Here is a 72,089-nt window from a genome sequence, read left to right on the forward strand (position 1 = left end):
GGCTTAGTAAGAAAACTTTTGACAATGTGTATCCATCATATCTTGTATTTCTTTTGACTAAATAAGATTTGAAGAGACAATAGTTTGTCTTATTCTTTATGCTATCTCTATAAAATCAGTCCTGAAGTTCATCCTATCCGCATCAAGTTTTCTTCTCATCTCTATAACTCATCTGCATTCCTTCAACATTCTCATTTTAAGCCGTCTATTCTTTTCTCAATGGCTCATTCTTCTAACATTTCTCTAGATCCATCCATGAGGCATTCTGCACCTCAACCTCCTGTCATTTCTGCAGCTACCATTAGTGCCATGTTGCAGCAAGAAAATAATAATTTGACTAATAAGTCAGATTCTGATGCTATCTATGACTTGGTGAGTCTGAGAACTCGCTACTCTTCCTCTATTATTGCTTTTTCCCAACGGCTACAAGCCAGAAATCATGAAGTTGAAAAGCTCAAAGAACAAATTGTTGTACTTCAACAAATTGTTTAAGAGTCTCACACAAGGGAAGGAATCATTCGGAAGAAGTATAAACAGTTGAAATCTTTATTAGATTTTTCATTCCGCTTGCCAGTTCCCATGGATAAAAATGATATGATATTGTATGAAGAGAATGAGCGTCTCAAACATGAGGCTAAGAATCTCAAGTTTATGTAAGTATCTAAAAAATCTCTCTTTATTTTTATTGAATCTGGTCTATCTTTTAAGAGATATTCATAGCATGCATCATACCTATTTCTCTTCTGATCATACATAATTTATCTTCTGGTAAAGGTTTTGTGAAAATATCTGCTAACTGATCGTGTGTGTTTGTGAATTCTAGTACTATATCGCCTTTCTGCACATGATCTTGAAGAAAATGATATCTTATTTCAATATGCTTAGTTCTAAAATGTTGTATTGGGTTCTTTGAAAGATTTATAGCACTTGTATTATCACATTTGATTGGAATGTGATTATACATAAGTTTAAAATCTTCAAGTTGTTGCTTCATGTAGAGAACTTGAGCACAACAACTACCCGCAGCAACATATTCTGCCTCAGCAGTAGATAGTGCAACAGAATTTTATTTTTTACTAAACCAGGAAACTAGTGCATGACCTAAGAAATGACATGTTCCACTAGTGCTTTTTCGATCTATTTTACAACCAGCATAATCTGCATCTGTGTAGCTGATTAGATCGAAAGATGTGTGCTTAGGGTACCATAACCCTAGGTTAATTGTACCACTAAGATATCTAAGAATGCGCTTAACTGCAATTAAATGTCATCCTTTTGGAGATGATTGAAAACGTGCACACAAGCACACACTAAACATAATTTCTGGTCTACTGGCTGTTAAATATAATAAGCTACCAATCATACCTCGATATATCTTCGAGTCAACTGGCTTACCGGATTCATCTTTATCAAGTTTAGTTGATGGGCTCATTGGTGTTCCAATTTCCTTAGCACCTTCCATCCCAAACTTCTTCAGTAATATATTTTGATTAATTGATGAATGTTCCACTTTTTGCTTGCTTAATTTGCAATCCGAGAAAGAATGTAAGTTCTCCCATCATCCTCATCTCAAATTCTTCCTGCATAGTCTTAGCAAAAACTTAACACATATTTTCATTAGTAGCACCGAATATTATATCATCAACATAAATCTGAATTAAAAGAATATCATCATTTTTATATTTAATGAAAAGAGTTGTGTCGATTTTTCCTCTTGAAAAACTTTTTTCAATAAAAAAACCACTGAGTCTCTCATACTAAGCTCTAGGAGCTTGTTTAAGTCCATATAATGCTTTTGTGAGTTTGAAACATGATTTGGGGAAATATGATTTTCAAAACCTGGAGGTTGCTAAACATATACATCTTCATTTATAAAACCATTTAAGAAATCACTTTTAACATCCATTTGAAAAAGTTTGAAATCTTTATAACAAGCATATGCAAGTAGCATTCGAATAGCTTCTAATCTTACGACTGGTGCATATGTCTCATCATAATCGATTCCTTCTTCTTGATTAAAACCTTGGGCTACAAGTTGAGCCTTATTTCTAGTAATGACTCCGGACTCATCTTTTTTGTTTCTAAAAACCCATTTTGTTCCAATAATAGTATGATTTTTGGGTCTAGGAACAAGTATCCAAACATCATTTCTTTCAAATTGATTCAACTCTTCTTGCATAGCTAGAATCCAAGATTCATCAAGAAGTGTGTCATCAATATTATTGGGTTCAATCTGAGATAGAAAAGCAGTATGATTGCAAATATTTCTAAGAGATGATCGAGTCCTTACACCTTGTGAAGGTTCTCCCAAAATTTGTTCCACTGGATAATCTTTCACAAATTTCCACTCTTTGGTTGCATCTTGTATTAAATTTTGATGATCTTTCCTGATGGTTCCATGTTGAACTTCTTCTATTGTGTTCTCTTTGTTGAGATTGAGACTTTTCGTGTTATTTATACCTCCTGTTTCTTCATCAATAGATTTCTTGGAGAGTGGAAAATTAGATTCATCAAATACTACATGCATAGATTCTTGTACAGTTGAAATCTTTTTATTGAATACTCTATAAGCTTTACTATTAGTAGAATACCCGAGAAAAATACCTTCATCAGATTTTGCATCAAACTTGCCTAAATTATCCCTGTCATTCAAAATAAAATATTTGCATCCAAATACATGAAAGTAACTAATCTTGGGCTTTTTCTCATTCCAAAGCTCATAGGGGGTTTTATCTAATTTAGACCTTAACATAACTCTATTTATAACATAACATGCAGTACTTACCGCTTCGGCCCAAAAATAACTAGGCAAGTTATTCCCATTGAGCATTGTTCTTGCCATCTCTTGAAAAGATCTATTTTTCCTCTCTACTACCCCATTTTGTTGAGGAGTTCGAGGAGCAGAAAAATTATGCACAAAACCATTTTCATCACAAAATGTTTCAATTTTTTTATTAACAAACTCTTTTCCCCTATCACTTCGGATATTTGAAATAGTATAGCCATTTTCATTTTGAATTCTCTTGCATAACTTGGTAAAGGCATTATGTGCCTCGTCTTTATGAGTAAGAAAGATGACCCAAGTATATCTAGAGAAATCATCAACAATAACAAATGCATAATATTTTCCTCCTAGACTTGCAACTCTATTTGGTCAAAAAAGATCCATGTGTATCAGTTGCAATGGTCTAGTAGTGGAATATATTTCTTGGTTTTAAAAGAAGTTTTTGTTTGTTTATCAAATTGGCATGCATCAAAAATTTTGTCTTTAAGAAAAAATGTTTTTGGTAAACCTCTCACAAGATTATTTTTTGAAAGTTTGGAAATAAGTTCAATGTTGGCATGACCTAATCTTCTATGCCATAGCCAACTAGTTTCATTTTGAGCTGAAAAACAAATAGTATCTTGTGAGGTAATTTCTTCAAAATCGATTGTATAAACATTGTTACTTCTAAAAGCAATAAAACAAATATTACAATCATGATCATTCAAAATAATGCATTTATCCATTTTGAAAGTAACTGTAAATCCTTTATCACATAATTGACTTATACTCAAAAGATTATATTTTAGACCTTCAACAAGTAAAACATCTTCAATTATGAGAGAAGATTCATTACCAATTTTACCTATTCCCACGATCTTCCCTTTTGAGTTATCTCCAAATGTCACGTGTCCTTCTTCTTTAGATCTAAGATCAAAGAACTTAGTCTTGTCTCCCGTCATGTGTCTTGAACATCCACTATCTAAAAACCATTTGTTTTTGCTTGTGGATGACTTCATGCATACCTATAAAAACAATTAAAATGATTTTTCTTGGTACCCAAGTTCTTTGGGTCCTTTATTTATTAGTATTAGAAGAAACAAGATTTTTAGGTACCCATATGGCCCTAATAGTCATTGTATGATTTCTTCTAATAGGACAAGTATGATAATTATGACCATTTCTATTACAGAAATTGCAAATAGCATGTGACATATATGAAGAACTTGAATGATTATAATAATATCTTTTTTTGACAAAATTTTTTTATGAAAAGAATTTTGAATATTAGTTTTTGATGTAGAAGGATTATCAAAGAAATTTTTATAAGGTTTGTATTTTTGTTTTGGCATATATCCTAAGCCTGCCTTGTCAAAAACACATCTTTGACTACCAAGAAGTTTTTCAAAATTTCTTTTTCCATTCGTAAAGTTTTCAACAATATTTTCTAAATCAGTTTTCTTCTTATTCAACTCAAGATTTTCATCTTTCAAAATGATACTTTCTTTTCTTAAAATATCAATTTCGTTTGTTAAAGAAGAATTTTTCTTTTTCAAAGCAGTATACTTGATACCCTATTTTTCAAATTCCTCATATACCTCTTATAAAACATTTTGCAATTCTTCATATGAAGGATCTTCAATATTATCAAGATTTGTTACCTCAATGTCATCTTTAGCCATAAGACAAAGATTTGCTGATTCTTCATTGCTTGCTTCACTATCTGAGCTACTTGAATCATCATCCCATGTAGCTTTCATTGCTTTCTTGCCCTTGTTTCGATCTTTCTTTAGCAGAGGACAATCTGGCTTGATATGACCAGACTTATTGCATTTAAAACAAATTAAAGTATCATTTTTACCTGAATCTTTCTTGGAAAACTTTTTGAAGGATTTCCTCGGAGGAGTTTTAGTTTTCTTTAAGAACCTCTGAATTCTTCTTGTTATCATCACAACTTCTTCATCTTTGTCTTCATTTTCCTCATCGTCATCACTTTCACTTTCATGAGGAACAGCTTTAAGTGCCAAGCTCTTCTTTGGCTTTCCTTCTTCTTCTCCTCTTTTCAATGTGTACTCATGGGTGATAAGTGACCCGATAAGTTCATTTACTTCGAGCTTCTTGAGGTCTCTAGCTTCAAGAATCGCTGTCACTTTTGATTCCCAGCGTTTTGGTAGAGAGTTGAGAATTTTTCTTACTATCTCCACCTTAGAATAAATTTTGCCAAGAGCTGTCAAGCTGTTTATGATGTTAGTAAAACGAGTGTGCATACTAGAAATAGATTCATCATCATTCATCTTAAACATTTCATATTCATGAGTAAGAATATAAATTTTTGATTCCTTGACTTGCGAAATTCCATCATAAGTAACTTCCAAGTTATCCCAAATTTCTTTTGTCGTAGCACAAGTCATTATTCTATTAAACTCATTTCCATTGAGAGTATTAAATAATAAATTCATAGCAGTTAAATTCAAAGTATAAAATCTATCGTCTTCACGATCAAACTCTTCTTCTTCCTTTTTGATCTTTACTCCATCAACCACTTTTGTTGGAATATAAGGTCTATTTACAATGCATTTCCAGATTTCTCTACCTTGAGCCTGAAGGAATATTCTCATTCTAACTTTCCAGAATGAGTAATTATCTCCACAAAAGAGTGGAGGCCGACTGCTAGATTGACCTTCACCAAATGAAACTGCAATGTTAACCATAAGATCTTAACTTAAAAGATAGTTAATCTTATAATAAAGTTTTTAGCTCTGATACCAATTGTTGCCCAGATGACTAACACAAGAGGGGGGGTGAATTGAGTTGTATTAAAAAAATAACAATTATAAATCAAATATATAATATAAAATATAAACAAAATATGAAATAACAATAAATATAAAAAGTAAGGGTAAGAGAAAAGCAAACTCAGTATGTTAACGAGGTTCGGCCCCACTGCCTACGTCCTCGCCTCAAGCTACCCCTTGAGGATTCTCAAATTCACTATTCAACCTCCTTCAGGTAGAGATAGAAACCTATTACACCTTTGAACAACACCGCTATAAAGGATCCGTGTAGAACACCCTCTACACTTGCAATCACCTTACACGTGGTGATTCAACTATTCCCCGTGTAGAACACTTTCTACACGCACAAGGGTTATACACACCATTTTTCTGATACAAGAGCTGATAGTGGGTAGGTTATCAGAAAACACTCCTCAATGAGTGAAATAAGAACAATACAGCACAAACTATATCTCTCAAAATGAATAAGGATTAAGGCTCAATGCTTAGAGAAGATAGAATGAAAACTTTGAATGAATGTTGTATGCTCTTGATGTTGTAAATGTGAAGCTCTCAAATTATCTATTTATAGGCATATGAGACTTCATATTCAAATTTAAAAAGATTCACATGTCAAAAACAACATCATTCACTTATTCAAAAAATTCAAATAAAAGGTTCTTCTTTTTCAATTGTCAAAGACAACATCATTCATTTTTCAAAAACTTCAAACCTAATCTTTTATTTTTGGCATATGACAAAAGGAGCACACTTTACTTTTCAAAATATTCAAACCTAATCTTTTACTTTTTGCATATGACAAAAGGAGCACACTTTACTTTTCAAAATTTTCAAACAAAATCATCTACCTTTTGTATAAGTCAAAAAAAGTATCAATCACTTTTGAAAATATTCAAATAAAACATGCACATGTGAAAGATGACAATCAATCATCTTTAATATTTTCAAAGTTCAACCCTTTAATCAAGGCATGCACATGTAAAAGATGACAATCAATCATCTTTAATATTTTCAAAGTTCAACCCTTTAATCAAGGCATGCATATGTAAAAGATGATAATCAATCATCTTTCAAAATTTTCAAATATAATTTTCAAAAAAATTCATGCACATGTGGAAAATATATTTTAATGCTTTATGATAAAATATTAATTTTGAGCATTAATCTTAATTTTAAATTTTGAAGAGATTTACAACATTACTCTATAACTTTAATGTGAACTTGTTCCCTTCTTGCTCATGCTTGTTTCCTTGATGTGCTTGACTTCATTGTGTAGACAACTTGAGCTTGAGACTCATTTATTCTTTGAATTCATTTGTTATCATCAAAATCCATGTGTAGATATATAATTACACAAAACTTGAAACCTTGGGTTCAACAGTATTAAACATCATGCTATTTCAATATTACTACCATGTAACACAAATTACTAATGTATAAACACTAAAATGCATAATAACATGTAACATTGTAACACTAATGGATAAACACTAATATATAAATAATAAATTTATAATAATATATAATACTAATGTAATGTATAATAACTAAAGTATTGATTATATAGATTTTATATAACTATATCTTAGATTCTTATATAGTTACTTAAACTCAATAATATACTAGCATAGCCCGAGAAAATAATTTGTGGGTTTATGATATGTGTTTGTTATTTGGAAGTTTGTAATTTAATTTATTTTGATACATTTGGAAGTTTGTAATTTAATTTATTTTGGTGCATTTGGAACTTTATAATTTAATTTATTTTTATTTTTTAATTTTTGAAAGCATGTTAGTACTTGTTTTTAGTTGTATTTTTTGTTGTAATCAAAAGTGAATTATTTAGTTTAGATTGTAATTTTTGAAAAAATTGAAATTTAAAAGCCCACATAATTATTATTTTTTAAATGTGCGCCAAATATGAAGTTAAAAAAACAAAGAAAACAAAAGGCTCAAAATCCAACTTCGCTCCGACTAGTCGGAGTCGGAGCAGAGGATGTGCCTGACAGAGTCGAAGTTGGAGGTCAAATTTGACTTCCAACAAAGTTGGAGTCAGAGTCGGAGGTGGGCCATACTGACTCCGACTTGGTCGGTGCTCAGCCCTACGCCTGAGATGGCAATTTGATATAATGCGACTGCCTATTATTATGAAACTATTGAGAACCATGACAGATAAAACGAGCAAGCTTACAAGTCAACTTCGGTAGAGCTTGTTAGCAAATATATTAGGCTCTAAGGGCTAAAAGTTTAATCAAATTAATATCTAACAATTTTAGGGCTTCTGAATTAATGGTTAGGTCTTTAACAATTTGTTTTTAGCATGGACCACTTTATGAGTTCAAGTTATGGAGAGGGTAACCTATAGACTAGATTAAAATGCATTAGTACTGTGTATGAGCATGGTATTAAGTTATGGAATACTGATAGATAAATGAAACCGTCTAAAGGGAAATGGCTACCATCGGGTTAGTATCGATAGAGTGGGCCACCATGGATATTGGATTCGAAAGCATGGTGGAATATTATGATCTTAAAAATTTTAGAACTTCTAGATTAATGATTGGGTTTTTAACAAAATATTAATCGAGGTGAGTCGAGTTTTATATAAATTGTATTGTTTAATAATTAATTATAATGTTACGCTCACAAACAAACTCATTTAATAAACGAACCAAACACGAGTCGAGTCAAGTCAAATAGCTTGTCTAGATAACATCCGTAGCCACAACCTCATTCTCAACCTCATCCATGAGAAGAATTGGGAGCATATTTGCACGGTTGTTAATTACCATTAATGTAGTAGCAATATCAATTGGGGCCATCATGCTCAGATATTTTTGTTGCTCCAATTGTAAAAGACTGGGAATGAGGGTATGAATTAAGGAACAAATTAGTCACTTGGAAGGATTAGACGACGCTTGTCTTGACAATTGTTACTAAAGTATTAGATGTTACTAAAGTACGGATTACGTAATCTCTCATCTGTACAAACACTTATCTTGTAACAAGAGAAAGTTGAATTTGTTTAGAGTTCTTATTACATACCAAATTAATATTAAAAAATTATATTATAATAATATTTTATTCAACTTTCAATAAAATATCTCATTTTATCACATCTAAACTATGTAACCAAACAAAGCGTAAACACTAGCAAATCTAGAATCCTTGTTGCCATGTGATTGTAACTTCCCTCGTAGAGGTTGATCAAGTTGCATATAATTAAGATTTATACAATCAATTTCTTTTCATGTTCCATTTCTAAGTTATTAAAGCTGCAAAGTTAAATAATAATAATAATAATAATGCTAGCATGCTCTTTCATTTTGCCTCTTCATTTTGATTGCGTTTATACATTTGATTTTTTAAAATTTTCTTTTGCTTACTAATTAATAAAGTGATTATTAATGTATTGATATTTTTTATTTTTAAAAAAATTAAATATATATTTTAAATATTTGAAATAAAAAGTAAAAAAAAAAATAATCTACACTAGGGGACACATTAAGTGAGCAAATTGAGAGGCAAAATAGCACCACCCAAAGTTCAATTGCCTTGGACAGAGCAGTTTCAAGCATACTAGTACTCTATACATGGAATCAAAATGTCAAGAACTTGACTAGAAATAAATTATCACTTGTCATCAACAATTCTTCTCTCATTTCTAAGATAATTTTATCATTATATATTTTGATGGAATTGGGATCAAACTAGGGTTCGAGCTGTAGCAAACCAACACTTGTATCATATATGTACCATAATTTCTGACCCGCATCCTGATAGGAGTACTTGAGGCTTGATATTTATAGGTTTTGCAACAGAAAAAAGCTAAAGACAGTTGGCATGCGTAATCGCCACAAAACTAGTGCCCACGCGGAAAATAAAATGCAGCAGTTTTGGTCTTAGTCCCTTCATACTCTCCCCCTCCCTTCCTTTGAACTCTACCCCTCCCTTCGTTGATCATGATGCTTCGAAGACCCAGACCAGACTCTCCCCCTCCCTTTGTCCCTTCGAAGACCACGAAGCACGAAGTTCACGGATCTGCCTCTGCCTCGCCAAATCGAAATTTTGTTGAATATTATTGTAATTGTATTGAAATGCATGCTATCACTATTGTTACGTTGGAAATTTGCCGTAGTTGAATATGAAAAATCTAAAAACTCAGATTCTTTCAAATGATCTTTTGGTTTTCCAGAATACAAGGCTTGGGAAATAAACGAATTGAGAACCTGTAAAAGATAGTTTCTTTCTAATTTGAAAACTTGTACAATGAATCTTACTATTATTGTCGTTGGCGCTATGGTTGATCGAGTCATTTCCATTGGTTCTTAAATAGGTTTATGCAGCTTCAATGTATTAAAAGGACCGGCAAAATTGCAGAAAAATCAGCGAGAATTACTACTCCACCACTTGGTGCAAATGGCCATGGGCATCATCTTCTCCCACTACATTCAAGAAACATAAGTATAAAATCACCCAATCAAGAAACAGAAGCAAGTAAAAAAAATGTGTTTTACCATAAATGTCTTAGAAATCACCCAGTAGAAATGACCCACACGAAGATGACCTAGTAGACCACTTGATAACCTAGTAGAAATGACGAAGATGGCGACCCTACCACAAAGAAGAAGACTACTTGAAGATCCAGTTCAGTGGCTTCTTTCAGACACATCCACTTGAAGAGAGAGCACAGATCCACTTGAAGACCACAAAGCCGAAGACGAGCTCGAGAAGAAGACCACGAAGTCGAAGAGAAGAAAAGACCACTAAAGAGAGAACCAATGCCATTGTTGTTGTTGCTTCTTTTTTTTTTTTTTTTTTTTTTTTAATATAACGGCCACATCAGCCGACTCCTCCGCAATTCCCACATGGCAACAATCCCCAAAAGAACTGTTCCCAACAAGTAGATCAAGTGCTCCTTGATCAGGTTCAGCCAAACGGCTCTAGCCTCTATACTTTGAGACTATGAGTTAATAAAATAAGAGTCATGGTACAAAATCCCATATTGCTTAAATTTTACTATTGTATTACTTTGACCTCCAGTATAAAGGTTAGTCTAAGAGGTTTAGGCAATCCAATAACTTGAATACAATTTCAAATCTTTAATAAATTGTATAATTATATACAATATATTTATTTATATTAATATATATAAATATAAAAAAATATATTTATATATATGGAGTGGAGTAGGGGCCATCTCGCCCCCTGCCCCATTGGGCATTCTCCATGTTGGGCAGGGAGGATGGGGGCAAGGTAGCCGGGTACGGGCCCCTGCTGCCCACCCCTACACAGGGGCAGGGCGAGTCGGGCATGTATGACTATAGAATACATGTATTGGATAAAATTCCGGTACACAAGTTTTATTTTAAAATAATAATATCAAAATGGCAAACTAAATATTATAAAATTTAGTTTTCCATTTGACAATGTTCAATATTTTAAGACTTATTTCAATGCCTTTATTATATTTTCAACATTATTTTCTTTCTTGAGAGAAATTTAGTTAAAAAAAGATTTTAAAAAATTAAAACAAATGGGTTTTTGCAAAATTTGGATATTCGGGTATAATCATGTGACGTCTGGATAGAAGGCCCAAATCATATAACCTATATTCTAAAAGGACTAGTCAATTATATAATTGGAACCCATTTGAATATTATAAAGAATAAGAATTACTCATTTTCAAGTAATGTGGGATCTCATACTACCTACCATTATTCTTATCATATGAGATATCACAAATCAATTTTTTGCATTTTAAAAATCCGCGGGTTATAACTCCATCTAACCCAAGTGGATATCTGAACCGCATTACACATCCATGTTTGGGTCTAAATTCAAGTATAGCTGAATATCCGGATACGTAGACCTACACCCTGAGTGTCGGTACTAGTTGAACCCCTGTATTTTAATCATCTAAGATTATTATGGGAAGAGGGTTTATGCCATTATTCATTGAAACCTTTGTCATCGATCTCATTTATAATTATTCTTTAGCACATAATCCCAATCTTGCTCTACACTAGGCCATCCCTTATAAACATCATTCTTATTAGGATAAAAAAGCATATGCAAATGAGGTCGTGCTTACCAAAAGAATAGAGGAGTTTAATGTAGAAATGAGCTGGTATCTAATAGTCAACTAAACTTCAATCATAAGTCATAGGCCAACTTGAACTTAAGAAAACTTTGACCTTAATAGTTTTGTTTTCCCTCTTAGTGCAAGAAATACAAAAATATTCTTAAAAACTTCCATACAAGTTATGGATATTAATACATTGTGAAATTAAAATTTGAAAGATAACCTTTACTGAAATTGGCTATTCAAATATACAAGAAGAACCATCTAAGACAGTTGCATGAGGGTTAAATGCTACTTTTGTGAATACTAGTAATTGTATTTATTGCATCATAGGTCATGCAGTTAATCTTAACTTTCCATTATAAAAAAAGTACTGCTTCTCTTCATATTAGATTTTGTTATCGGGGTCTCGTTTAGATTAAAAAATGAGATGAGATAGTTTTAAATGAAAATTGAATAAAATATTATTATTATTTTGAAATTTAAAAAAATTAAATTATTTTTTATATTTTGTACGAAAATTTAAAAAAATTTATAATGATAAGAAGAGATGAGATAAAATATTCTCTGAATCCAAACGAAATAATTAAAATAAACAGAGAGAAAAGAGGAAGATTTCATTCTCATAATTGTGGAATAGTAAACGTTATGGTAATGGTAGGCAAGCCAAACCACATAAATACTTTATTTCGAGTAAAAGGTGGAGATCGAGATCCAAGAATAATTCCATAACAAAGCCACAACAACGTAATAAAAAAATAAAAAAAATGGAAAAAAGTGTAAAATGAAGTCAGATTAATATCTGTATCGGTTTATCAATTAGTTTAAAAAGGGATTTGGGTTTCTTGGCCGAACTTAAAACGCGTAAAATAAGAAAGAGATAAATATATAAAATAAATTCTACTGAATTTTTTGAAAATTTTAATAAATGTTATAAAACTCATTTTATGTATCTATGTTTCTCTCACTCTAATCTTATAATTCAGTCAAGAACTCCAAAGGTCTCTATCCGTAGGACGTATGCTACAAAAACCCCAAAATTTATGAAAGCTATGGACATAATTTATTATAGAAAATAACGTACATACAACCATTTTCACAACCTTATTTTAAATAATTTTGAGTATTTTTATAAAATAATTAATAAAAAATAACATTTATAGATATAGAATACGCAAACGCTGTATAATCACTTTTAAAACAAGTAAATAAATACGAACTCACATGATAAAAAATTAATTAATTAATAATAAATCTTACTCTTTTTTAAAAAATTGTTTAGTATTTATACGCTCTATAACTGTATTTAGCATATTGCTATATATCATTATTTAGCATACTGCTATATATCATTTTACAGAAATATTCTTAATTTAAAATATAATTATATAATAAGTTATAAAAATGATATTACATGTGCTCATTTATTACAGCAGCACCAAGTATATAATTTTTATCTATATCCCTGTCTGCACCAACCCCTTTTCGATGTATCTATCAGGACAAACTAGGTTGGTTTGTGGTTGGTGATGATGTTATTTTCTGAAGTCCAAACTCCTTAATTATAGTTTATCACTAAAAATATATATGAAATGGATTACGGCTGATATGGGAGTAGTGGCGCACTGGCGTGTGCTCCTCCACCAACCGCATGGACTGCAGAAAGCCACTTTCAATTATGGGGTTGTGACGTCTAAATGACCAGATTGCCACTCACCAACCCTCAAACATCTAACATTGACTCAATTTACTGTTGTATCGTCTGCTTTATATTTTAGTTTTTTCCTCCTTTTTCTTTTTTATTCTCTTTCATTATTCTTTAAAAATTTAATTGCAAAACTAGTAGGTCAATGTTACACATTTTTATAGATTGAGGCTTAGCCTTTTAATTTTTACAAATTTAATATCTGAATTTTAAAAAACTTACAGTTAGGAACGAGAATTAACGATATGCCACTTCGAAGCTACCGGTGTGCATCATCCTATACCCAAGTATCCGATCTATAAGGAATAAAAAGCATCGTCAAGGACGACGAAATGAGTGTCGGTCCTAACTATTTCTAGAGAGAGAAGCTCACTTCTTTCTAGAAATCCAAACTGAAAACCCTCCCTAGAGGGAGTTGGGAGCTTTGTTTTTCCTGTCTTCCTCCTCCCTCCCTCCTTTTTATTTTCCTGTTGCTTTCCTATCTTGTTTTTTTCTAGTCTTTATTTTCTGTTTTGTGTTTCTTGTCAAAGCATGGAGATCCGCAATTTTGATGTTTTCTGGTAGCATTAAGATGTTTCAGTTTGTCAGGTTGTTTCACTGCTTGAAAATAGGGTCTTCGGTGGCTGACTTCATGGTGGCTTAAGGGCAATGGATGGTTGTTTCCATGGTTGTAGTGATGTGGCTCAAGATGAGGAACAAACTCCTTTGTTTAAGAAATTAGAAAATAGAGATACTACCGATCTCTCCGTTCATGATGGCCTTGTTGTTGGGTTTGTGTAGAGGGTATGTAGTGGAGGAGGGAGAGTCTGTTGTGCTACTGTGAGCTTGTCATGGGTGAAGGTGGCAGTGCTAGTTTGCTGTTTGTGGTGATTGAGCTAAAAGTGATCTTGACTGAGAGGAGCTGCGGCAGCTACAGAAAAGGCAATTTGTGAGGCTGGATGGGGTGGTTCTGAAACGGTGGAGTCAACGATGGCCTCTTACTGTTAGTAGTACAAGTCGCGAATGACACGATGGCTGGGTGATGGCTGAACGAAGGAGGTTGGCATCGGTTTTGTGGCTCACGAGATGCATGCTTGCTGCTCTGTTTCAACATACTTGAGGATTTTGGATTTCCTGTGTATTGGTATTGTAATGTTATTTGTTGTAATTTGTGTTTAGGTAAAAATAAATAGAAACAGGCTATTCGATTTGTTCTCCATAGTAGGAGAACCCTCTCCTCATTTGGAGGATTTTCTCCCACTCCTCTTTTAGTGTGTTGGTTTCCCCTCTTCTCCTTTGGAGGATGTGGATTAGGATACCATCTCCTCTTTCGGAGGATGGGATGGATATCTCTGTTTATAAAGAGTGGTGTTTTCTCAGACAAACTGAGATGGACATTCTTGTTGCTACAAAGTCTTGCATCTTAGAAGGCTTTATCATTAGAGAGTTTATTAAAGTTAAGACAATGTCCATCACAAAGAAATTTATATGCGGGGAAGCCCTAATAGATGCGTAGTTTAGCTTATAATACGAGTTTTTTTTTTTCTATATTTATCAATCATCTTTCATGAATGAAATAAAGTCTATTTTTCATAAAAAAATAAAAGTAAAAAAAAAATTGCCAAAAAATAGTGGAAGGATGTGCCTTATGGACAACAAAAAATTGTGCGTGTGCCCCATATACCGCCCAGCCCCAGAGTTCCAATTGTTACATGCATCGTTTCATCAAATTATTGATCTCATATATTCCAGATCTAGCCATTCACAACTCTTCATAACCAACACGTGGGCCCCACGCCAGTACAATTTAGTCGCTTGTGAAGCTTTTTTATTTTTTTGATAGAAATATGCTTATAGCATTCATTCATAATCGAAGTTACAGCTGTGACATATAGTCAACTAACGCAAACTATTCAGGAGCTTCCCCGTCAACAAATTTATTTGTGACGGACCTTGTCTAAACTTCTACACCCTCTCTCCTGACAGAAGTCAAGAGAGAAAGCACTCTGTCAAAGCAGAGCTAAAATAACCTTTCTTCCGAAGAAGAGAGGTACATCCACTCTCCACCCTCCCTAGGAGGAGGAGTACAACCACACTCTCTCCTCCTAAAGAGGAAGAGTACCAACACCTACCTCCCCAAAAGAGGAGTAGGACAAACACCCACCTTCCTCCAAAAGGAGGAGTGGGACTCTAACCTATTTAAATTATTAATAAAACTAAAAACAGACTAACTAAACCAAATACATAAATGGGCTGCAAAAAAAAACGAAAATGGGCTGCAAAGCACAAAGGCCCAAGCCCAAAGGCCCGGCGTGTAAGCACAAGGGCCCGACTCGTTAGGGTTTCATCATCACTCTGCTGCCGCCGCCCATCGTCCTCTGTATCTTCCCCGCCCATCTCTCGCCCAGCCACATAGAGCTCTCATCAAAAGAAGGTTCTGGGGACAGCCCACGCCTCATCCTCCACGCCGCACCTGAAGAGAACTCCGCTCAGTCACGCCCCGGCGATGCCTCCCCCACATTCCAGCAGCTCCAAACAGCCTCCCCAGCGGCCCCCTGCACCCCACAAACAGCCCATACCGCCTCTGCTAAAATCGGAGAAACAGAGCAAACCACCGCAAGAGCCACCGCCGGCCACTCACCCCAGAAAACCGAGGCCCAACCACTAACCTCCGGATCCTCTCTACTAGGTTAGCCCACGTTTCCGCACCGCTTCACTTTGCCCAAACGAAACGACCGGAGGGAGGAGCACTGGGGTGAGCTGAGGGCAAGGCCTTGGCGTAAGAGCCACGGCGATACAGCGCCCTCCACCGAGAGCTTCCAAAACCAACAAACCAAACCAAGAAATATAATGCAAAAACGAAAACAAATCTAAGAGAACAGCCACTAAAAACAGGAAACGGAGAAAACGGAGGGGGGAAGAGAAGGGAGGATGGAGCCGAAGCCTCGGTTCCCCCTCTCCCCCCCCCCCCCCCCCCCCCCCCCCGGGAACTGGTTCAGAAAGTTGGGTTTCTAGAGAGAAGACGGAGGTTCTCTCTCTAGAGGTTCCCCCTAAAAGCCGTGTATTAATTTTCCATAGAGAAATCTCAAACTAAAGGCCAGCCGCTTGTGAAGCTATTATCATATTATTCCTATGTTCCTGCCTATCCTAAAATCCAAAATGGACGTACTCTCTTATCTACAGACTACAACCACCTCTCATGGTTTTAGAAGAACCCTAGGCAGACCTCTTCAAAGACTCTCAATAAAAACTACTTTTATAATTGGCCATCTCTTGAACCATACTACAATATATTGACTAAGAGAACATAAGACAGGCACTGCCCCTATTAGTCCCAAATTCCCCTTCCCATATTTTCTTTTTACACTTCTTCAATTTTTTAGTACATAGATTTGGAGATTTTGGGGTGATTGTTTGTAAACCATGCCTACTATGCTTTGGATTATTATTGTAATGAAATCATTTGCTATATATATATATATATAAAAAAAGGAAAATGATTCACTTACAACTATTTCACAATTCTACATAAAATAAATGGTAATTTTGTAATAATGAAATTTACTTTTAATGGAGTAGCATGATTGTATTGGCCGATTGAAAATGAGTTATAAAATAGTTGTAAAGAAATTGTAAGTGTATAGTTACCCAAAAAAAATTTGAACTTATAGTCCTTTAAGTACAAAAATATAAGGTATTTTGATTATTGAGCTAAATGATTAATCATTAAACCTTTTATCTTACTACTATTGTAGATAGCAATTATCATTAAAACATTTACTTCACTCCAAATAAATTGAAGCCTATGATAATGTCTCAATCTTATTCAATTAAAGTCTTGTTAGCTGCTAAACAAACCGAATTCTAATTAGTAATTACCTCAAGCTTGGCTCGGTTAGACTTGTGAAGGAGGGGGCAATACATATCAATAGCCACTTCATAATTGCTTGGTTGTTTCGCAGAAAATGTCATAGAAATCATAAATCGTACGTACCCTTAGATTCTTAGGGAAGTTAGTTATTGGTCAAGGCTTTGCCAAATAACCCCTAAAATTAAAATTAGACGAGATTTAATAAGTCTAAATATTAATAATATTTTAGTATAGGATTTGTAAAAATTATAAAATAACCGTACTGTCTCTATGTTTTTGAAGTTTTATTTGGTTGTTTAAAGAACTTTCCCATGGCACTCTATAAATCCAACGCAACATAGCTAAAAGGCAATGAGAGAAAATAACTTTTTCATTTTTTTTCTTGTTTTGTTTCCCACTTGAAGTTGAAATATCGTGGGAATTATTTGGTGCCGTTAATGTTTTGGAGAAGTTAATAGGAAGTTGACGTGTGAATATTTCAATATGGGGTGTGTTAATGCCAAAAATACATAATAGGTCGGAATGAGAGAAAAAATCATTCTTGATCTATTAAGGTGGTCTAGGTCTCGATGAGGCTGTTCGAAACTCATGATGGCGGTCCGAAGTGGTGGTACGGTGCCCATACATACATCTATAGCAATGAATAAAAAATAAATACAGGAAATGTAAGTAGAGATGAAGACACCAATTTATGTGGTTTGGCATAAGGCATCCACTCGTGTAGTATTTGGAGGACAAATCCACTGTAATATGAGTATTTTATAGTCTCTCATTTTTCTATGTACAAGGGAGGTCAGAGACCTCTTTTATGGAGAAGATCCCATCTCTAGAGCTCTTGTCGTGAGCTTGAAGATGATACTCTGTGTTCTCGTAATCGTTGCTCTGAAGTCCCCCATCTCCCGCATATCTCAGTTCCATTTTCTTGTGTCCCCCTAGTGGTAGGTGAGGAAATCAGCTTTATGTCATTCATCTCTTGCGTGTCTGATTTGTTTTCCTCTTGTTTCCTCAATTTTCTCTCTTTTTCCTCACCTTCCTCTTTCCATCTAAGAATTGTTTTTCTTTATCCTCTATTTGTCTCTTCTTTACTTCCTGATGATGGTGTAAAGGACGTGTCCAACCATTGAACGTGATCTTCAACTTGCAAGTAGAAGGTGAATGGCATTGGAAGCTTATGGCTACTCCGATGCCTAAATCAATAGAGAGTTATATACAATGGCTCAAATATATGATTAGTCATGATTTTAGAGTTACCTGGTATCCATATATATAGGTGTAGGGACATATGGGATCAACATTGTACTCCTATCTCCTTTAGGACCTGGTCCCCTATCTTGAATGTTTTGGTCACTCTGTTGTTGAAGTATTGCTCAGCTTTCTTCTTTTCGTGCAACATTTTGATCTCAGCTACCTCCTTTTCTTCTTCCAAAAGGTTCCTCCATAGCTCTATCGTTTTGGGACGTCGAGAATTGACGAGTTTGGAAACTTGGCAGCCTACTTCTACTAGGGGTACAGCCTCGCACCCGTATGCCAATGTGAATGGGTTCTCTCTTGTGGGTGTCTTTACCGTTGTTCTGTAAGCCCATAGTACTCCTAGGAGTTCTGCCGCCTATTCCCCTTCCTTATCTGTGATTTTCTTGTTTATAATTGCTAACAACGCTTTGTTTGTCGCTTCTGCTCACCCATTTGCTTGCGGGTGCCATGGAGAGAAGTACTTAACTTCTATCTTTAGCTTGGCACACCATTCTCAGTAATGATTTGAGTTGAATTGGCGCCCATTTTTTGAAACTATACTCTGCAGAATGCCATATTAGCAGATAATGTTCTTCCACAAGAATTTTGTTAGCCTCTGCCCATTTGGTGAAGTAATGGACTGCTACAATCATGAATTTGACCCCCCATTTTTCGGGTGAGAGAGGTCCAACTAAATCCACTCTTCATTGGGCGAATGGCCATGGGGAGGTCATAGAGGTTAATTCCTTAAGGGGGCATGGGGGACTAGCGCGTATGTCTGGCACTTGATGCATTTCTTTGTAAACTCACGGGCATCTCTTAATGCATTGGCCCAATAATACCTAACTCTTACCGCCTTCTTGGCTAGCGCCTTCCTGCCTGAATGGTTTCCACATTATCCTTCATATATTTCAGCCAAAATATACTGTGCTTCTTGTGGGGAGATACACCAGAGTAAGGAGTTGAAAAGCCCATTTTGTAGAGAACCTCATCTATAAGCATAAACCTTGCCACTTTCCTTCTTGTGTTCCTTGCCCCCTCCTTTCCTTTAGGGAGTTCGCTTGTGTTAAGATATTTAACCACGTTGTCGGACCACTCGGGGATGTCTGAGCCCATCATGCACACCTCTGCCCCTATGGCTGGGACTTTAATGACCCTTTTTTCGACCTGCTAAGGTAGGGGTACGTCCTCTATCCCTGATGCTGCACATTCCAACCTATTTGCCACTACATTAGTGCCTCCCAAACCTGAGCCAGATACTTTTTTAACTTCTCGCCCTTGGTGGCGTACAACCCCAATACCTGGTTAACCGCCACTTGTGAGTCGAATTTCTCCATCTCGCTTGCCCCTAATGCTGTGGCTATAGAAAGCCTTGCTACCATCACCTTATACTCTGCTTCGTTGTTAGTCGTCTTGAAGGTAAGGGTTGCCATGTAATAATACTCTTGGCCTTCGTGACTAGTTATGTGAATTCCTACCCCTCCTTTTGCTTGGCAAGAAGAGCCGTCTATAAAGATAGCTCATGGCTTACCTGTCGGGGCTGCCACCTTTTCTAAGAATTTGGTGACGAAGTCTGCCAATGCTTGCTCTTTCATCTCCTTTCTTTGCAGATACTCTATATTGAATTCACTTAACTCTACCGACCACCCTACTAACCATCCTGAGTTGTCTCGTCTCTGAGCACCTTTGCTAGCGGGCTTTATGTGAGCACCTTTATTGTAGGGGATTGAAAATATAGGTGTAGTCTTCTGGCCACTGTTACTAAGGCAAAGTCCAACATCTTCACTCATGGGTACCTTACCTCTGCTCCTTTTAAGGCTCAACTTATGTAGTACACAGGAAGTTGAGTGGCACCTTCTTCTTTGACTAAGACGGTTGAGACAGTGTGTGAGGAAACCGCCAAATATGCATAAAGTACCTCTTTCCTATTTTGGCTGTTTCAAAAGTGGTAGGTTGGCCAAGTGCTACTTCAGTTTCTCAAGGGCTTTATCACACTCCTCATTCCAAGGGTGTATCTGTCATAATACCCTGAAGAAAGTGAGGCATTTGCCCGTCAACCTGGAAACAAATCTGTTCAAGGTGGCTACCTTTCTCGCTAGTCGTTGGGTGTTGTTTAGGCTTTTGGGTGGCTTTATGTTTAGGATCGCATCAATCTTTTTAGGAGAGGCTTCAATTCCTCTTTTGGATACAACGAACCCCAAGAACTTTCCTAATCAGACCTCGAATGCACACTTTGATGGGTTTAATTTCATTTTATACTGACGTAAGACCTTGAACGCCTCCCTCAAGTCAGTCAGATGTTGGGTGGATTCCTTGCTTTCCACCAATAAGTCGTCCACATATACTTCTATTGATTTTCTTATCTGGTCTTTAAACATTCGGTTGACTAGCCTCTGATAAGTTGCCCCAGCATACTTCAAACCGAATGGCATGACTTGGTAGCAATATAATCTCCTGTCTATAATGAATGACATCTTCTCCTCATCCATTGGGTGCATTCGAATTTGATTATAACCCGAGTAGGCGTTCATGACGCTTAACATCTTGTGTCCTACGGTACCATCCACTAAAACGTCAATTTGTGATAGGGGAAAACTATCCTTTGGGTAGACTTTGTTTAAGTCAATGAAGTCTAAGCACATTCTCCATTTCCGGTTTGCATTCGTCACAAGAACTACGTTAGACAGCCACTCAGGATAGTGGGCCTCTCTGATGAAACCGGTGGCAAGCAAGCGTTCTACCTCCTCAGCAATGGTGGTAGATTTTTCAGCACAAAATGATCTCCTTTTCTTGCATACTTTCTTATGCGTAGGGTCTTGATTATCAACAATGAGAGTATGTTTTGCAATTCCTAATGGGACTGAATGAGACATTTGCTAGGGTTTGTGGTCAGATCTTGCTTATGGGTCCTTTACTAAACAGAAACAAAGTCTTCTATCTTGTTCTTTAAGAAGAATGCCAACGATCTATCACTATCTTGACTAATGTTTCAAAACCTACTGTGATGTTTAGTAAGAATAGTTCTAACAAAACTTTTCATAGATATGGGGCCTTGGATCATTCTTGTGGTAAAGATAAATCTATTTGTACACACTATGGTAAAGAAGGTCACACCATTGACAAGTGCTAAAAGCTTCATGGATTTCCACCAGGTTTCAAATTCACTCGTAATAAATCTTCTTCTGCTAACAATGTTTCTTTTCAAGGTGGTCCATATTTTATTAATACTCCAGTGTTACCTATAACACAAGAGCAATGTTAGCAAATCCTTGCTTTTATCTAGTCTCGGTCCAATCAACCTATGGCTAATCAATCAACTGAGCCTCGTCAGGATTATCAACTCATGGCAAATCATGTTGGTAGTTATCTTTCCAAATCCGCTATTGATCACTTAATTCCTTATTTTTCAAGCATATCAAATTCCTTCAAACATTCTATATTCTCTTCATCAATGCCAACCAACTATTTCATCAATTCTTGGATAATTGACTAAGGTGCAATTGATCATATGATTAGTTCTTATTCCTTGTTCACATCCATTCCATTTATTCTCAATTCCTCTATCAAATTACCAAATAGACATTTTGTCAATGTGACTTATAGGCACAATTCAACTTTTTGCATCTTTAACTCTTAATAATGTCTTATGTGTTCTCTCTTTTGATTTCGATCTCATTTCTGTAAGAAAACTAGCTTCATATTCACTTTGTTGCTTATTTTTTTTCTCAATAGTATTTTGTGTAGGACCTCTCTGGCTGGAGGACAATTGGAGCAGCTAAATTTCTTCAAGGCTTATATTACTTATTGTAAGACTCGACTTCTTCTACAAGATCAATACCTACTTCTATTTCTTCATGTATTTTTAGTTCTGTCAATAAAACTCAATACATTTGGCATTGTAGACTTGGCCACTTATCTCCTTCTAGGATGCAATTTTTACACCATGTTTTTCTATCCATAAGACTCAAATAATAATCATTATACTATCTATCCGCTTGCTAAACAAAAGTGACTATCCTTTCCAACTAGTATTATAAAATCTACTTTTGTGTATGATCTAATTCATTGTGACATATGAGGTCCATTTTTCACCCCCTCTTATCAAGGTTTTCATTATTTTCTTTCCATAGTAGATGATATTAGTTGTTGCACTTAGGTGTATCTAATGAAACTAAAACATGAAACTAGAGAGTACATATAATCCTTTTTCCAGTTTGTAGAAACACAATTCAATTCCAAGATCAAAGTTATACGACCTAATAATGACAATGAATTCAATATGGCAGAATTCTACAATAGTAGATGTGTTATATACCATAAAACTTATGTATACACTACTCAGCATAATGGTTTTGTTGAATGAATAAAGCATCAACTCATTCTAAATGTTTCTAGAGATCTTAGATTTCAATCCAACATTCCTCTCTTTTTTTGGTTTAATTGCCTTCTTACCTCAGTTTACATTATCAACATATTAGCTACACCATTGTTGTCTAACAAATCACCATTTGAAATGTTATTCTAGAAACCACTTTCTTAGAATTATTTTAAGGTTTTTGAATGTCTCTATTATAGATTTAGACCTGTTGCTTGTCGTTCAAAATTTGATGCAATAATCAAACCTTATGCTTTCATTGGTTATCCCCCTGGAATAAATGAATATAAATTACTAGTCTTTCTACCAAATCTTCATGAGAACTCTTTTCCCTTTCAATCCTCATTACCATCTTCTTCTATTCCAGATCCATTTCTAATCATTCATTCCCCTATTATACAAGACATTCATCTTTAGTCTATTCGTATTACACCTAATGATACTTCTCTTCCAATTCAAAGAATGTAGCTTGAATACTTTCAAGGTCACTTTGTACCAACACTTTACATGTTTCTTCCTCTACCCAGCTGGTTGACATTCTTACTAAAGCTCTTGTATCTGACCAACTATCCATATAGCTTCACAAGATGTGTGTAATTATATATCATCCACACTCCATGTGAGGGGGCGTATTATCAGTCTTGTACATGTGCTAATTTGTTAAATTACTTGGCAATCAGTTCTCACTTCACGTGTATATAAACAGTTTTACTTTTTGCCTTTTTCATATAATATACAATGCAAGAACTTTACCATCTTCTTGGTTATAGAATTCTTGTTCTTCTTTCTTTTCTTGTGCACTCTCAATTTTATTTTTCTTTTTTCTTTTATTGAATGGATCTACTTGAATTATATTATTACCAAATGCTTTCTAATGAAACATCTTCTTATTTGCTTCATCACTCATTTGCACACCCTAATATATTGGTGTTATCGATAAGATTAAGAATATAGCAAATTTTCTTTTTGGGAACAGATGCTTGGGATCCCAATAATGGGTTCCGAGCATTTCTCCCAATAGTGTTTATTTTTTTATTTTTTTATTTAGTGATTAAGTAAGTATTTTTTTATTAATGTTGTGATTTTTTTTAAAATTTTTAAAGATATAAAAAGAATGTAAAAAAAAAAAAAGACAGTTTGTTTTGTCGGGAGAATTTTTGTAGTAGTGCCACCCTTTTGGGAATTCATTCGGTTTTGAAAACAGATACAATGCATTTTTGTTACATGTTTAATATTCAAGAGTAAAACAATCACTAATAATATATTCATGAATTAATTAAAACCATTTAAAAGTATTTTAAATAACTTGGTTAGTCAAGCCAATCCATATGTCTCGAATATGACAAGATTATTAATCGAATTAATTCGGGTTTGTGTGAAGTTGATCCAAATACAATTAAGTTTGATCATAATTTTCATTATTTCATGTGGTGTCCGTATTGTATTCATGAGTCATATCAAAGATTGTCGGTCTTATAGATATGTGAACATGTAAAACTAGAAAAATGTTACATATTACATTGTATTCCTATTTATATTGTATTATATTATGTAACATTGTTGATTATTCTTGGAGTAGATTTTATTTTATAAAAAAAAAATTAAAAAATAAATAAAAATAACACATTAACATAACAAGTTAAAAGTAAATTAATAAAAATGCAGTATATAGTTTAACTATAATAGTAAACTAAAAATAAGATAAAAGTACCGTATATAATCTTCCTCGTGAATTTGAAACAATGCAACTATAGAAGTAAAAAAATCCAATAAACAGGAAGAGAAAAGTCTAAAATTATATGTAAGAACCATTTTAGTTAGGGTTGCTACTCACCCTATATGACGGGTAGCTAGCTGTCCTTCCCAACCCTCGTCCTCGCTTGGGCGCCGGGCGGGGGTGGTCCTTTGCTATCTCATCCCTGACCCATACCAACCTCTCTTCGCCTAGATTTGATCTATCTCGTCCCTAGCTAGCCATTAGACATGCAAGTGGGATTTTTGATAGACAAAGCAAACTTGACAAATCTTCAAAATCATGGGTCACATTGCGTTGCACAATAATTGACGGTAGTGTTGCACTGCACTACCCAATGAGATTAACGACCCACCATGGGTCTCTATGCTCATGCCATTAACAAGGTAGCATAGACAGTGGCGGAAGTAGCAATTTTCATAAGGGAGTTAAAATTTTCTAACTTGCGACAAATTAAAATTCAAAATTCATAAAAATAGATATATAAATATAAGATTTTTGACGATAATGTTTCATGAAATAATATTCATTAATTATTATTTTTATAATAAAATATTTAAAATTTATTTGCTTAATATAAACTATCAAGTGATTTTTGAAAATGTCATCTTTTATTCTAGTATGTAAACTAATTTATTAAGTTTCATGTAAACTTTAGATATTTTCAAATCACATTAAGTACATAATACTATAATATAGGCCTTAAATAAATTTTTTCTTGCTCAATAAAGTCTAGAGGATAAAACATTTCAACTATTTTTCATATAGATCATCAACCTTAAATGATTTTTGTTATAATTTTTTTTTATTTTGAATTCTATATTAAGAAGCTTAATATTATATAACAAAAAATTTTGGGATCCACATTAATAAGTTTATTATTTTTCCTAAACTTAGTTTTGATTTAATTTTGAAGAAACCACTCTTTTGAAAATAAATAATATATAGAAATTATGCAAAATTATGATATTATTGAAAAAAAATTAGAGAGACATTTCTAAGTATATTAAAATTTTATAAAATTTTGTAGAGCATGTGGAGATTATAAATTTCTTTTGGGGGCCCATTCTTTAGAGTAATGTTATACACAATCCTACAATCTCACTTGCATCATACTATATATGATGTATTTCACTTGTATCTTACTATATATGATATGATGTATTTATCACAATTTGATAATAAAGAAGTATGTAATAAATAATCACTCAATAGTGATAAATGTGTCATATCTTACTTAGTGGGATGCAATTGAGATGATAATATGGTGTATAAAAGTTTCTATTTTACCTTAGATACATGTAGGTTCACCATTGAAGACACCGTTGAGGGTCACAATCCAAAGATTAAGGAAAAGAATAAGAGGAGGAGGAGAAGAAAATAATAAAGATAAGAAATAAATGAAGAAGAGGTGAGGAATGATAGGAGTGAGAGATAGAAGGTCAGAGGCGGCTAGACAAATAAAATCAAATAGAGACAAGTTATGCTTCATTTAGATATTAAGAATATTTTAAATTTATATAAATAGTAATAAAATTATCTGTAAAAAATTATGAAATAATTTATGAATAATTTATAAATAATAATAAATTTTTTATAAATAATAATAAAATAATCTAAAAATATAAAAAACAATTCATCTTCCAAACATATCCATATGTATTTTTTTTCTCTTTTATACTTGTGGAAACGGGAGGGGTGAGAGAAAACCCAGCGGCGGGGCGGGTGGGACTACGGGCCCAGCCCTCATTTTTGTACTTGAAAAAAAAAAAAAAAAAAAACACAATATCCACCGAATAAAAACTGTACAAACCTAAAACCTTGTGTGGACTGGCAACCAGCCCCATGGACCCCACACTGCTGCAAAGTGCAAGTGCAACCCCCAGGTCCCCAACTCCCCACCAACAAAATAAAAAGTATTCAGGTCAAAAAATTAAAAAAGGGTAAATATGTACTTTTATGTCCGAATGCATTTCCTTCCTATAAACACCCCCGAGCTCAAGTGTTCGTTGTCTTCGCTTCTTTTCCTCTTGCCTCTCTGTCTCTCTCGATGGATCCCGTCAACGAATGGGGAAACACACCCCTCCAAACCGTGGACCCAGAAATCCATGACCTCATAGAGAAGGAGAAGCGCCGGCAATGCCGCGGCATTGAACTAATTGCCTCGGAGAACTTCACCTCCTTTGCTGTCATCGAGGCCCTGGGCAGCGCCTTGACCAATAAGTACTCCGAGGGCATGCCCGGGAACAGGTACTACGGTGGGAACGAGTTCATTGACGAGATCGAGAATCTCTGCAGGTCTCGTGCCCTCCAGGCCTTCCACCTCGACCCCACCGGCTGGGGCGTCAATGTCCAGCCCTACTCCGGCTCCCCTGCTAACTTCGCTGCCTACACAGCCGTTCTCCAACCCCATGACCGCATCATGGGTTTGGATCTTCCCTCTGGCGGTCACCTCACCCACGGCTACTACACCTCCGGAGGAAAGAAGATCTCTGCCACCTCGATTTACTTCGAGAGTCTTCCCTATAAGGTGAATTCCACCACTGGGTATATTGACTACGATAAGTTGGAGGAGAAAGCCTTGGATTTCAGGCCCAGGCTGATCATTTGCGGTGGGAGTGCGTATCCCAGGGACTGGGATTACGCCAGGTTCCGCTCTGTTGCCGATAAGTGCGGCGCGCTCTTGCTTTGTGACATGGCTCACATTAGTGGCCTTGTTGCTGCTCAGGTACATTAAACGTTTCTTAGTCTTGGTTTTAAATTGCTGATGTCTTTTGATGTATATTGGAATTTGATTAGTCTTGTTGGCTGCTCTGGGATTAGATCTGCATGTCATTTGGTGTCTGGTTGTTTTGGAGAGGACAAATCTAACATTCTGGCTCTGAGTTTTTATCTGATTCAGATATAATTATAGGTTGGTGGACCTTAGTTTTGAGTGATCGCTTGTGTAGATCTGCATTTGGGCTGTCACTTTGAGGTCTTAATTATGTCTATAGGCATCAAACAATCAGTTACAATTATGTGATGCGAAATCGTTCCACATCTTTTAGATTGAGTGAATTATGAGTTTAGCATATGTTGAAAATGTGATGCGGGAATAAATTATACTGGATAATTGCATTGTAGTTCTACTTAAGAAAAAAAAAAAAAATCACACCGTGTAGTAGTGTCTGATCTTGAATAAATGTAAAGGGAGATTGTATTGAAACTTTGTTCTTTCTATTACATTGCTACATGCAGTAGACATGCAGTGGACATGAAAGTTTAGATCTGCCATAGTAATATTTCATGCAAGTTTTACCTATCAAAAAATATTTCATTCAAGTTTCTAAGTGCATGGGTTGATTTTGGTTGCTTGCAAAATATGTTGATCTGTGGTGGAGGGATTATGAATTTTTCTGTATACAAGGCTTCATTATTATTGATCTTGTGTACAGACAGTCAAGTTGAAAGTTAAAAGTTAAATTGAGTCTTAAGACCTTTTCTCTCTCTCTCTCTCTCTGGGAAGCATGATTAATGTTGTGCTTAAAGTTTCAATTTCAAATTTTACTCAAACATTGGTAATTTGCTTATTGTATTCCCTCTAACATTTGCATTTTCTTTTGTGTATTGTCTATGCATATTAGATTTCTACTTAAAATTTTCAAGATCTGATTCTTGTCTATATAATTAATTTTCCTTTTGGGTGTAGGAAGCTGCAAATCCCTTTGAATACTGTGACATAGTCACGACCACAACTCACAAGAGCTTGAGGGGTCCTAGGGCTGGCATGATCTTCTACAGGAAGGGCCCTAAAGCAGCCAAGAAGGGCCAGCCAGAGGGTGCAGTTTACGACTTTGAAGACAAGATCAACTTTGCTGTTTTCCCCTCCCTTCAGGGTGGTCCTCACAATCACCAGATTGGTGCCCTGGCTGTTGCTCTGAAACAGGCCATGTCGCCTGCGTTCAAGGCCTATGCCAGACAAGTCAAGGCCAATGCAGTTGCCCTTGGAAACTACCTGATGAGCAAGGGATACAAGCTTGTCACTAGTGGAACTGAGAACCACCTTGTCCTGTGGGATCTTCGGCCTCTTGGGTTGACTGGTAAAAGAAATGATTTAGTCAGTTTAGAAAAAGCAACTGTTGTGGGAATTGAGTTCACTAATATGAATATGAATTATTGATGGCCTTCTTGCAGGCAATAAGGTTGAGAAGCTTTGTGACCTGTGCAATATTACTGTGAACAAGAATGCTGTGTTTGGTGACAGTAGTGCCTTGTCTCCTGGAGGAGTACGGATTGGTAAGAGCTACCAAATAAAATTAATTGATGTTTATGGTCTATCAATGAATATGTTAGAGTGAAAGGCTTTCATAAAATGTGATGTTAGGTTCTCGTTCTCTGGTTCTCCAGGGATGAGATATCGTCAATTTATTTTTCTTAATGGTTGTATGCATATGTAACGGTTCCATGTCTTATATTCTCTTGAAATAGAAAAGGCATTCTTCAGCCTTTTTATCAAAAGGACATCACACTTGAAATCAGGGGTCAGTTTTCACCTGGTAGAAGGATTATGAACAGAGCGTTCATGCACATTTCTTTTGTTATAATTTTCACGTATTTGAATTTTGTGAACTACTCCTTTATCTCACACGGTAATATCCCTACCCATTCTTTCTCGTATTATTATAATTGGGACTCCTTTATCAATCATGATGACATTAATGGTGATTGTTTTCTGACAGGCACCCCAGCCATGACTTCAAGAGGGTTGGTTGAGAAGGACTTTGAACAGATAGGAGAGTTCCTTCATCGCTCCGTGACAATCACCTTGAACATCCAAAAAGAGTTTGGAAAGCTATTGAAGGACTTCAACAAGGGCCTGGTGAACAACAAGGACATTGAGAATCTCAAGGTCGATGTCGAGAAGTTCTCATCCTCTTTTGACATGCCTGGATTCCTGGTGTCTGAGATGAAGTACAGGGATTAGGTCTAGTGCTTATTCATTCCTATTATATTTGGTCCATTGAAGGGGAAAAGAAAAGTTCGGTTTGGCTAGGTTAGTTGCTGTATTATCCCACCATTTTTTTTTTTTATATTTTTTTTTATTAATTTTTTTAAATATGTTTGTTGGTCTATGTTATGGGAGTATAAATCATATCCTCTCCTAGCAACCGTTGTCCCTGATTTTTTTTACATTATCTTCTGTCTCATGGGGAGACGATTAATCGTTCATTTATCCTACTTAGTTTCAATAGAACAATAAATTACAATCCCTGTTCCTTGTTTTGTACCTTTTATGTTTGTTACTAATAATGATTGGTAATTATGAGATTGTGATTTTGTGCAAGAGTTTGGTTTGGAAATTGGATTCGATAGATTTGAGAACTGGATGAATTGATAAGAAAGATGGGTCAATATCATCTTCAACCTCAAGCTAGTTCCGTTGTCAACAGAATACAAGTCCGGCAAGAGTCCCCTCGCATTATCTTGTATCCGTGCCAACCAGTTTTTAAAAATTTCGAACCGAATGAAATACCATTATCTTTAATGTAGAACTACTTCCACATTAATAAAGGAAACTTATAAATTGTATTATATATGCAAATGCATTACGCTTTAGAATGAAGAGGATCATGAGAGCTCAGAAAAAAAAAGGAAAGCATCAGGAGTCAAAGAACGACATACGTGAGACAAAATTTGAAGAATACTACGTATCGGATATTGAAGAGCAATTCTTTCAAGTGACAAAAAAACCTTGACAACATTGTTATAAATATATTCTCAAAAAAAAAAAAAAAACATTGTTATAAATATTAATTAGTTTTTTTTTTTTTTTCTCAAATCTTATATACTTTTAACAGTTTTCTATTTGAACCTCCACGCATGAATTTGCTATTAACACTATCTGGAGAACTCCCATTTTAATCTATTGTTGTCAATATGTGCAATACTAGATAGCTTTGTTGCCTAGAACGTTAATTCAAGACTAAAAAGTGACCATGTTTACTTGTTTTTGCAAAACGTTGGCTGTGCGCTACGGCTATGAAGTTTTGCATTTTGTTTTTCAAAGAAAATAGAAGAAGCCAATACCCAAATTTCATTAATATGCCCCTCTCTATTAGTGGAGGAATACTTTTTACAAGTAAGAGCATGAAGTTATCAGAAATACCAAAACCATAACAAAACTATGCTAGTTACAAGATAAACCTGGGAAATACCATATAAAGAAGCCTTACTTCTTAACAAACCATTTAGAGAAAAACATAATAGTAAGTATCAAAGGAAACCTTCCAGTGATCTATTACCTGAAATTTGGAAGACTGGCGTTGTCCCTAACTTAGAAACCAATTGATTTCTTGGGGAGCTGAGGTAAAGATTGAAAGGTAGAAGAAAAGCCAAGCGCTCCATGATTTTCCAAGCTATCTACCAATGCATTTCTTTCACCATAGACATAAGGGAACCAAGATTTAAATCTGAAGTATATCCTCCCACAGTTCATAGTATTTCCATGGTGGGCTGGAATTTGACTTCAACAGATCACAAAAAGCCAGTATCTATAATGATTTCTTGCAAACTGGGTCGATAGCATAAAAGCAAGCCAATCCTTAAAGCTGAAAGTTCACCATAGACATTTGGACATGTTAGATAAGATTAATTCGAACTACCCAAAATTTTCACAAATTCGGAACTTTGTTTGTCTAACGGTCCACGTCAAATTGCTGCAGTTGTACTTCTACATCACTTGAGAGGCTACTAGAGTTTCTTACAATAATTTCACACTTCAAGATTAAGAGTTTAAGATGGTTGTTCCATCCCAAGCTCCGCTTAGGATGGAACAGAGACTTAGAGCGTCGAGACATGTAACACAAGGTTATATACCCCCGTACATGATAGTTAACATGCAATGCATCTTATAAGTGCAACTAGCAGAATGCAATATTTGCAGCGTATTAAGGGTGACTAAATAAAACTTATGCCAAAATAACTAAAACATCCAAATTCATTCATAAGCATCATTAGTTCAAACCAAATAGTAGCATAATCTTAGTACAGTTAATTTTGATAAGAAGTCTCCATAGCTAAATCAACTGCTTCATGTGTTCTAATGCACGAAGAGTTAAAGTTATAAACATCAATATGAGATCCAGTCTTTTGTCTAGGTTTGGCTCCTTTTCAATCAATTGGATCTAGTGGTCCATCTAGTCCATCCTCATTGGGTCCTAACACAACTTCTATCATTTCGAGTGAAATGATAGTGGGTTTACAAGGGATGAGATTTACTTGAAATCTCAGTAAATTAGACAACCAACGTGCACAAAGATAAATTATGCATGATGAATGATAAATATAAAATGCATGCAGTTTAGAAAAATCAGTGTTTGTCTCCCACGGAGATTCTTCAACATTTTTAGAAAAACTAAGACATATTCTCTTAAAGAGAACTTTTTTTCATTTCAACTAACAAGATCATCATAATGTTTCATCATTTTTAGTAATTCATACTTAATCATAATATCATAACGTGTGGTATCGTTACAGTTTCCCATATGTATTGTAAATATTTGCTAGTGACTGTAGTATAACTCATGTTGAAACTATGTTGTTTGCAGACTCGTTTTCAATGCATTGGATGTATAACATAACATTATAACATTATAATATATATACCTACCAGCCTTAGGTGTCATAACATTTGACTTCACTCTAGCATTCTTTAAAAAGAACCCATTCAAAACTCATTGACTATTCTTCATCAACCCAGGGGTTACCACTCCATTTTAAAACATTCCAGAGTGGAGAGAGGAGTTCCCCTAGAATAATTTCCATCTTAATCTTTGAGGTTGTGACAAAAATTATTTTCATGCCACATTTGAAAAAAGTAGTTCATGACGTGCGTGTGTGGCAAATTTTCGTGTAAAAATGATATTTATATGTAATATGTTGAAAATGGTAAAAATATCACATGTCATGTAGGTATGTATTCAATGTATCATATAACATGATATTTTATGCTCAAAATGACAATCATAACATGAATATGACATTTATCAATAAATCATAAATAACTTATCAAGGTGTAAGTTAGATGCCAACTTACAAAGTTTCCGAGTTTAGAAATATCGTAGCGGCTGAAATCAAATTTGTACTAAGTTAGAATCCATACCACTATGGAAGATGTTCATAAACAAAAGGTTTATAAACATGGGTATTTACACAAATAACCCTAGACTCTTAAAAATTGCCACTAAGGCCTTAATTTTTCACTATTTGCAAACAAATATCAAATTTAACCAAATTTCATGGACCTCATATTTTTCATATTCTAAAACCATTTATACCCTTAGAATTGTAAAATTCAAAGTGGAACTAGCTCAAACACACCCAACTCGTGGTATGCACTGCACTCTAGTTGATGCCTAAGTGTGATTTGAACAATTGATCCCTATGAATGCATGCTTATGCAATTTTATTTAATCACAAATAATCACTATAGTTCTCAATGACATGAAAAAGGAAAATTTTTGGGTGAGCAAGCTCATCCCAACTTTGAATCATGGCTAAAAATTTTAATCTTCATTAATCAAGCATGATGCTCTTAGCTTAAAGAAAAAAAGCATGCTTTCAAAATCCACCCAAAACATGTATTTTCATTCTTATACCAATCACAAGGTCTTCTAAATGCTCATTGATCAAGCCTACATGAAATAAATCAAAACTTCATGCCTTAATCACAACTTAATTAATAACCATGCATGCTTGAAGATCAACACAAGGTAGAATTAAAACCTATCATGACATGCTTCTAATCTCAAAATAAAACTTTTAATGATCATTCTAAGACATTCCATAGCTTGAATTTTCACTTAAAACAATTTAAACACTTGACCCATCCTTAACAAACCCGATTTTGAATTAAACGTGGTAACCTATTCTAAACTCAGCCAAAATTTATTTCAAAACTTAAAAACAAGTAACATGAAAACTAAGATCTAGGGCAAGAAAACTTACAAGTTTCGTGGCCCACTAAAGCTTCCAACACAAGAGCTCACAAGAACTCCAAGAACACTCATACACTCACACCTATTGGATTCTCTCTAACTTTTAGGAGGAAGAATGCTCTCAATGCTCAAGAGGAGCTTAGAGATGAGGTGTGGAGGAAATGAGAGAGTGGAGGGGCCTTTTATAGGCAGCAATGGGGGAGGGGCCGTTGGCCTTAGCCCATGGTGATTGGGTGAAGTGCACGGTAGCGTAAGGAGGTGGAGTTTCCAGCTTGGTAGCATCACCTTGTGAAGGTGAATAGTGACCCAAATCAAATGATTCCCTTCATTTTCAGGTGCTTCCAAACAAGGAGAGGGTGCAGGTGTTGCCATGATGCATCATTGGAAGAAAAATAAAAGAGAAATTTTTATAAAAACAAGCACGGTAGCCGACGGGTTCAAGCATGACATCCTTGGACAGCTTTGATCATTTTCTTGACTCACCCTCCTGTCCTCTCTTCATGGCTGTTTTATGCAAGTCATGAGTCACTCTTGGAAGGATTTTTCAGGTATAGAAGGTGGGGGATTGGCTGCCAAGTGATGATGAAGTGGCAACTCAAAGGGAAGAGGTGAAAGGAAGGGGGTTGCCGAGTGATGGTGGTTTGATGCCATTGGTTTGATGTCATATTTTTTTGTTTGGAAAAATCTGGTCAATTGCTGTCTTTGAGGATCTCTTGGGGATTGGATGGTGATGGAGGTGGCGTGTGGTGGTGGCTCAGCAATGAGCATAAGTGAGATTAGAACTTCTATATACATATAAATTCCCCTTCAAATTTTTTTCCTATAGCACTAAAAGTTTGTATAATTTTCATATATTATTTATTGGCCCATCTAAAATTATGTTAAAGTTGAGACCATAAGAGAGAGAAAAAGAAAAACCTTTTGAGCCAGATAGCCATTACCTTTGCATTAAAGCTTGATAGCCCAATTGACTTAATTGTCATTTCAATGTTTAAAGTGATGAATTACGTTCAAATAAGAGTATTTTGGTAAAAAGTAACGATAGATACGTAAGCCTTTATATAATCATGTTTTAAAACAAGAGTATTTTTGAATGGATGGTTTGTCTTTTATTAATGTTTCATTTAATCTTTTTTTTACTATTATGTTTCTGAAATTTTGCTTCTAGCCACAATGAAGAGATTGGAATAATGATTCCTTTAACAAAGTAATAGATCGATAGTTCTTATTGGAAAGAGAAGGACGTTAATAAAGAAATCATTTAATAGTCTGATATGATTTGCAGCCCAACTATATATTGTGTTGCAAACATGATTAAAGGAAGCCAAAACAATGTTGTTGCCGATAATAGATAAATGCAACATATACTAAAAACGAGGATAATTGATAAAGATAACATGCTGTAGGATTGATTACCTGGATATATGCATTGGTGAGATTTATGTACGTTGATAATCTTCCAAGAACATATTTTAATTAGATAGAGTGGAAAATGTAGTAGCTTGTTTCAAATAACTTGAAAACAAGTGTAATAGTTGTTAGAAGTGAAAATAAGAACTCGAAGTGAAGCCACAATGTGGAGAAAATCTGATTCTCATTCAATAGAATAAATGATACAAAGTTTTGTTACATATATATACACTACAGAAAATAGAAAAGGAAGAGTCCAAAAGTTAACTTTTTATCTTTTACTAATTCACAAGTAATCTTCTGCAGTCAGTTGGATTAGGCATTGCTTTACATGTCTTTTATCACTTTATCTGCTTTTGTGTGCAATTTGTGCAGACTTTGAGAGTGATCTATTGCCTCATACTTTTTTTCTATTGCCTTTCTTTTCTGTGCCACTGCTTTACACCTTTTAGCTGCTGCATTATGCTTTTCATAAACTTGGTTGTTGCATTGTATGCTACGGTGTGTTTGTTTAGTTTTCTTATGTTTCTTTTCCTTGCACTCATATTTTGTTTCGTGAGACTCACTTTCAAGATAGGCATAGATGTTGAGTATTCTCATCTTGGATAGTAAAAACTGAAAAGCAGAAACTGTCAAGGCCTTAGTGAAGATATATCTGCTAGTTGGAACTTCGAGGCAATGTGGACATGTGTGATGATGATTCTAGCCAAGACCTTTTCTCTAACAAAATGGCAGTCCAGTTTTATATGCTTAGTTCTCTCATGGAAGATGGGGTTCTTTGTGATATGGATGGCTGCTTGGTTATCACAGAGCAAGAGAGTAAGTTGTGCATGGTCGATGTTGAATTCTTTTAACAGACCAAGGAGCCAAATAATTTCACAGCTTGTAGAGGCCAATGCTCTGTATTCTGCCTTTGTTGAAGACCTAGAAATAGTAACTTGATTCTTTGATTTCCATCTTATTAATGAGTCTCCAATAAATATACAAAAATCTGTGACAAACCTCCTAGTCTGGGGACAAGTAGCCCAATCAGAGTCACTATAGGCCTTCAAGTGTAGAGATGAATTTGATGATAGGAAGATACCCTGGCCTATAGATCCTTTGAGATACCTAAGAACTCTATAAGCTAAGTGTAGGTGAGCTTGTGAGGGTTTGTCCATAAGCTGGCTCAGAACATTTATAGCACAAGTAATGTTTGGCTTGGTAATGGTCAAGTAGATGAGCCTTCCAATGAGTCTTTTATAGGCTATAGGGTCTTGTAGGATTTCATTTGTGGTATGGCTCATTTTTTTATTTAATTAAATGGGTGTGGAAGTTGCTTTGGTGCCAAGTAACCTTGAGTCTTTCAAGATTTCGAGGGTATACTTCATTTGACAGATATTTATTCCAGCTGATGACCTTGCAACCTCTAGTCCTAGGAAGTATTTGAGGGGACCAAGGTCCTTGATTTTGAATTTTCCATGAAGGTAAGCTTGAGCAGATCAATTTCTTCTTGAGAATTGCCTCCAATTATGAGATCATCCACATACACTAAGAGTGCTATGAATCCTAGTTTTTGACTCTCTTTAGTGAATAAAAAGTAGTCATATTTGGATTGATGAAAACCAATGGCAATGAGTGAATTAGAGAATTTTGCGCTTGTCCTGATGCTTGTTTAAGTCCATAGATAGACTTATTTAGCTTGCATACTAATTCCTCCCCCTCAAGCTGCTCTCTGTGAATGTTATAACCAGGTGGTAGGTCCATATAAATTTTCTCATCGAGATCCTCTTGTAAAAAGGCATTATGAATATACATTTGATATAAAAACTAGTTTTGAATGGATGCTAAGGCAAGAAAGGCATGAACTATGGTGAGTTTGGCCACTAGATTGAAGGTCTCTTGGATGTCAAAACCCTCTCTTTGAGTGTATCCCTTTCCTATAAGCCCTGCTTTGCGTCTTTCAAGAGAACCATCAGATTGAAGCTTGACTTTGAAGACATATTTATAGCCAATTGCAATTTTGTTGGTGGGAAAAGGAGTAACAGTCCAAGTGTTGTTCTCTTTTAAGGCATTGAGTTTAGTGCTCATGGCATCTTGCCAGTGCTTAAATTGGACAGCTTCACTATAGGAGGATGGTTCAGAAAATGATGAGAGGGAAACATAAAAAGATTAATGGGATTGGGAGAGATGTTTGTAGGTTCACTTGATGGAGTGGGTGAAGAGTTGAAGAGGGTGTGGATGAATTATTGATGAGGGGATGGGATTTTGCTACCTGATAGTGGTATTGATGGAAATAGGCAGGTTGATGTCTATCTCTGATGGACCTTCGAAGAGGAGGGGGTGGTATGCAGCTCATGAGGATGGGGTGGAAGAAGAGTTGAAAATCAAGGGCAGTAGTAAGGAAAGATGTTTCAGGATGGGGTGTTTCAGATTGTGAGTCATTTGGTAGGGTAGATTGTGACATGGAAGTGGGTGAAAATGAGTCATCTGGTAGTGTAGGAGGGAGTACTAGATTTTGAGGAAAGGAAGAATGGATGTCCTTAGAGAAGGAATGAGAAGAGTGAATGGAGGTGGGAGATTGGAATGGAAAGACAGATTCATGGAAGATTACATTCCTGGAAATGAATGTGGAATGGGTTTCTATGTCATAAAGCTTGTGACCCTTGACATTTACAGGATATCCTAGAAAAATACAGGGCCTAGCTCATGGCTCAAACTTAGTTTTCTGATGTTTGGTGGTGCTAGCATAACTTAGGCATCCAAAAACTCGAAGGTGAGCATAGGAAGGTGGTGATGAAAAGAGCATTTAATAGGGAGATTTATTAGAGATGAGAGGTGTAGGTATCCTATTAATGATGTATGCATCCGCTAAAATTGCATCTCCCCAAAATTGAGTAGGCAATACAGCTTGAAAGAGAAGGGCTCAGGCCACATTTAAGAGGTGTTGGTGTTTCCTCTCAACAACACCATTTTGTTGAGGGATATACACACAAAACTTTTGGTGAATGATGCCATGGTCTTTATAGAACTTAGCCATATCGAATTCAAGGCCATTGTCAGTCTTGATTTTCTTCACTTTCTTATTGAATTGAGTGTGTATGAGTTGAAAGAATGATTGTAAGAAAGATCTTGTATCTGATTTTAGTGTCATAAAAAAAAAAAACGAAGTCACTCTGGAATAATCATCCACAATAGTCAAAAAGTAATGAAAATCTTGAAGTGAAGCTTGAGAATATGGTCCCCATATATCACAGTGTATTAGGTCAAAAGGGAATGAATTAGTGGACACACTTGAAGGAAATGAAAGAAGTTTTTGCTTGGCCAAATGACAGATTTTACAATGAGATTGATCCTTGGACTTGACATTAGGTACATGAGAACGAATTCAATTAATCCCTTGTGAAGATAAATGTCCAAATCTAAAGTGCCATAGATCAAAAACTTGTTGTGTGGCTGCTTGATTGACTCGAGTTTGATTGAAGAGAGTTGAAGGAGGATTGATGTTGCTGCCATTGGAATAAGGCAGCAAGTAATATAGGCTAGCATGAACCTTAGCAAGTCCAATCATCATCCATGAAGAGAGGGCCTAAATGAAGCACAGATCACTTAAGAAAAATAGGCATGTATCTGGTCTTTGAGTGAGCTTACTAACTAAGATCAAATTGAATGTAAATGAGGGCACACATAGGACATCAGTAAAAAATAGTGATTATGAAAGTTTGGCAGTGCCTATGTGTGTGACTTGAGCCTTTGTACCATTTGAGAGATGTACAAAAGCTTGTATGTAAGAAGAGGGTTTGTCAAAAAAGGAGGTGGAGCACACCATGTGATCAGTGGCTCTTGTTTCCATGATCTATGGTGTGTTATAAACATCAGGGTGCTCATGTTGGGAAGATGAACTGTATTTATAATGATTCAGAGTACTGAGATGGGAGTGATTAGCAGGTAATGAAAGAGTGGAGAGGCAGCTATAATTACCTGCTAAGTTCGAGTAGGGTGTGATTGAGGAACTGGTTTCAGAAGTATTTGGTTTGGCAGGAGCAGGAGTAGGCAATATTGGCTTGGTTTGTCCCAAGTTCAGCTAAGGGAATTGAGCATTGACAAGAGCCATGAGGTGCTGTGCTTGTACTTGAGAGAGATTCAGTTGAGAGGCACTTGGAGCAGGTGCTTCCTAAGGTGAAGCTGTAACTTATCCAGTAACTTGGTTTGCATAATATGATGCAGCAGAGTTACTTCCAAGCTTGGTTTTGGTAAACTTAAAATTTGGTGGGAATCTTACTAATTTACAGTACTTATCCTTCGTATGTCCAACCTTACCACAGTGATGACAAACCAAGTCTGATTTTTCCTTTTTCTTGGGAAAGTTTGGTAGGCAAGAAGAGCAGAAGGCTCTGAGATGGGCAGGGCCGTGTTCCTAGCTTACCTTTGTCTTTCTTCTTGTAAAATTAGTGAAAAGGTTTTGTCCAATGAAGGCAATGGACTTAAAATGATCTGTCCCCTCACAGAATCATAACTATCATTTAAGCCCATTAAAAATGTAAAGACATAGTCTCCTTGTTGGACCTAACCAACAATTTTTAAAGCATCATAGGTACACTTTCCACAAGAACAACAAGGAAGAGGTCTATAATTGTGTAACTCTTCCCAAATAGCATTAAGCTATGTGAAGTAATCACTTACAGAGAGATGCCCTTGAACAATGCTACTGAGCTTGTGTTGGAGGTGATAAATTTGAGTTTCATCAGATTGAGCAAATCTTTCTTTAAATTTGTCCCAAACCTATTTAGCTTAGATCAGGAAAAAAAATTTAGATGCAATATCCTTAGCAATAGAGTTTAGGATCCAAGCAAGTAGGATGTTGTTGCATCTTAGCCATGACACATATGAGGGATCTGACAACTCAGGAGTAGAAATGGTGCCATCTAGGAAGCCTAACTTGTTTTTTTTTTTTTTTTTTTTTTTTTTTTTTTTTTTTTTTATTGAAATGGAAAATAGAAATGATTTGCTCCAAGATATGTAATTCGAACCAGTTAATGGGGTGAAATAATGATAGTGTTAGTACTATCACTATGATGTAGAAAGAAGGGACTGCTTGGGTCCTCAGCAAGGGAAATAGGAGAAGAAGAAGAGGAGGATGCCATGGCTTAGAAAATGAAGTTTGTTTGCAAACTTAAGCAAACATAGCAGGACAACTAGCCTGTTGTGATACCATGTTAGAAGTGAAAATAAGAACTCGAAGTGAAACCACAATGTAGAGAAAATCTTATTCTCATCCAATAGAATAAGTGATACAAAGTTCTATTACATATATATATATATACACTATAGAAAACAGAAAAGAAAGAGTCCTAAAGTTAACTTTTTGTCTTCTACTAATTTACAATTAATCTTCTGCAGTAAGTTGGATTAGACATTACCTTACATGTCTTTCATCACTTTATCTATTTTTATGTGCAATCTGTGTAGCCTTTGAGAGTGATCTGTCGCCTCATGATTTTCTTCTATTGCCTTGCTTTTCTGTGCCACTACTTTACACCTTTTATCTGCTGCATTGTGCTTTTCATAAACTTGGTTGCTATATTGTACATTGTGGTGTGTTTGTTCAGTGTTCTCATGTTTCTTGTCCTTGTACTCATATTTTGTTTCGTGAGAATAGTTGCAAAATGATTGGAACACTTGAATGAAATTGATAGGGAAGGAGACTATCCATGGATAGGATCTGATGAAAAAGACAATTGATGCTACTGACACTTGGTGGGGAAAAAAGTTGCAAGTGTTTATCTTTCAGAATATATGTCTTTTAGGTAATACATTAGGATTTGTTATTAATACCTTCATGCTTATGAATGTAGGGAATTCCACACGTAGCTAGGTTTGAAATATGGGTTAGGCTCATGTTGTGAGGTTGCATATATTGTTTAGAGGTATAAGTGTCGTAATGAATGGCATGACTTGGTAGCAATATAATCCCTTGTCTATAATGAATGACATCTTCTCCTCATCCATTGGGTGCATTCGAATTTGATTATAACCTGAGTAGGTGTTCATGACGCTTAACATCTTGTGTCCTACGGTAGCATCCACAAAAACGTCAATTTGTGGTTGTTATTAATACCTTCATGCTTATGAATGTAGGGAATTCCACACGTAGCTAGGTTTGAAATATGGGTTAGGCTCATGTTGTGAGGTTGCATATATTGTTTAGAGGTATAAGTGTCGTAATGAATGGCATGACTTGGTAGCAATATAATCCCTTGTCTATAATGAATGACATCTTCTCCTCATCCATTGGGTGCATTCGAATTTGATTATAACCTGAGTAGGTGTTCATGACGCTTAACATCTTGTGTCCTACGGTAGCATCCACAAAAACGTCAATTTGTGGTAGGGGAAAACTATCCTTTGGGTAGACTTTGTTTAAGTCAGTGAAGTCTAAGTACATTCTCCATTTCCCATTTGCATTCTTCACAAGAACTACGTTAGACAGCCACTCAGGGTAGTGGGCCTTTCTGATGAAACCGGTGGCAAGCAAGCGTTCTACCTTCTCAGCGATGGCTGCAGATTTTTCAGCACTAACTGATCTCCTTTTCTTGCATACTTTCTTATGCGTGGGTCTTGATTATCAACAACGAGAGTATGTTTTGCAATTCCGAATGGGATTGAATGAGACATTTGCTAGTGTTCGTGGCTAGATCTTGCTTATGGGTCCTTTACTAAACAGAAACAAAGTCTTCTATCTTGTTCTTTAAGAAGAATGCCAACGATCTATCACTATCTTGACTAATGTTTCAAAACCTACTGTGATGTTTAGTAAGAATAGTTCTAACAAAACTTTTCATAGATATGGGGCCTTGGGTCATTCTTGTGGTAAAGATAAATCTATTTGTACACACTATGGTAAAGAAGGTCACACCATTGACAAGTGCTAAAAGCTTCATGGATTTCCACCAGGTTTCAAATTCACTCGTAATAAATCTTCTTCTGCTAACAATGTTTCTATTCAAGGTGGTCCATATTTTATTAATATTCCAGTGTTACCTATAACACAATAGCAATGTTAGCAAATCCTTGCTTTTATCTAGCCTCGGTCCAATCAACCTATGGCTAATCAATCAACTGAGCCTCGTCAGGATTATCAACTTATGGCAAATCATGTTGGTAGTTATCTTTCCAAATCTGCTATTGATCACTTAATTTCTCATTTTTCAAGCATATCAAATTCCTTCAAACATTCTATATTCTCTTCATCTATGCCAACCAACTATTTCATCAATTCTTGGATAATTGACTAAGGTGCAATTGATCATATGATTAGTTCTTATTTCTTGTTCACTTCCATTCCATTTATTCTCAATTCCTCTATCAAATTACCAAATAGACATTTTGTCCATGTGACTTATAGACACAATTAAACTTTTTGCATCTTTAACTCTTAATAATGTCTTATGTGTTCTCTCTTTTGATTTTGATCTCATTTCTGTAAGAAAACTAGCTTCATATTCACTTTGTTGCTTATTTTTTTTCTCAATACTATTTTGTGTAGGACCTCTCTGGCTGGAGGACAATTGGAGCGGCTAAATTTCTTCAGGGCTTATATTACTTATTGCAAGACTCGACTTCTTCTACAAGATCAATACCTACTTCTATTTCTTCATGTATTTTTAGTTCTGTCAATAAAACTCAATACATTTGGCATTGTAGACTTGGCCACTTATCTCCTTCTAGGATGCAATTTTTACACCATGTTTTTCTATCCATAAGACTCTCAAATAATAATCATTGTACTATCTATCCGCTTGCTAAACAAAAGTGACTATCCTTTCCAACTAGTATTATAAAATCTACTTTTGTGTATGATCTAATTCATTGTGACATATGAGGTCCATTTTTCACCCCCTCTTATCAAGGTTTTCGTTATTTTCTTTCCAAAGTAGATGATTTTAGTTGTTGCACTTGGGTGTATCTAATGAAACTAAAACATGAAACTAGAGAGTACGTATAATCCTTTTTCTAGTTTGTAGAAACACAATTCAATTCCAAGATCAAAGTTATACGACCTAATAATGACAATGAATTCAATATGGCAGAATTCTACAATAGTAGATGTGTTATATACCATAAAATTTATGTATACACTACTCAGCATAATGGTTTTGTTGAATGAATAAAGCATCAACTCATTCTAAATATTTCTAGAGCTTTTAGATTTCAATCCAACATTCCTCTCTTTTTTTGGTTTAATTGCCTTCTTACCTTAGTTTACATTATCAACATATTACCTACACCATTGTTGTCTAACAAATCACTGTGACGCCCCCAAATCCCCACTCACGGACATGGGGAAATCGAGACGTCCGGATGATGACAACCCGGGTCACCACCCTATCGACGAGTGCCAAGTGTGTGTAAGAGCAACAAATGTGCAAAGGGAAACGCAGCGGATAACGAAGATCATATAACTAAGTACCAGAATTTTTCATAATGTAATACAAGCTGCTTTAAAACATACATATTAAAATATTACAAGATACAAATGTAGTTTCAAAGCCAACTATAAAGCATAACTCCAACTCAGAACTCCGGCGGAGCCGCATCCTCGGGCTCAGCCTCCTCCTCCTCGTCCTCGAATCCTGCACTAAAATCTACGGTACCAAAAATGGTACCGCAGGTAAGTAAAACCCAAACACCACCAGATGAAAACATATAAAACTCACACAGCATGCATGAAAGAATGCAATGCACATGTCCCATAAAACCATAAATTTTTCCACGCACGCCAAAACCCATTTGGCCCAAAAACATAACCTTTCCAAATATCACGCCAAAAGAAACCATTTGGCCCATATCCACCACAAACCATTAACCAAACCATCAGAGCACCGTAGGCGGGACTCTACCACCATCCCTGCTTACCACCATCCCTACACGTGCCTCTGAATCAAACCAAACATTCCAATTATGCATGCACCATGATCTCCCCTAGGGATCATCCGCACACCTGGCTCTGTGCTACACCGCAGGTAACGACTACGCATGTGACACCTACACGAGTGATGCCCAGACTCGTGCCCTGCGCATACCGGGCCGGGCCATCCTCTAGTCCCCGCCACTCGAAGGACCACGGAGTCGACACGACAGCGTTACCGTATCGTGCGATCCGGTCGTCGCCCTGCGACAACCCAGGGGATGTCACTCAGTATTATCCACTCCCGAGTGACCAGAGGAGCTCCACCGAGATAATAACCTATCCCGGCTTGGACTCATGAGACACACACCCGAAAACCATATATGCCAAAAAACATGATTTTCTCAAATAAATAAAATGCATGTATACATAATATGCAACTCACGCCTCATGGCTCAAATAAATCAAGCAATCACAAATAACCAACCCAAGCAACTCCGTCCTCAATCCATCCGACCCCCGAACTCCTCGGACTCAGTCCGGAATCAACCAACCAACAACAAATATTTATTGAATGAGAAAAATATATTTAAATCTGAAAGTAGGGTTTGGAAAATACTTACAGCGCTATACGGTATTTTTAGAAAGCTCGCAGCGTTGCAAACGGCGGAGGAAAAGCAACGTAACAGTGTAATTTACACTGTGGCCGTGGGTAATAAATTACCCACTTTCGAATGGGAACAAACCAAGGCACGAAATTGATAGGAAAGGGTCTAAAGATGTTTATGAAGCTAGTGGAAGTGGGCTTTGGCCGTGGGTGGCGGTGGAAATGGCGGTCGAAGGCCAAAAATGGGCTGAACGGAGATGAGCTCGTGGGAGCTACTCCGGCAACGGATCGGGGCCAAAATTAGGTGGGTTAGGTCGGCAAGAGGTAGGGGAAGAAGCTGTGAAGAGATGGTGGTCGGAGGTGGTGCGATGGCGCCGGAATCGGTGAAAAACCGTGTGGCTTGGAGGAGCTCGTGGTGGCTAACGGTGGCTCGGATGGAGGTGAAACTTGGTGGGGATGTTCACCGGTGAGAGGGGAAGAAAACTGGGTGGGTGGTGTAGGCCACGCCGCCGGCGAGCGGCGGTTCTGGGCTGCGAAAGCAACCGGCGACAGGGGAGAAAAACAGGGCAGGTGCCGTGACTTCCAGGGGCTCGTGGCGGCTAACGGCTCGTCCGATGGCTCTGAAAATTGGTGGGGATGATCTCTGGTGGAAGGGGAAGAGAATGGTGGTGGTGGTGCACTACACGGTGGCCGGACGGCGGCGCACAGTGCTAGTAAACAGGCGGCGACGGGAAGGGGAAAAGAGAAGGAGTAGCGCGCGGGGAGAGAGGAACCGGGGAAAAAGAAGGAGAAAAAGAAAGAAAAGAAGGAAAAGAAGGAAAAGAAAAAGGAAAAGGGAAAAAGAAAAAGAGAAGAAAAGAAATGAGGTCCAATCCTCATTCCGAAAACCAAAACAGATCCGCCGAAAATGAGATTAAAAACCGTAAAACGACTAAATAAATAAAACACAACATCTAATAAATTAAAAACCAATTAAAACGCATTAATTTAAAATAAATAAACTAATATATTAATTAAATTAAAAACACTCCTTCAGTGAAAATACACGTAAAAGCGGGTCATCACAATCACCATTCGAAATGTTATTCTAGGAACCACTTTCTTATAATTATTTTAAGGTTTTTGAATGTCTCTGTTATAGATTTAGACTTGCTGCTTGTCGTTCAAAATTTGATGCAACAATCGAACCTTATGTTTTCATTGGTTATCCGCCTGGAATAAAAGAATATAAATTACTAGTCTTTCTACCAAATCTTCATGAGAACTCTTTTCCCTTTCAATCCTCATTACCATCTTATTCTATTCCAGATCCATTTCTAATCATTCATTCCGCTATTATACAAGACATTGATCTTTAGTCTATTCGTATTACACCTAATGATACTTCTCTTCCAATTCAAAGAAGGTAGCTTGAATACTTTCAAGGTCACTTTGTACCAACACTTTACATGTTTCTTCCTCTACCCAGCTGGTTGACATTCTTACTAAAGCTCTTGTATCTGACCAACTATCCATATAGCTTCACAAGATGTGTGTAATTATATATCATCCACACTCCATGTGAGGGGGCGTATTATCAGTCTTGTACATGTGCTAATTTGTTAAATTACTTGGCAATTAGTTCTCACTTCACATGTATATAAATAGTTTTACTTTTTGCCTTTTTCATATAATATACAATGCAAGAACTTTACCATCTTCTTGGTTCTAGAATTCTTGTTCTTCTATCTTTTCTTGTGCACTCTCAATTTTATTTTTCTTTTTTCTTTTATTGAATGGATCTACTTGAATTATATCATTACCAAATGCTTTCTAATGAAACATCTTCCTATTTGCTTCATCACTCATTTGCACACCCTAATATATTGGTATTATCGATAAGATTAAGAATATAACAAATTTTCTTTTTGGGAACAAATGCTTGGGATCCCAATAATGGGTTCCTAGCATTTCTCCAGATAGTGTTTATTTATTTCTTTATTTTTTCTACTTAGGGATTAAGTAAGTATTTTTTATTAATGTTGTGAGTTTTTTTTTTTTAATTTTTAAAGATATAAAAGAATGTAAAAAAAAAAAAGACAGTTTGTTTTGTCGGGAGAATCCTTGTGTAGTGCCACCCTTTTGGGAGTTCATTCGGTTTTGAAAATAGATGCAATGCATTTTTGTTACATGTTTAATATTCAAGAGTAAAACAATCACTAATAATTTATTCATGAATTAATTAAAACCATTTAAAAGTATTTTAAATAACTTGGTTAGTCAAGCCAATCCACATGACTTGAATATGACAAGATTATTAATCGAATTAATTCGGATTTGTGTGAAGTTGATCCAAATACAATTAAGTTTGATCATTATTTTTATTATTTCATGTGGTGTTTGTATTGAATTCATGAGTCATATCAAAGATTGCCAGTCTTACAAATATGTGAACATGTAAAACTAGAAAAATGTTACATATTACATTGTATTCCTATTTATATTGTATTATATTAATGTAACATTGTTGATTATTCTTGGATTAGATTTTATTTTATAAAAAAAAATTAAAAATAAATAAAAATAACACATTAACATAACAAGTTAAAAGTAAATTAATAAAAGTGCAGTATATAGTTTAACTGTAATAGTAAACTAAAAATAAGATAAAAGTATCGTATATAATCTTCCACGTGAATTTGAAACAATGCAACTATAGAAGTACAAAAATCCAATAAATAGGAAGAGAAAAGTCTAAAATTATATGTAAGAACCATTTTAGTTAGGATTGCTACTCGCCCTATATGATGGGTAGCTAGCTGTCCTTCCCAACCCTCGTCCTCGCTTGGGCGCTGGGTGGGGGTGGTCCTTTGCTATCTCGTCCCTGACGCATCCCAACCTCTCTTCCCTAGCTAGCCATTAGACATGCAAGCGGGATTTTTGATAGACCAAGCAAACTTGACAAATCTTCAAAATCATGGGTCACGTTGCATTGCGCAACAATCGACGGTAGTGTTGCACTGCACTACCTAATGAGATTAACGACCCACCATGGGTCTCTATGCTCATGCCATTAACAAGGTAGCACAGGCAGTGGCGGAAGTAGCAATTTTCATAAGGGGGTTAAAATTGCGACAAATTAAAATTCGAAACTCATAAAAACATATATATAAAATTAGATATCAATAATTTGTAATTTACACATAGAAATAAAATTCTAAAAATACAACATCTTAATAAGCGTATAAGATTTTTGATGATAATGTTTCATGAAATAATATTCATCCATTATTATTTTTATAATAAAATATTTAAAATTTATTTGTTTCATATAACCTATCAAGTAATTTTTGAAAATGTCATCTTTTATTCTAATATGTAAACTAATTTATTAAGTTTCATGTAAAATTTAGATATTTTCAAATCACATTAAGTATATAATACTATAATATAGGCCTTAAATTAAATTTTTTCTGGCTCAATAAAGTCTAGAGGATAAAATATTTCAACTATTTTTTATATAGATCATCAGCCTTAAATAATTTTTGTTATATTTTTACTTTGGATTTTATATTAAGAAGCTTAATATTATATAACAAAAAATTTTGGGATCCATATTAATAAGTTTATTATTTTTCCTAAACTTAGTTTTGATTTAATTTTAAGGAAACCACACTCTTGAAAATAAATAATATATAGAAATTATACAAAATTATGATATTATTGGAAAAAAAATTAGAGAGACATTTATAAGTATATTAAAATTTTATAAAATTTTGTAGAGCATGTGGAAATTATAAATATTTTTTTGGGGGCCCATTTTCTAGAGTAATGTTGTATACCACCGTACCATCTTACTTGCATCTTACTATATATAATGTGGTGGATTTATCACAATTTGATGATAAAGAAGCATGTAATAAATAATCATTCAATGGTGATAAATATGTCACATTTTACTTAGTGGGATGTAATTAAAATGATAGTATTGTATATAGAATTTTCTATTTTACCTTAGATACATGTAGGTTCGCCATTGAAGACATCGTTGAGGGTCACAATCCAAAGATTAAAAAAGAGAATAAGAGGTGGTGAAGAAGAAAATAAAAAGAATAAGAAATAAGCGAAGAAGAGGTGAGGAATGATAAGAGTGAGAGATACAAGGTCAGAGGCGGCTAGACAAATAAAATTAAATAGTGCCATATTATGCTCCATTTTGACGTTAAGAATATTTCAAATCATATATAAATAGTAATTAAATAATTTGTAAATAGTTATGAAATAATTTATAAATAATAATAAATTTTTTATAAATAATAATAAAATAATCTGAAAATATAAAAAATAATTCAGTTTCCAAACGTATCCATATGAATTTTATTTTTCTTTTATACTTGTGGAAACGGGAAGGGTGAGAGAAAACCCAACTCGCCGCTGGGTTGCTTACATATTTTTTTTCTCAATATTTGACCGCTCGCCTGCCCGATATAATGGGTATTTTCTGCCCGTTACCCGTGCGGGCGGGCGGGAGGGACTACGGGCCCAGCCCTCAGTTTTGTACTTGAAAAAAAAAAAAAAAAAAACACAATATCCACCGAGTAAAAACTGTACAAACCTAAAACCTTGTCTGGGCAACCAGCCGCAGGGACCCCACACGGCTGCAAAGTGCAAGTGCAACAACCCCCAGGTCCCCAAGTTCCAACTCCCCACCAACAAAATAAAAAGTAAATATGTACTTTTATGTCCGAATGCATTTCCTTCCTATAAACACCCCCGAGCTCAGCTACTTGCTCGTCGCCTACGCTTCTTTTCCTCTCTTAGAGCATTCTCACCGGGTTATGCATTTTCAAAATATATTGTAATTTACCACTTCTCTCTCTCTCTCTCTCTCGATGGATCCCGTTAACGAATGGGGAAACACACCCCTCCAAACCGTGGACCCAGAAATCCATGACCTCATAGAGAAGGAGAAGCGCCGGCAATGCCGCGGCATTGAACTAATTGCGTCGGAGAACTTCACCTCCTTCGCCGTCATCGAGGCCCTGGGCAGCGCCTTGACGTGCTCCGAGGGCATGCCCGGGAACGAGTTCATTGACGAGATCGAGAATCTCTGCAGGTCTCGTGCCCTCCAGGCCTTCCACCTCGACCCCACTGGCTGGGGCGTCAATGTCCAGCCCTACTCCGGTTCCCCTGCTAACTTCGCCGCCTACACAGCCGTTCTCCAACCCCATGACCGCATCATGGGTTTGGATCTTCCCTCTGGCGGTCACCTCACCCACGGCTACTACACCTCCGGAGGAAAGAAGATCTCTGCCACCTCGATTTACTTCGAGAGTCTTCCCTATAAGGTGAATTCCACCACTGGGTATATTGACTACGATAAGTTGGAGGAGAAGGCCTTGGATTTCAGGCCCAGGCTGATCATTTGTGGTGGGAGTGCGTATCCCAGGGACTGGGATTACGCCAGGTTCCGCTCTGTTGCCGATAAGTGCGGCGCGCTCTTGCTTTGTGACATGGCTCATATTAGTGGCCTTGTTGCTGCTCAGGTACATTAAACGTTTCTTAGTCTTGGTTTTTAATTGCTGATGTCTTTTGATGTATATTGGAATTTGATTAGTCTTGTTGCCTGCTCTGGGATTAGACCTGCATGTCATTTGGGGTCTGGTTGTTTTGGAGAGGACAAATCTAACATTCTGGCTCTAAGTTCTTATCTGATTCAGGTATAATTATAGGTTGGTGGACCTGAGTTTTGAGTGATCGCTTGTGTAGATCTGCATTTAGGCTGTCACTTCTGAGTCTTAATTATGTTTATGGGCATCAAACAATCAGTTACAATTATGTGATGCGAAATCGTTCCACATCTTTTAGATTGAGTGAATTATGAGTTTAGCATATGTTAAAAATGTGATGCGGGAAAATATTATACTGGATCATACCTTTGCAGTTCTACTTAAGAAAAGAAAAAAAAAAAGAAAATCACCGTGTAGTAGTGTCTGATCTTGAATAAAAATGTAAAGGGAGATTGTAATTTTGTATTGAAACTTTGTTCTTTCTATTACATTGCTACATGCAATGGACATGAAAGTTTAGATCTGCCATAGTAATATATCATGCAAGTTTTACCTATCAAAAAATATTTCATTCAAGTTTCTAAGTGCATGGGTTGATTTTAGTTGCTTGCAAAATATGTTGATATGTGATGGAGGGATTATGAATTTTTCCATATACAAGGCTTCATTATTACTGGTCTTGTGTACAGACAGTCAAGTTGAAAGTTAAAAGTTATATTGAGTCTCAGAATTTTTTTTATGAGAAGCATGCATAATGTTGTGATCAAAGTTTCAATTTCAAATTTTACTCAAAAATTAGTAATTTGCTTATTGGATTCCTTCTAACATTTTCATTTTCTTTTGTGTATTGTCTATGCATATTAGATTTCTACTTAAAATTTTCAAGATCTGATTCGTATCTATATAATTAATTTCCCTTTTGCATGTAGGAAGCTGCTAATCCCTTTGAATACTGTGACATAGTCACGACCACAACTCACAAAAGCTTGAGGGGTCCTAGGGCTGGTATGATCTTCTACAGGAAGGGCCCTAAACCAGCCAAGAAGGGCCAGCCAGAGGATGCAGTTTACGACTTTGAAGACAAGATCAACTTTGCTGTTTTCCCCTCCCTTCAGGGTGGTCCTCACAATCACCAGATTGGAGCCCTGGCTGTTGCTCTGAAACAGGCCATGTCACCTGGGTTCAAGGCCTATGCCAAACAAGTCAAGGCCAATGCAGTTGCACTTGGAAACTACCTGATGAGCAAGGGATACAAGCTTGTCACTGGTGGAACTGAGAACCACCTTGTACTGTGGGATCTTCAGCCTCTTGGGTTGACTGGTAAAAGAAGTGATTTAGTCAGTTTAGAAAAAGTAACTGTTGTGGGAATTGATTCCACTAATACAAATATGAATTATTGATGGCCTTCTTGCAGGCAATAAGGTTGAGAAGCTTTGTGACCTGTGCAATATTACTGTGAACAAGAATGCTGTTTTTGGTGACAGTAGTGCCTTGTCTCCTGGAGGAGTACGGATTGGTAAGAGCTACCAAATAAAATTAATTGATGTTTAGGTCTATCAATGAATATGTTAGTGAAAGGTTTTCATAAAATGTGATGTTAGGTTATCGTTCTCTGGCTCTCTGGGGATGAGATATCGTTAGTTTATTTTTCTTAATGGTTGTATGCATATGTGACGTTTCCATGTCTTATATTCTCTTGAAATAGAAAAAGCATTCTTCAGCCTTTTTATTAAAAGGAAATCACACTTGAAATCAGCTGTCAGTTTTCACCTGGTAGAAGGATTATGAACAAGAGCGTTCATGCACATTTATTTTGTTATAATTTTCACGTATTTGAATTTTGTGAACTACTCCTTTCACACGGTAATATCCCTATCCATTCTTGCTCATATTATGATAATTGGGACTCCTTTATCAATCATGACGAAATTAATGGTGATTGTTTTCTGACAGGTACCCCAGCCATGACTTCAAGAGGGTTGGTTGAGAAGGACTTTGAACAGATAGGAGAGTTCCTTCATCACGCGGTGACAATCACCTTGAACATCCAAAAAGAGTTTGGAAAGCTATTGAAGGACTTCAACAAGGGCCTGGTGAACAACAAGGACATTGAGAATCTCAAGGTCGATGTCGAGAAGTTCTCATCCTCTTTTGACATGCCCGGATTCCTGGTGTCTGAGATGAAGTACCAGGATTAGGTCTAGTGCTTATTCATTCCTATTATATTTGGTCCATTGAAGGGGAAAAGAAAAGTACGGTTTGGCTTGGTTAGTTGCTATAGTATATAACTTTTATTTTTTATTTTTATTTTTATTTTGTTTAAATGTGTTTGTTGGTCTATGTTATGAGAGTATAAATCATATCCTCTCCTAGCAACCTTTGTCCCTGATTTTTTTTTTTTACATATCTTGTGTCTCATGGGGAGAAGATTAATCGTTCATTTATCCAACTTAGGTTCAATAGAACAATAAATTACAATCCCTGTTCTCTTTTTTCCCTTTTTATGTTTGTTACTAATAATGATTGGTAATATATGAGATTGTGATTTTTTGTAAGAGTTTGGTTTGGAAATTGGATTCGATAGATTTGAGGACTGGATGTATTGATAAGAAAGATGGGTCAATATCATCTTGAACCTCAAGCTGGCTCCGTTGTCAACAGAATACGAGTCCGGCAAGAGTCCCCTCCCATTATCTTCTATCCGTGCCAACCAGTTTTTAAAAATTTCGAACCGAATGAAATACCATTATCTTTGATGTAGAACAACTTCCAGATTAATACAGGAAACCTATAAATTGTATTCTGTATGTGAATGCATCATGCTTTAGAATGAATAGGATCGGAGAGCTCAGAACACCACAAATAAAAAAAAGAAAAAAAATGAAAGCATCCGGAGTCAAAGAACGATATACGTGAGACAAAATTTGAAGAATGCTACGTATCGGATATTGAAGAGCAATTTTTTTGTGAGTAATTTCGTAAGATATTAGTAAATATCAACTAATTTAGAGTATCTTTGAAGTAATTTAATAGAAAAAATCTACACAACCTTCACACACCATACTTGTTTTAATTTTTTTTTTATTTTTTTATTTTATCAAATATTTAATATATGAATAATGAATAGAAAAATTAAATTAATTTAAGAAGAATAAACTCAAAAAAAAAAAAAAAATTAAAATTAAAAAAAAATTAAAAAATGAAAAAATTTAAAAAATTATTGTGTGTGGAGATTGTGTAGCATTGCTCCAATTTAATATGTATGGATATAATGTTAAGTCATTGAATACTGATAGATGAGTGAAGCTGTCAAAAGGGAAATGGCTACCACTAGGTCAGTGTCGATAGAGTGGGCCATGGTAGACGTCAGATTTGAAAGCTTGGTGGAATATTATGATCCTGAGAATTAAAAAGTTTAACCAAATTAATATTCAACAGTCCTAAGTCTTTTGGATCAATGATTGAGTCTTTAACATCGGCACTTTTCTATTTGAACCTCCGCGCATGAATTAGCTATTAGCACTATCTAGAGAACTCCCATTTTAATCTATTGTTGTCAATATGTGCAATACTAGATAGCTTTGTTGCCTAGAACGTTAATTCAAGACTCTGACCAAGTTTCCTTGTTTTCAAAACGATGGCTGTGCGCTACGGCTATGAAGTTTTGCATTTTGTTTTTCAAAGAAAATAGAAGAAGCCAATACCCAAGTTTCATTAAAATGCCCTCTCTATCAGTGAAGGAATACTTTTTACAAGTAAGAGCATGAAGTTTTCAGAAATACCAAAACCATAATAAAACTATGCTAGTTACAAGATAAACCTGGGAAATACTATATAAAGAAGCCTTACTTCTTAACAAACCATTTAGAGAAAAACATAATAGTAAGTATCAAAGGAAACCTTCCAGTGATCTATCACCTGAAATTTGGAAGACTTGCGTGGTCCCTAACTTAGAAACCAATTGATTTCTTGTGGAGCTGAGGTAAAGATTGAAAGGTAGAAGAAAAGCCAAGCGCCCCATGATTTTCCAAGCTATCTACCAATGCATTTCTTTCACCATAGACACAAGGGAACCAAGATTTAAATCTGAAGTATATCATCCCATAGTTCATAGTATTTCCATGGTGGTCTGGAACTTGACTTCAACAGATCACAGAAAGCCAGTATCTATAATGATTTCTTGCAAACCGAGTCGATAGCATAAAAGCAAGCCAATCTTTAAAACTGAAAGATCAACATAGACATTCGGACATGTTAGATAAGATTAATTCGAACTCTCCAAAATTTTCACAAATTCGGATATTTATTTGTCTTATAGTCCATGTCAAATTGTTGTGGTTGTACCTCTACATCACTTGGGAGGCTGCTATAATCTCCTATAATAATTTCACATTTCAAGATTAAGAGTTTAAGATGGTTGTTCTATAAAATTGTAGAGAGAGAGAGGAGACGGCTTTTTTTTTTGTACGATCACTTTTTCCACACTTAACTAACATACTTTGTGATGCTTCCAACTTCCGCTTAGGATGGAACAGAGACTTAGAGCGTTGAGACATGAAACACAAGGTTACATACCCCCGTACATGATACTTAACATGCAATGCATCCTATAAGTGCAACTAGTAGAATGCAATATTCACAACAGATTAAGGGTGACTAAATAGAACTTATGTCAGAATAACTAAAACATCACAATTCATTCATAAGCATCATAAGTTCAAACTGTAGCATAATCTTAGTACAGTTAATTATGATAAGAAGTCTCCATAGTTAAATCAATTGCTTCATGCGTTCTAATGCATGAAGAGTTAGAGTTATAAACGTCAAGATGAGACCCAGTCTTTTGTCTAGGTCCGGCTCCTTTTCAATCAATTGAATCCAGTGATCCATCTAGTCCATCCTCATTGGGTCCTAACACAACTTCTATCATTCCGAGTGGAATGATAGTAGGTCTACTAGGGGTGAGATTTACTTGAAATATCAATAAATTAGACAACCAACGTGCACAAAGATAAATGATGCATGATGAATGATAAATATGAAATGTATGCAGTTCAAAAAAATCAGTGTATGTCTCCCACCCAAATTCTTCAACATTTTTAGAAAAACTAAGGCACATATTCTCTTACACAGAACATTTTTCATTTCAACTGACAAGATCATCATAATGTTTCATCATTTTTAGTAATTCATACTTAATCACAATATCATAATGTGTGGTATCATTACAGTTTCCCATATGCATTGTAAATATCTGCTAGTGACTGTGATACAACTCACATTAAAACTACGATGTCTGCAGACTCGTTTTCAATGCATTAGTCACATAACATAACATTATAATGTATACACCCACCAGCTTTAGGTGTCATAAATTTTGATTTCACTCTAGCGTTCTTTAAAAAGAACCCATTTGAAACCTGTTGACTATTTTTTGTCAACCTAAGGGTTGCCACTTAAATTTTAAACACTCCAGAGTGGAGAGAGGAGCTCCACTAGAATAATTATCCATCCTAGTCGTCTTTGAGGTCGTGAAAAAAATTATTTTCATGCTACATTTGAAAAAAGTAGTTCATGACGTGCATGTGTGGCAAATTTTCATGTAAAAATGACATTTATATGTAATATGCTGAAAATGGTGAAAATATCACATGTCATGTAGGTATGTACTCATGTATCATATAACATTATATTTTATGCTCAAAATGACAATTATAATATCAATGTGGCATTTATCAATAAATCATAAATAACTTATCAATGTGTAAGTTAGAGGTCAACTTACAAACTTTTTGAGTTTAGAAATATCGTAGCGGCTAAAATCAAATTCATACTAGGTTAGGATCCATACCACTACGGAAGATGTTCATAAACAAAAGGTTTAAAAATATAAATATTTACAAAAATACCCCTAGACTCTTAAAAATTGCCACTAAGGCCTTAATTTTTCACTATTTGCAAACAAACCTGAAATTTAACCAAATTTCATGGACATCATATTTTTCATATTCTAAAATCATATATACCCTTAGAATTGTAAAATTCAAAGTGGAACTAGCTCAAACACACCCAACTCGTGGTATGTACTCTAGTTGATGCCTAAGTGTGATTTGAACTATTGATCCCTATGAATGCATGTTTATGCAATTTTATTTAATCACAAATAATCACTATAGTCCACAATGATATGACAAAGGCAAATTTTTGGGTGAGCAAGTTCATCCCAACTTTGAATCATGGCTAAAAATCTTAATCTTCACTAATCATCCATTAATCAAGCATGATGCTTTTAGCCTAAATAAAAAAAGCATGCTTTCAAAATTCTCCCAAAACAGATATTTTCATTCTTATACCAATCACAAGGTCTTCTAAATGCTCATTGATCAAGCCTACATGAAATAAATCAAAACCTCATGCCTTAATCACAACTTAATTAATAACCATGCATGCTTGATGATCAACACAAGGTAGAATGAAAACCTATCATGACATGCTTCTAATCTCAAAATCAAACTTTTAATGATCATTCTAAGACATTCCATAGCTTGAATTTTCACTTAAAACAATTTAAACACTTAACCCATCCTTAACAAACTCGGTTTTGAATCAAACATGGTAACCTTTTCTAAACTCAACCAAAATTTATTTCAACACTTAAAAGCAAGACATGACATGAAAACTAAGATCTAGGACAAGAAAACTTACAAATTTCATGGCCCACTAAAGCTTCCAACACAAGAGCTCACAAGAACTCCAAGAACACTCATACACTCACACCTTTCAGATTCTCTCTAACTCTTAGGAGGAAATGAGAGAGTGGAGGGGCATTTTATGGGCAGTAATGGGGGAGGGGGCATTTGCCTTATTCATGGTGATTGGGTGAAGTGCGAGGTAGTTTAAGGAGGTGGAGTTTCCAGCTTGGTTGCATCACCTTGTGTAGAAGAATAGTGACTCAAATCAAATGATTCCCTTCATTTTCAGGTGCTTCCAAGCAAGGAGAGGGTGCAGGTGTTGCCATGGTGCATCATTGGAGGAAAAATAAAAGAGAAAGTTTTATGTAAACAAGCACGGTAGCCGATGGATTCAAGCATGACATCCTTGGACAGCTTTGATCATTTTCTTGACTCACCATCCTCTCCTCTCTTCATGGCTGTTTTATGTAAGTCATGAGTCGGTCTTGGAAGGCTTTTTCAGGTATGGAAGGTGGGGGATTAGCTGCCAAGTGATGATGAAGTGGCAGCTCAAAGGGAAGAGGTGAAAGGAAAGGGGTTGCTGAGGGATGGTGGTTTGATTTAAATCTAAAACAAATTTTAAGTTGTATTTTTATTAATTTTATCTCTACATGTATATAGCAAATTATCGATATTTGATTTTTATATATAGTTATGTTTTTATGATTTTTTGTGAAATTAAAATTAATATTTGTCCCTTTTTGTTTTACATAAATGTGTGATATATTAGAAAAGCTACCCCCACAAAACATTTCTAGTTCCACCACTGATTATATTGAGTCAAACGGCATAATCGTCTGGGCTTTGAGACATAAAATAAGAAGCAAGAATCTAAATAATCTTTCCTAGACACTTATATCAATTCAATTAGACTTGATTGCTTTTATATGCCCTGTGAGACTGTATCATTGGTGACCCTGAGATAACATGCGAAAGTAGCGACACCAACTTTTTAACTCATGATATAGTTCCAAGTTCAAGGGCATAGGAATAGATTATCTATTGATTCATTAAGGCTCACATAGTGATAGACCATGGATTCATCCATTACTTCCTATGGTCGTTTGTAGCACATACAATGTGAAATGTATGTTACGGCAGAACTCCCACTCAACTAGGCATGTCACATTCAAACACCATTGAAATCTTAGTCTAGTCACCATAAAAGCACCGTAACTTGAGTTTCTTAGTGCAATCACTTATTTAGCACCTGCCTAAGATCTCAAATTCCGCTAATCAGGTTTCATAAAGTTGTGCAAATACTTCAACTTTTGTAAGTCTCATCTTAGCCAAATTAAGGCAATATTATTTGAATTTATCTTGAATGCTTCTAAAGTATGGCTTGCTTTCCAAAAGCCAAAATAACCAATTTGTCTCATCTTGCTCATTATTCAAGCGCCAATGTGATCATCCATGCGAGTGGACTGATCTGTGCCTGCTGACATCTTTATAATGTGTACATTTCACTTGGGACAAACTTGGAGAGTGAGATGAAATGAGAATTTTGTGACTACTAGTAAGATAGTTTGTAAATAATAGTGAGACAATTTAAATGAATGTTTTATGAGGTTTTGGAAAAGTAGAGAGAAAAAGTTGAATAAAAAATATTATAAAATTTAAATATTGTTACAACATAATTTTTTAATATTATTTTTGTTGAGGATTTGAAAATTTTGATTGTTTTTTTTTTTATTTGAAAGTATGGGAAAGTTGTAATAATTAATTAAAAAAGGTTGTAATGATTGGTTTGAAATTATTTGTTTTTTAGTGATGTTTGGAAAGGAGATGAGATAAGAATTTTGGATAGAAACTTTTTTGCAAACAAGCCCTTAGTATCAATTAACTTATAATATGAGGTAAACATAATAATCTCATTGATTTAATAGATACTAACAATGTCAAATGTACAATAAAGTTTAAGGTATCCTTAATTCAACATATATCAAATCCAATGAAGTCCCGAACTCCTAACATGAGTTTAGAAAATATTACTACTAGAGGATCAACTACCATCTTACTAGTAGAGATATGTTGTAGGATCACCTCACCTTGCGCAATAACATATTAAATGTAGTAAAATCGAATATCTCTATGTTTGGTTCTGCTATGTTATTTGAGGTCCTTGGCATATGCCAAAGCTGCCTTACTATCATTGTATTTCTTAACAGCTTCATTTGCAAGAGTTGTAACCTCTAGATGCTAAAAAAATATCCTCAACCAAATAGTCACTTGTACAACTATTGAACAAGAAACGCACTCTAACTCTATCGAGGACAAAATAATGTATGATAGTTTTTTGCTACACTTAGAAACAACTCTCCTACTATGCATAAGTGCGTAACTCATCGTGGATTTATGTTCATCTTTATTACTAGACCAATTAGTATCGCAGTCTCATGTCTCCACCTCGATAGCAAATAACAAGGTCTTCTATCTTATGAAGGCTTTGGAAAATCCTCTTAACTGCTTACCAACAAATAGGTAATGGGTTTTTCTGATAATGACTAAGTAATCCAACTGCAAAGCAAATATTAGATCGTGTACACAACATAGTATACATTAGACTTCCAATTGCACTTGCATAAGAAATTTTGGTCACCTCTTTCTTTTCCTTATCATTCTTAGGGCGATGTTCTAGGCTTAATGTATACCCCTTCTTAATTGGATGGTCTACTGGTTTAGTGTTGTACATACATAATTGTTTTAAAATCTTCTTAAGGTAAGTCTCTTGAGATAAAACAAGAAGTTTTCTAGACTGATCCCTTAAACTTTTAACTTCAAGTACATAATTTTCTTTACCCATCTCTTACATCTCAAAAGTGGAGGATAACTACTCTTTTGTGGCAACAATTATCTTCATATCATTTCCAACTAATATGATGTGATCCACATATCATTCCCTATAAACTTGATATACACACATTGGTCAATGGTCTTCCTCCAGCATTTCAAAGCTAATTGAAGTAATGACCTCATGAAATCTTAAGGACTATTGTCTCGACGATTGTTTAATGCCATACATGGAACATTTCAGCTTGCATACTTTGTGCTCTTGTCCCTCAACCTCAAAACGAACAGATTGATCCATATAGATCTCCTCATCTGTCTTAGCATTCAAAAATGTAGTTTTCACATCTATTGGAAATGTGCAACTATAGCTAGAATAAGGCGAATGGAAGCAAATCTCACCACAAAGGAGAATGTTTTTTCATTCATAATCTATACCCTCTCTTTAGGTATAGCCGTTCGCCACAAGAATGATCTTGTACTTTGTCAATTGATCAATCTGTCTAGTGCTTAATTTTTTAAACCCATTTATTTTTAATAGATTTGTGCACAGTTTTTTGTTGTTGTAGAACTCATGTCATTTCTTATAGCAGCCAGTCGTTTATTTGAATCAGGTGAACTTAGTGTTTCCTTATAAGAAGCAAACCCATTAAGATCACATGGAGAACATACGAAAGATTCCTCTTCCATCTCAAAATGATGAGGAGGAATGGTTCTACGTTCTCTTATACGTAACTAAGACTTCTACAAGTCACTTTCTTGTGGTACACTCCCAGTAAAAGGTAAGCCACTTTATCGTTTACATTTCTAGGATGTGACAATTCTCCACCCTCATCAAAAGATAGTTTGAGTTCTTGCAACTCAAAACGTGCAAGATCTTTCTTTACTTCACTAATATTAGGAAAATCATTATCAATAAATCTGACATCACGTGACTCTATCTTCGTCATTCCTTCGTTAAGATGTTAACCATACATTACATAGCCATTTGAGATTTCTATATATTTTATGAAGATACACTTATTTCTCTAAGGCCAAGATACGCTTATTTTATGTGAAGTGGTGTGAACATAACCCGCAGAACCCCAAGGCAGTAAATATTTCAAATTTTGCGTCATTTCATGGTTCATATAGGGTGGAAGGAACAGACTTAGATGGTACATAGTTCAAAATGTTGGCAACAACAAAAAGGGTATCTCCCAAAATGATATTGGCAAGTTAGCTTGCACCATCATTGATTGAACTATTTCAATAAGGTACAATTTATTTTTTCTACAACACCATTTTGTTGTGGTGTGCTAGGAATCACTAATTGTCTGCGTATCCATTTTTGCTCACATAGTCCCTGAAATTCTTTATAAAACTACTCACAACCCAAATCAGTTCGTTGAATTTTTAAATTTATTTATTTCTAGTTCTCAACCTTAGCTACAAAGTACTTGAAGCTGTCCAATGTTTCAAAGCGATGGGAGATCATATAGATATAATGGAATGTGAGTAGTCTTCTATAAAGATGGAAAAATAAGAGGTATTATGGTGTACCTTCACATTCATAGGTCCACAAATATTAGAATGGACTAGCTCTAAAGGATAAGATTCCCTAGAGTATTTCCAAAAGGCTTTAAACAAGACTTACATACAGGCAGGCTTACAGTAGCAAAAGGTCCCAATAGGTCTTCTCTAGTTAGTCTAGTATGCAATTTCAATGTATTAGAAACAAAATCATCATTATTTGAAGTCAAAAAGAAAATGAGGAATTATCTAAATTCAACATAAAGAAACCATTCAAAACAAAATCTTATACAAATATTCTAGGATAATAATAAATAAATAGGGATGACATGTCACTGATATACCTATAAGCTACTCTTTATACATTACACATATAACACCCAGACCCAACATCGAACTCAGGACAAGCCCGCGTACTATAAATTTTTTTAGGTTAATATATATAGGTAGCCCACTTGAGATTTAATGAGTAATTTTTAATAAGTCACGGGCCCAAAGTTTATTTGATAATTGGACTGAAACAATCTATGGGATGAGTTATATTATTTTAGAATTTGAGTCGAGCCCCAATGGTATTTATTAAATACTTAAACAGTGAAAATATAGACCAAAAAAAAAAGAGGTTATTTGGACTACTCTAACTGACCCAATCTATTTGTTACGTTCATACACTACCCAAGAAGTAGGGCCAAATATTTCGAAATGGACTCCAAACCCAAATATGTCTATATTAGGACCAACTCAAGGCCCATAACTCATGGATAGGCTGAAATCTTGTATGCCCAAAACCCAAACCGTGAGAACCAAGTCCAAACTCCATGCCATGCACGTCTTCCTACCACTAGGGTTCACGATAACAGTGTGTGTACAATATATATACACACAAAATCTACATGTTCATTTTCCCCTAAACTATGGTTGCCGCACATAGGTTCCAGCAACCAAACCGTAACCCTGACCACCATGTTGCCTAGCTAGAGATCCCATGCCGCTGCCACCTTGGAAAGCCAACAAGTCACCTGTAATCAACGGTAAGCAGCTATACCACTGAACTGCCTTAAACCACCCTCACTCCTCCATGCCTCAGCCACCAGGTTTGCACTGCATGGCAACCCTTGTGTCGTAAAACCAGACCCACTTCCACACTAAAACCAACCTCTGTTTCAAGCACTAAACATAGAGAAAAAATTTCACCGTTCAGACCACCAACTGCAAGCTGATGTAGATACCATTGCCAACAGTAGTAGAGCATGCCAAACAGTAGCCCCACCATACATCCTTGTGGCCTCCTAAACACTGGATCAAAAGTCCAACCTAAGTCACACCGTGGAAGCTCGTGGAGACACTGGTTAGCCAATGCTATCATCGCTTCTGCACTGCCAAACCCCAAGGTGCCTCTTGGAGTCCTCACTAGGCCACCTCCATTTTCAACCAACAGCACCGTAAGCCACCCATTGCCCCATCTCCCTCCTCTCTTGGTAAGCCTATGTCATGGAACTCCTCTGCTACCCACAATGAACATGTACTTTTTTTGCAAAAATAGAAAGTGATTTCTTTGAGTCTTCTATAAGGCCTTGTTGGGATGTTGAATTAAGTTGAGATACATTGAGTTCTTTATGAATAGTAGTGAGTTGAAGTAACAATCTTGCCCTAGGAAAGGTGAAATCACTACGTCGTACATGTCCCTCTTCCTTTTCTTTCTTTCTCTTTCACTTTTTTTTTTCCTCCCTTTTTTCTAGTAATATGCGATCAGCATGAACATGACACATGTGTACTCTAAATTTCTAATTTAATAAAGGGAATACTTGATAGACATTCTATTCAAACATTCATCTACAAGAGACTCTCAGAGTCTATTATACGTTCATAAAAACATAACTATTCTAGTTAGGAAGGGACTCCATATCTACTATACATACAAGAAGGTATTAAGTCAATGTATAAGGGTTTACCATCACCCCACCATAACGGTTACACCATACCAAAAGATACATGGTTTAAAGTCAAACCTGACAAAACGTCCCAACAAGGAACCCATCCCAACATAAAAACAACATCCATAAACATAACCCATCATCCATGTAAAGTCGAATCAACAGGGAAGACACTAAGCGTCTGCCTCTCTCTCTCTCTCTCTTACAGTAATGCTCTACTCCCCAGCCTCTTTGTCATTACCTGGACGTTTAAAACATAAACACAAAGTGAGTCTAATACTCAATAAACAGTACACCATGTTGTTAACTTACTAATCATCTAATCTTTTTCTTTTGAAATCATGCATACATAAACGTTTGCTAATTTTGACAATACTTTCATGCATAAACAGTTTAAGAAATAAATCATACTTTCATGCATAAACATTTAAGCAATTTCATGCATAACATTTAAGCAATATGTTCATGCATAATATTACTTTCATGTTTCATTTTCATTTGGCCGGTACACACTATTACGTCCCGTGTGTTGGAGTTAGCAGTTTTTTGGACTTGATTTCGCCTGTGGCCACGGGTTGGGAATCCTTCTGTCAGGGGGCAGCATTGGGTGCACCGCCAGTACTACTTACCCGACATTGCAATCTGCCTAGTCCTTTAGTACCATTATTCATTTTTCAATCATGGTCATTACGTAGTTTCATACATTAAAAAATTCATTTCCTTTCAGTCATTTCTTTCTTTCATTCAATCCTTTTCATTTACTAGTTTATTCATGGAAAAATATCATTTAAAAGAATGAGCTTAAACATCATCTCTCATGCCGTTATCAATTTTCATACCCTAACCTTCTTTTCATTTCTTTTCTTTCTTTGAAATCAAACGTTTTTATTATCTTTTCTTAGTCCAGTGCATATGCGTTTATTTTTGAAAAAGAGCATTTCATTTCGTGCTACGTATAAGTAAGGCATTACTTATTTGAGAGAGCATATATGAAAATCTCATGACTTAGAATATGTCCATGCATTACCTTATACATATACAAACAATTATAATTGATAGGGTGCTTAACAGGGGCTATCAAGAAAGGCTTGTACATAATATATACATTTACTCTTCTTTAGAAGAACCTTTGAAAAGAGAGAGACATTCTTTCATAAGAGAACTTTGTGTAAGAAGCATGGTCAAAGCTACTTACCTCTATGCTCCTCGATACTTCCAATGTCAATATAGGTCATATTCCAATAAATAATAAGCATGTTAATACTTATTAAATATCCTTTAGGCCTCCTTTTAAACGAGAAAGCCACGACATTAACCTAACCCCCTTTCTACACTTAGCGTTAACCTGATTAACTATCTTCTTGTATAACCTTAACAAGAATAACGAAATTAATACTAAAGCATGCTAGTTGTCCATGAAAGGCCATTTAATAGCGTACATGAAAAGTAGTTAAGATTTCATACGCTTCAAGCAAGGTCTCTTTGGTTCAAGCTCACTTTGGGCTATGGACATTAAGAGATCAAATCTGGAAATGCTCAACAATGGCTTTAAAATAGATTTAGGCATCTCAAGTGGGCTAACAAGCTTAGGAAACATGCCCCTTGAAATCAACTCGTGGTCCTTCTTTATAAAATGCTAATTTATTCAACATTTTCACTCTTGGGTTAGGTAAAAATTAAATAAAAAGAGGAGCAACATAAATGGGCTATTTCCAAAACAAGACATGGTATAGGATAGGTTTAAAAGTTCTTGGACAGCTTTACATACTATAGTACCTTTTGCACCTTGGTCACATCTTCTTACTACGAATCCATTTTATAAATCTAGTGACATATGTGTAATAAATAGCCTAGTTAACATAACTACTTAATTAAGCATAACATAGAGAATAGCAAGAGTAACCCATTAAGTAAACTTATAAATCTTTAAACATCAAGTTTATAGTTTAATCATTTAACACCTTTAAAAGCATGATATAAACCAATTAATACTACGTTAAGTTTCCTTTTTGAAGAAACATCATTACTTGGAAGACCCCAAAACAGAACAATATTTTTTTTTATCTACAACGTTTCCAACATACCCAAAGCATTCCAAGAGTCATCCAAGATTTGAAACAAGTTTGTTTGCTAAAACACCCCTTCATTTCGAAATATAATAATGCAAAACAAAAAAACGGCTCCCATATATGTACGGCTAAGCCAAAACAGGGCATATATATGAGAAATCACAAATGAAGAGATAAGGAACCAAATCTGGAACACAAGCTTGTCACATGATTTTGTTAGCCTCAAAACAACATCCCAATCAAATGGAGTTCAAGCTAGGATTTATACCTTGGTGAATCCCTTCCCAAAACACAAAAATGGAGAAGAGGAATGGTGGGTTCAACTTGGAAAACTAAAGAGCACGCGAATCCCTTGGCTGGAAATCCAAAACCAAAACATCAACAACAAAAGAAAACCCACTTGATTAAACCAAGGCTAGGTTCGAAACACAAAGGAGACAGGTTAAGGGTAATCTTACCTTGTTATTTTCCTCTTGGGAAGAAGAAATAATGGGTGCTTGGCTAAAGATTTGAAGGAGAAAGGAAATAGGAGAGAAAGAAGGTAGTGTCACACGGTTGAGGGCTTGAGAACTTGGGAAAATTTTTCTTCTTTTCTTGCCTTAGAAGCCGATGGGTTCAAGGGATAAAAACTAAATCACTTTTTGTTCAAAGCTTGTCTCACAAGCTAGGAAGGGTGTAAAAGCAAGAATTGGCTAGGATTAGATGACTAAATGATAAGTTTTATCTTATCATTATTTGATTAAAGGCCTGTTTGGGATTGCGGTGGGAGGTCTAAAAAGTGCGGTAGAATGGTATAAAGTGCTTATATGACAAAATTTATCCGTTTGGTAGTTTTACATTAAAGTACTTTTAAACTAAGAAAAAGCAGAAAACTACGTTTCAACAAAAGCACCAAAGTGATGCTTTTTGTCAGAAGCACTTCAGAAAAAATAATCCTTATTTTACCGTGCTATGTACATTACGAAATGACCCTTATCATTTTAACACAATGACAATTTTGCCAATCTATATTTTTTATTATTCCCATATAATCTACTCAAGACTTTGCCCATCAATATTTTTCATTCTTCTCCTATCACTTATGCATCGTTGAAGAAATTTTCTTTTTCATTATAATTATTGAAAAATCTATTAGACTATTTTTGTTATTATTTTATTATAATATTTTATTTTTATCAAGTATATGCCTTTTTATGTCTTTTTTATGTCAAAAAGTGCTTTTTAAATTTGTTTCCAAACAAATTAGTATGTTTAAAAGTGCTATAGACATACGGATCCCAAACAATAAATAGTTTTTTAATAGTAGAGCTTATTGTGTTAAGCTCTAAGCTATAAGCTTTAAGTTAAAAGTAATATTTTCTATCACAACCCCAAACATACACTAAATTTGGATGAATGTAAAATAAGAGATGACTTTATCTTTAAACAACATTGAGTTTATCTAGATGTTTATAAGGTTGTTTAGATAAGTCAGTTTCATGAATTTTGAATCCATAAGAGTCTGGAATTATCAAGACCTGAAACTGAACAAAGATAAGAAACTACAGTGAAGAGTTATCGCGAAATGTCAGCAACCTATCAGGAAGCATTCTCGCAACTGTCTCTACCCGTTAGTAGAATCCTATTGTGACTAGAACTCTTTCCAGAATTTTTATTTAAAGGGATTCAGTTTTGTATCTTTTGATGGACTTGGAGCCACGAATTTCAAAGAATATATTTTTAGCATTTATGAGAGAAAATTTACTTGAGAATTTTTATTGAGTTTTTCATCTCTTCTTGAGTGTGAAGGAACATCGATTGGATTTCAACCTCTGGAGTTCTAGAAGGAAAGTCAACATTTGAAGATCGCCAGAGGCTCTGGCTGCTACTGCAGTAGAAGACAAACGGGTCGTTTGTCTAGATAAGTAAGAGAGTCGAATTGTAAAGGTTTTGTAATTGATTATTGCTTGTAATTATTCTTCAAATAATAAGATTGAATTTCCTGGGTTTGGCTGCCCCGTAGCGTTTTACCTCTAAAGAGTTCTTTAAAGGGTTTCCTTTTGTAACCAATCGTTGTATCTTACAAAGTTGATTATTTATTTTAAAGTATTTTATTCCTTTTATAATCTTGATAATTGAGATCTAACATATTAGTTCAAGGAAATTGGTAGACAATTTCGTGGTTTACAGGGGTACGTTGGGAATTTCAATTGGCATCAGAGCGTGGTTCACTCATTCGAGTGTGATTCGTGCCCTTGTAGATCATATCGACGTCATTATACGTTCCACCATACTTTTATGGGGAAAACTATGTTTATTGGAAAGCTCGTATGAGGGCTTTTCTCAAATCTTTGGATGAACGTGTATGGCATTTGGTTGAACGAGGATGGACTAAACCCCGGGACATCTATAGATGCTTAGACAAAAGATGAAATCAGCATTTGCAATTTGAATAGCAAAGGACATAACGCTATTTTCATAGCTGTATCCCCTGAAGAATTTAAAAGAATGTCCATGTGTGAGATTGCTAAAGAAGCTTGGGATATTTTGGAGGTTATACATAAAGGCACAAGAATAGTAAAAAATTCAAAATTGCAGATGTTAACATCAAAATTTGAAGAGATTAAAATGTTGGAAGACGAAAATTTTAATGATTTTTATGCTAAACTAAATGATATTGTGAATTTCAGGTTTAATCTTGGCGAGAAGGTGGAGGATTCAAGGATCGTGAGGAAGATTCTAAGGTCTTTACCTGAAAGATTTCGACCCAAAGTTACCGCTATTGAAGAAAATAAAGATCTGGATGCAATAAAGGTAGAAGAACTGGTAGGTTCTTTACAAACGTATGAATCTTCGCTTCCTCAAGCAAGAAAAGGTAAGTTCATTGCCTTAAAAACTATAGAAGAAAATCATGAGGATTTTTCTGATGAAGAAAGTCTAAATGATGAGGAGATTACTCTGCTTGCGAGAAAATTCAGAAAATTTATGTTTAATAAAAATGAGAGTGGTAAACAAAAAAGAAGAAAAAATATTTTTATTAAGAAAAACGAATCTGAAAATTGGAAGAAAGAAAAAACTGAGAAAAATGATAAGGTACAGTGTCATGAATGTTCTGTGTATGGTCATATAAGAATTGAGTGTCCAAATTTCAAGAAAAATAAAGGAAAAACGTTGAATGTCACACTTAGTGATAGTTCAGATTCTGAAAGTTCAAACTCATCTTTTGATGGTGAAAAATCTTTTATGGCTTTCTCTACTATTGTGAATGATTTTCCTGAAATTACACTAACAAAATCACTAACAAAATCTGAAAGTAGTTGTGATTACAGTGATTTAGATGTATCACTTGTTGATATTGATCAATAACTGAGTTTACAGGAAGCTTACAATGATGTGTGTGAAGAAGTGATCAAATTAAAGAAACTCAACAAGAAGCTGTACAAGAAATTCACTGATATGGAGACTGAGAAAAATAACCTGTCTGAGGCATTAAAAATTTCTGATATTGAAATAGCAAGATTAAGGGATCAAAAAATTGCACTAGAAAAAGAATTGGAAAAGGTTCAAGAAAAAACAGCAACACAAAAATTAGAAGAGATATTGAGTTTTCAAAAATCTAGTTGTTATCGCACGGGTTTGGGGTATATGACTTCCCAAGGTATGGAACTTAAAGACTCATCATCCGCTGCCACCTCATCAAAAAATATCATTCTTATTAAAGGAAGTCAAGATGAGGAAGCTCCAAAGAAGGTCGTGTCTAAAACTCATGTTCCAAGAGCCTCACATGATAGATCAATGACAAAGAAGCCCAACCAAGGTAAATCCAAAGGTAAGTTTATTCCTACTTGTCATTATTGTGGTGGTGTTGGTCATATAAGGCCAAATTGCTTTAACTTGAATAAAGTGAAGAAAAATGGAGGTGAAAGAAATCTAAAGAGGAAAAGAAAGAGTATAGAGAATCAAGTTTGTGATATGAGTCAACAAATCAATTTTTTAAGTCTCAAACTTGGTGAACTAGCAGATGTTTGCTTTCAAAATAAAGAAAAAATCATACAAAGTGATGTTGATAAAAAGAATAGGCCAAAATTTAAAGCAAAGTGGGTGGTCAAAGAAGATGCCATTATTTAATAGGAATACTTGCATGTTCTTATATTCTTTATATTATTGCATCAGTCTATGACATACATTTTATTTTTCTGTTTTGCCTTTATGTTTTTTTTTCAGTTTTAAATAAGAAAAATATAATATAAATTTTTTTTTTTTTGGTTTGGTTCAAAACTTTTCTTTAAGGAAAGTGCATGCTTGATATGTCAAAGTTTGAACATTTGTGTTCTCACTTAGTAAATTCATGAACCTATGCATCTCTCTACTTTGTGGAATTCACTTTGTGCATACTAACCCTATGGATTATCTTGGAAAAAGTTCATTTTCGATGCACAGTGAGGAACTTATATGTATGTATTTTATTATTAAAGTTCACATTATTTAATGAGATGCTCATCAAAGAGGGAGTTCATGCCTTGAATTGACTAATACTAGTTGAACCTAGTACATAAATAAAGAGTTCTCCCCTTGCCAAACACAAAGAGTTGATCCATATAGAAAAAGTCGGTGTTAATTCATTGCGAAAAAAGACAAACACCCTACACGGATCTACCACTTTAAGTTCTTATAGAAAAAATCATTACTCTAATCATTATGGAAAAGGATGAGCAACAAACATGAACATAAAAAAGGGGTGTACAAACTAGTGTTTGGAGGAGATGCTCATGTATCTAGGCCCTAGCATAAAGTTTGACTATTAAGATGAAGCAACAAACTCTTGTAAGCATCTATAAGAAGTAATCATTCATAAGTAAAGGTATAAAAAATATATTGAATAAAGGAGTTAATAAAAATGCTATGGTATAAGTATACTTACTCACACATTCACATGAACTTTGACATTGATGATCTTATGAGGAGTTAACATCCATAGTGATTGTTGCAAATAAGAGGGTGTACTCTATTGAATTTGTTTTGTGAGTTACACTATGTTTGAACTAAGATGCATTTAGGCATGTTACTTGCCCTATTGCTTATTCATATATTTATATATAAAAAAAATTCAAATTTTTTTGTTATTTTTATTTTTTCTAATCTCTATTTATTTTGGTTTCTATAAAATAAATACAAAAATATAAATATAAATTTTTTTTTTGGTCAGTTTGAAATATGTGCCTAAGTCTGAGTATTTGACTCTTATGCTGTTCTTGCAGTAGTCCCGGTGGGACTCTCTAATTTCTGGCAAGTGTATAGGCACACGACACTTATGTGCCTTAAGTTTTTTTCCTTGCCTTATGTCGCATACATGCCCAGCCCCCCACCTCCTTTCACTCCTATTTTGCACGGCATTAATCTCACTCACACCTTTCCTCCTCTTTTAAGACCCAACCGAATCCTTCATTCACTCATATCACTAGTTAGACTTTTGAAATTCTGAAGATCATCCAGTTCTACTCATCTCTGCGTCCTAATCAAGGTAAGGCTTTTGTGATTTTCGGACTTCTCAAGTTTCTAGGGTTGGTATGTATTTCGCCGATTTATGAGGGGCTATTCATTATCTGTGTTTTATTTGGTTGGGTTGCGTTGAAATCACTATGGTGCTCAGTTGAGCATTTTGTTTGCATGTATTGAGGACGGTTTTTAAGTGGGTCCTTAACCTTTGTCATTCGGTTTTCATGGAATGCCCACCAAGTGTTTGTTTTTTTGTCTCAACCAAGTTGTCTCAATCATTTGCTCATTGTTTAACATACATTCATACTCATACATCATGTGCATTTAATCCATGAAAACTTGATATACATGGGAGTTGTTCATCATGTCTTTTTTAGCATCTTCATCTTGGCACACATAAGTGATATTTATTCTATTTTGTGTCTTGTCAGATTAGTGACAAAAATGGGGAGTATTGGAAGAGAAAATTAGAATATTTTGATATTGTGAAATATAGGGGCAGTTTAATGAATTTGTTAAAAATAAAAAGGGGGAGCAGCAGAATATTGAGGGGGAGAACTAACCTTTGATTATTATTGAGACTAGTTTCAAGGAATGTTCTATGTTATTTCTTGTCATTACTGTATTAAGATTTTCTTCACGAGATCTTGGTCTGCTGGTTGCTTTGTCTTAGGTACACACTACATTCATCAAGTTGGTTTTATGATCAATCCGCCAAAGGGGAAGATTGTAGATGCAATACATTCATCAAGTTGGTTTTGTCATCAATCCGCCAAAGATGGAGATTGTAAACGTAAAAATTGGCTAGGATTAGATGACTAAATGATAAGGTTTATCTTATCATTATTTGATTAAATTTGGATGAATGTAAAATAAGAGATGACTTTATCTTTAAACTACATTGAGTTTATCTAGATGTTTATAAGGTTGTTTAGATAAGTCAGTTACATGAATTTCGAATCCATAAGAGTCTGGAAGTATCAAGACCTGAAACTGAACACAGATAAGAAACTACAGTGAAGAGTTATCGCAAAATGTCAGCAACCAGTCGAAACCGTTCTAGCGACTATCTTTACCCGTCAGCAGAATCCTACTGTGACTAGAACTCTTTCCAGACTTTCTATTTAAAGGGATTCGGTTTTGTATCTTTTGAGGGACTTGGAGCCACAAACTTCAGAGAATATATTCTGAGCATTTATGAGAGAAAATTCACTCGAGAATTTTCATTGAATTTTTCATCTCTTCTTGAGTGTGATCATGCTTTGAGTGTGAATGAACATCGATTGGATTTCAGCCTCTGGAGTTCCAGAAGGGAAGTCAACATTTGAAGATTGCCAGAGGTTCTGGCTGCTACTGCGGTAGAAGACAAACGGGTCATTTGTCTAGGCAAGTAAGACAGTCGAATTGCAAAGGTTTTGTAATTGATTATTGCTTGTAATTGTTATTCAAATAATAAGATTGACTTTCCTGGGTTTGGCTGCCCCGTAGGGTTTTACCTTTAAAGAGTTCTTTAAAGGGTTTCCTTTCGTAACCAATCGTTGTGTCTTACAAATTTGATTATTTATTTTAAAGTATTTTATTCGTTTTATAATC

At 35.3% G+C, this 72,089-nt stretch overlaps 2 protein-coding genes across 2 annotated transcripts; both read left to right on the forward strand.

The window, feature by feature from the left end:
- The first annotated feature begins 26,568 nt into the window (after positions 1-26,568).
- LOC122300256 (serine hydroxymethyltransferase 4-like) lies at positions 26,569-29,880 on the forward strand. The gene is made up of 4 exons (XM_043110768.1): positions 26,569-27,285; positions 28,249-28,639; positions 28,734-28,835; positions 29,279-29,880. Exons 1-4 carry the CDS (start codon positions 26,608-26,610, stop codon positions 29,521-29,523), a joined length of 1,416 nt encoding a protein of 471 aa, XP_042966702.1. The 5' UTR covers positions 26,569-26,607; the 3' UTR covers positions 29,524-29,880.
- A 19,277-nt stretch (positions 29,881-49,157) lies between these two features.
- On the forward strand, positions 49,158-52,543 carry LOC122300258 (serine hydroxymethyltransferase 4-like). Its single transcript, XM_043110769.1, has 4 exons — positions 49,158-49,964; positions 50,918-51,308; positions 51,403-51,504; positions 51,942-52,543. The coding sequence occupies exons 1-4, from the start codon at positions 49,311-49,313 to the stop codon at positions 52,184-52,186; spliced, it is 1,392 nt and encodes a 463-aa protein (XP_042966703.1). The 5' UTR covers positions 49,158-49,310; the 3' UTR covers positions 52,187-52,543.
- Positions 52,544-72,089: the final 19,546 nt, after the last annotated feature.

Source organism: Carya illinoinensis, chromosome 2 (assembly GCF_018687715.1).
Source record: "Carya illinoinensis cultivar Pawnee chromosome 2, C.illinoinensisPawnee_v1, whole genome shotgun sequence".
Taxonomy (NCBI): domain Eukaryota; kingdom Viridiplantae; phylum Streptophyta; class Magnoliopsida; order Fagales; family Juglandaceae; genus Carya; species Carya illinoinensis.

What these genes read in the sequence shown, in the direction of transcription:
- LOC122300256 (XM_043110768.1), top strand. Translation starts at nt 26,608, where the DNA reads ATGGATCCCGTCAACGAATGGGGAAACACACCCCTCCAAACCGTGGAC. An exon ending in GTGGCCTTGTTGCTGCTCAG is followed by an intron (nt 27,286 to 28,248) that starts GTACATTAAACG and finishes TTTTGGGTGTAG; the next exon opens with GAAGCTGCAAATCCCTTTGA. An exon ending in TCCTGGAGGAGTACGGATTG is followed by an intron (nt 28,836 to 29,278) that starts GTAAGAGCTACC and finishes GTTTTCTGACAG; the next exon opens with GCACCCCAGCCATGACTTCA.
- LOC122300258 (XM_043110769.1), top strand. Translation starts at nt 49,311, where the DNA reads ATGGATCCCGTTAACGAATGGGGAAACACACCCCTCCAAACCGTGGAC. An exon ending in GTGGCCTTGTTGCTGCTCAG is followed by an intron (nt 49,965 to 50,917) that starts GTACATTAAACG and finishes TTTTGCATGTAG; the next exon opens with GAAGCTGCTAATCCCTTTGA. An exon ending in TCAGCCTCTTGGGTTGACTG is followed by an intron (nt 51,309 to 51,402) that starts GTAAAAGAAGTG and finishes GCCTTCTTGCAG; the next exon opens with GCAATAAGGTTGAGAAGCTT.